The sequence below is a fragment of the Cryptomeria japonica genome, chromosome 10 (genome assembly GCF_030272615.1).
Source record: "Cryptomeria japonica chromosome 10, Sugi_1.0, whole genome shotgun sequence".
NCBI classification, from domain to species: Eukaryota; Viridiplantae; Streptophyta; class Pinopsida; order Cupressales; family Cupressaceae; genus Cryptomeria; species Cryptomeria japonica.
Genome location: NC_081414.1, coordinates 35476882 through 35548970, shown reverse-complemented (window position 1 = coordinate 35548970; position 72089 = coordinate 35476882). Strand labels below are relative to the sequence as shown.

General features: G+C 35.4%; 1 protein-coding gene across 1 annotated transcript; it reads right to left on the bottom strand.

Annotated features, from left to right (window-relative positions):
* Positions 1-32474: 32474 nt before the first annotated feature.
* Positions 32475-42120, bottom strand: LOC131038221 (annexin Gh1). The gene is made up of 6 exons (XM_057970578.2): positions 41709-42120; positions 39419-39564; positions 38976-39194; positions 38572-38784; positions 33148-33237; positions 32475-32912 (listed from the first exon to the last, which is right to left on the bottom strand). Exons 1-6 carry the CDS (start codon positions 41782-41784, stop codon positions 32712-32714), a joined length of 945 nt encoding a protein of 314 aa, XP_057826561.1. The 5' UTR covers positions 41785-42120; the 3' UTR covers positions 32475-32711.
* Between the last annotated feature and the right edge of the window lie 29969 nt (positions 42121-72089).

Below are 72089 nucleotides of genomic sequence, written 5' to 3'. Positions count from 1 at the left end.
CTAATCTCTCTCTCGCCCTCTAGGTATCTTTGTAAGGGGCAACAGATATGTTAGAATAGATAAAATAGAGAGAGTATGAGAGAGTAGGGGAGGAAGATATATATGAGGGTAAGGAATGGGGAGATAGATATGGAGGGAGACACATAGGGAGGGGGGAGAGAGGTGATAGAGAAGAGAGAGAGAGAGAGAGAGAGAGAGAGAGAGAGAGAGAGAGAGAGAGAGAGAGAGAGAGAGAGAGAGAGAGAGAGAGAGAGAGGTGATAAAGAAAAAAGAGAGAGGAAGATGGAGAGACAGAGAGAAGTATCAATACCACCATGCTACCCTCAACCCTATCTACCCTAAACAATGTTCCATCAATCTTGTATACCTAGATGGGAGAGAGAGGGGAGACATACATATAGGGGCATAGATAGAGGTACCTAATGAGACATAGATGGAGTGGTATAGAGATGGAGAGAGGAGGGAGAAACCTATAAATGCAAGAGAGGGAGAGAGAGGCTAGGAGGAAGAGGTGACGACCTAGACAATGGAGAGAGGGGGGAGAGAGAGAGAGAGTAGGGGAGGAAGATATATGTGAGGGTAAGGAAGGGGGAGATAGAGAGGGAGGGAGAGACTATGGTTCATGGAGAGAGAGAGAGAGGTGAGAGATGAGAGAGAGAGAGAGAGAGAGGAAGATGGAGAGATAGAGGGGGGAATCAATACGACCACTACCCTCAACCCTATGTTCCCTAAACTATGTACCATCAATCTTGTACCTTATATGTAAATCTTATATCCTACAACCTATTATCTAAATACTATATCGAGGAGGGAGAGGTGATGACCTAGAGAGGGGAGGGAGAGAGAAGAGGAAAGAAGGAAGAATAAAGAGAAAGAGAGATCTAAGAAGAGAGGGAGAGGTGGGTAGGGAGTGACTGAGAGACCTAGAGAGGGAAGAGGTAGATAGGTGAGGGGGAGAGAGAATAAAATAAGAGAGAAAAATAGGTATGGAGAGAGATGTTGGGAGGGATAGGTAGTGATCAAGAGAACAAAGAGAGAGTGGAGAGAAACAATAGGAGGAGAGAGATGGAGGGGGCAAGGAAGGATATATATGGAGATAAGGAGGGAAGGTGAGAGAGAGAGGGAGAGAGTGTAGGAGACACCTAGAGAGGGGAGAGAGAGAGAAGAAATAAAGAGAAGAAAGGGAGAGTAAATCATTAATCAAGTATCGATAACCACTAGATGAGTGCCAATTGCCAATAGAACATGGCGTTCCTTGTAGACACACCCCATATTTCCAAAAAGAATGATGAATCCCAAGTTATTTCTACTCAAATTTATTGTCAAATGTTATCTTATATTTAAATGTTCTAGTTTTTCTTGGTTCTTGATGAGTCAATTAGATTGTGAGATCTAAATCTTATAATTATTTTGATATAAGGCATTAGTTTTGTGGTAACAAAGTTTGACTTGGGTCCTCATTATCCTCCTCTTGTTTGTGTTTTCTTTCTTAGCTAATTCCTAAGTTAATATCATTAGAATTCTTGATTTGAGTGTATAACATGGCGTGTTATGCTCCTTCACTGATTCATGGACTGCGTGGTCGGCATTTTCTTTGGCCTCGCAAAATGTCGAAAGCGTCTAATATAGTGTGTTATGCGCCTTCACTGATTCACGGACCATGTGTCCTCCTTTTTATTTGGCCTCGCAAAATGGTGAATTAGACTAACATGGCATGCTATGTGCCTTCGCTGATTCGCGGATGACCTGGCTGACATTTTGTTTTGTCTCACGAAACGGTGAATTAGACTAACATGACCTATTATGCGCCTTTGTTGTTTCACGGACTGCGTGGCCAACATTTTCTTTGGCCTCGTGAAACGGCGAAAGCGACTAACATAGCGTGTTTTGTTGTTTCGCAGACTGCATGGTCGAGATTTTCTTTGGCCTCATGAAACAACGAAAGCATCTAACATAGCGTGTTATGCGCCTTCATTGATTCACGGACTGCATGTCTGTCTTTTTCTTTGGCCTCGCGAAACAACGAATTAGACTAACATGGCGTGTTATGCGCCTTCATTGATTCGCGGACAACCTGGCCGATATTTTGTTTCATCTTACGAAATGGTGAATTAGATTAACATGGCATATTATGCACCTTCGTTGTTTCGCGAACTACGTGGCCAACATTTTCTTTGGCCTTGTGAAATGGCGAAAGTGACTAACATAGCATGTTTTGCGCTTTCATTGTTTCACGGACTGTGTGGCTGACATTTCCTTTGGCCTCAAGAAACGGCCAAAGCGACTAACATGGCATTTTATGCGGCTTCGTTGATTCGTAGGCTGCATGGCCGCCTTTTTCTTTGGCCTCGCGAAATGGCGAAAGCGACTAACATGCCATGTTATACAACTTTGTTGATTCGTAGGCTGCGTGGCCGCCTTTTTCTTTGGCCTCGTGAAACGACGAAAGAGACTAACATGGCGTGTTAGTCAAATTCGTCGTTTCACGGACTGCATGGCCATCATTTCCTTTAGCCCCACGAAATGACTAAAGTGACTAACACGCAGTTTCATGGTGCGAGAGAATGAACTGAGCAGTCAAGTGGCTTAAAATCTCATCTATAAATGCCTTCAATTAAACAACCCAAAGCCTGCATAATTAAAATTAATGAATTTTTTAATGAATCAAAATTTTAACTTTTACAATATTGTAGTCAATTTTAAGTACTAATATATTTAAATATTATATTAATAAAAAATGTAAAATACTAATATATCAAGTTTAAGTTTACAATAGTGAAAAGTTAATAAATCGAATTTGTCTCCATATATCTTACTTAAGAAAATGAAAATAAATTTATATCTTTAAAAATTTAAACTTTTTTTTTCTTTTTTTTTAAAAATAATGCCTGGTAAACTTTTTAACGTGACCGATGACACTGGCAGGACACACCCTCCGGCTCCACGTGAAACACTTTTGACTCAGAGCTATGAACCGGTGAGGCCACAATCGGGGGACCTCATCCCCACACTTCACTTGTTCAAACCTGTGAGCACAACAACCCAGCGAAGACACAAGGCATGTGAGCACAATGGCCCACCAGGGGTTTGAACCTTGGTGGCCGCTTCACCAACGAAGTGTTTTAACCACGACACTACATGTCTGAAGACTTAAAAAATTTAAACTTGATTATACTTCTTATAAGTTAATTATAAAATTTACAAGCATCTATTTTGGCTCCAAAATGACAGTACGGATTAACTAACACGGGTGTTAGTCATGCCTTTTACACCATCAATTTTGCAATAAACGGCTACGATTGACTAACATGTCACTATCATGTTGTACAAAAGGTCTGTTTTGGAGCCAGAATAGCTTCGGCCCATTTACACAACATTAAAAAAATTAAAAATTCAAAGATATATGAATAGTAAGCTATTTTTTTTTCCTATAAACGCTGCCATCCACATAAATGATACAACTTATGATAAATACATTTCGCATTGACCTTAAAAATTATATGAAAAAATAACATGTTCAACAGATGCCACAGTCTCAAAAGTTCTGCAATATGTTTCCATGACTACCAAAGCCTTCTGTAAAGCAGAAAAATCGAACCCTAGTTGTTTTCCCCTCCCCAACTCCAAGGAGAGAGAAGGGGGAGTCACTAGGGTTGATGGTTTTCACTTAGGGGAGACTTTACATTCAAAAGAGGGGTTGAAACCCACAAGATCCAATCCCACGCAATGCAAGATTGGATTCTAAATGAGTTTCAAGGGTTAAGACATCAAGGATAGCCTCTTTTGTAAAGAATGTAGATAGAAAGATTGAACTAGGAATGCATGTAGAAGCAAGAAAGATTCACTTATAAATAGAGATAGGGATATGGGATGAAGCTGCGGACCTGGAATTAGCAATAAAATGTCGAGACGGTGCTGTTCTGCAAATTTGAGTGAAAGTTGATGGGACAATGGCGCCCGGCGTGCACACGGTCCTCCGAAAAATCCGCGAAACGAAGGGGGATCTGTTCGTCTCTACACAAGGATTCCAGATCTTCAATTATAGTCGCGTACCTGCAACCTACACACAGAAAAGAGAGGACGATTGGGGGGTTAGGGATGAGGGGTTTGCCTTTAGGTCAAACCCCGGTTTTGGAATTAACCAAGAAATGAGAATGTTGTAAAAGTAAATGTTTGTAATGTAAACAAGTACTGATACCTTGTTGTAAGAATGTTTGTATTCTTACATGCGAAGGTGTAATGTATGTAGTATGTTGTATGTTGTATGTGATCTCCTCTTCAATGGTTGAATCCTTGTCTTGAATGCAACACTTAGCCTTGAATGGAGACTTAGAATGCTCAATTGCTTGAAGGAATGCTTGAATGCTTGAATGTTTGAATGTTTGAATATCGCTTTCGCCTTTTGCACACATATGTTTTTCTCTATCTTTCCCTCCCTCAAATGTGAGGGGAAATGTAGTTTATATACTTGTCAATTAGGGCTGATAGACTGATTTTTCCGACCTTAGGCCGACTAGGGAACATTATTTCCCGAATTGCAAACTTAAAGACCCGATGCCCAAAAGAGACCGGGCCCAAAATAGGACCAGGGACCAGGGCGCTGGGCGCCATGGTCCCACCTCCCAAGACAGCAGGGTGCAAGGAGGGATCAGGCCAGGGTGCAAAAAAATGCAGTTTTTGATGTCACAAGTAGGTTTTGGGGTCTCCATTCAGGTTCAACGTTGTGCTGCCATCGTGAAGACCCAAATGCAGTCGAAATTGCAAGTGTCACAATTTTAGGACGCTACATTTAGCCCCCACTTTAGTGGGAGTATAAGCATACGCTCATACTTCCGGTAAAGTACAAGGAAACAACATTGAAAAACTTTCACCATGTCAAGGAGGCAAGATACACCAAGCCCCCAGTGGACTAAGGATCTTACGACTTTGATTGACAAAGTAAAAGGGAAGATCACGAGGGAGAACCATGACTGTCAGTAGTAAGGTTCCCTCACTATGAGTCATGCAAGAAAGATATCAAAAAATTTCAAGGCAAAGCTAAATTTGTCAAGAAATTTTCAAGTATCTTGAAAAGATATGAACGGGATGTATGCCCCCCTACGTTAAAGCGATCGCACATGCCTCACCGGGGGTGATTGCTTTAAGGTAGTGATACATATAAGAAATGAGAAAGGAGCACGTTATCACAAGGATTTAGCCCCCAAGTGTGAGATAAGCCCAAGGATAATAGACACAAAGCACAAAGCACGAGGTGACTTTGCTTTCCTCAGGGTCAGTATGTTGTATGATAATTCATGTATATCATATGTATGTATGCATAATTGTTCTTCATTCCCCAATCAAGGAAGGTCACCTAGAAGAAGGGAACACATGTGTCTTTTGAGTCAACATGAGAGAGACCAAAAGAGATCTCAATGTTTTGCATCGTCCTCAAGTAGACAACACTAAGGACAACAAATAGAAGAATGAGAATAACATATAGAAGAAGTAACAAAAGAGATCAAGAGAGGAGGAGAGAGTCTGCTATGCTAATGAACTAGTCTAGCACGTCATCTACCCCCCGATCTTGCTGATCAATATTTCGGGAAGGTAGGAAACACGATAGAGGAGGAACATCCAACACAACAGATGGAGCTATCACAAGATCCAAACAAGGGCTATGTTCATACCCCAAGCCACGTTGTTCTTGTCTAGGAGCTAGGATAAGTGCTTTAGAAAATTCATTAGATAAATGGTTATCAACATCAACATATTCATACTCACTATCAGAATGAACAGGAGTAACATTTTCATCATGAATAATATTTTCATCTATATCATCATCAAGATTTATAAAAATAGGATCTTTAACTCGCACAGGATCAAGACCATCATGCATCTTATGTTTAGGAGATTTCGGCTCAATCGTCGGCTGAGGAGAAAATGGAATAATATTGGCTGAAGGTGTTTTTGGGGATCGCAAAGTTTGAGAAGTAGCTGCCTGAGCTCTAAGACGACGCTTTCGTCGGCGTTCACGTGCAGAACGATTTCGTCTAGTCTTAGTAGGAAGTTGCGAAGATTGAGGAGGAGGAATGTTCTCATCCTTATCACTTGGGTGTTTAGGTTGTGGTCTCTTAGGTTGAACAATAGGAGAAGAGGAAGGTCTCTTCTCTCCATAAGAGGAAGGAGGAGGAACTGCTCCATATAAGGGAGGAATATTTGGTTTAGGAAGGAGACCAAGCCCCTCATGACGAGGAGGTATAGGTCTACTTTTAGGAATTTTATTAGATATAGGCATAGTCACATTCATAGGGATGGGTTGGGAATCTTCTTGAGGAAAGACATTAGTTTTATCTTTCAAGGGAAGAACTTCCTTCTCAAGAACGATAGGAATGTCAAATTTGGGTGTTCTAGGTTCACTTAGAGATAAGATCATATCTTTTTTCCACTTTTGATAAGATTTGAAAAGATGATCACTTCGTGGAGGAAGAGATTGGAATTGTTTAGGCCCAAAGTAATCAATAGGAACGCTAGAAGTTCTTTCAGCTGGTTTAAAGAGACTATGATTGACAGTAACAACTTCACCATTATGGGGAAATTTCAAACACTTGTGAATAGGAGAAGCAATAGCTTTCATGGAAGATAGCCAAGGATAGCCTAGCTTCACACGAAATTGTTCGGATGATGGAATAATAGCAAAGTCCACATCAAGGGATTTGTTATGGACCTCAATAGGTAATGTAATAGAACCAATTGTAGGAGAAGACAATGCATCAAATAGTTTCACAACCACATTTGTTTCGTCATAGATCACTTGATTCAATTGCAAAGTAAAAAGAAATTCTTCAGTAATGATATTAACCATACAAGAAGGATCAATAAGCACTCCACGACAAGGTGTATTCTTGACTTTTGCAACTATATATAAAGGACCATCAGGTGCCCTGATAGTTTCACTGGAATCAAAGGTGATGGAAGGTTCTTTAGGGATTTTCTGCTGCTCTACAAAGTTAATCACATTCGGAGACATAGACACAAGATCATCAGGTGAGACAGAGGAATCATTAGTATCAATCGCATTAGAGGTATGAGAAGGTAATGGATCAGTAAAAATCTGAAGATTTTGGTTAGGAGGAGCTACAGATGTATTGCCTTTATCATTCACTCCAGAAACAGAAATAGTATTATTATCAATCAAATCTTGAATTTTACCCTTTAAAGCAAAACACTTTTCAGTATCATGCCCAGGTTGACGATGAAATTGACAAAAAGATTTGTTATCAAAGTAGGGTGAATTAATCTTTGCAGGATCTATTTGCCTTATAGGAGGAAGAGTAAGCACATTTTGTTCCAATAACTTATTCATAATACTATGCAATGATTCATTCAAAGGAGTAAACTTTCTTTCTTTCTTGAAAAACTTAGAAATAGGAGGCACACCCGATGCCGCATTCACATTGTTGTTGATGATGTTTTCATTGAATTTAATGGACTCTCTGTTCGGTTTAAACTTCCCAAATGGTTGTTGACTACTATCACCCTTATCACTCGAAGCCATAGGATTTGCTTGTTCCATCTGACTCACAGTCAGTTGATAATTGTGAAGAGTTGCACACAATTGTTGGAAAGAAGTAAACTCAGAAAACAGAAGTTTTTCCCTAATATCTTTTTGTAAATTAGAAATAAAGATTCTTTGAATATCATTGTCAGGCACTGGAAAAGAAATTTGACCATACAAATGCTTATATCTACCAATGAAATCAATCACTTTTTCTTTAACACCTTGTTTACAATGCATTAAATCAATCAAAGTAACTTTAGGACTTATATTGTTTTGAAATTGTTGAATAAAAGCATTTGCAAGTTGTTCGAAAGAAGTAATAGAATAAGAAGGCAATGAGCAATACCATTGTAGGGCTTTATCTCTTAATGTTCTAGTAAACAGTTTTGCAAGCAACCTTTGGTCATAAGCAAAATCAGTACATATTGTTTGAAAGGTCTTAACATGTGTTAGAGGATCACCCTTACCATTATAAAGCTCCAAATGCGGAATTTCAACATGTTTAGGGGGAATAGCTCGAACAATGTCAAGAGAAAGTGGGCTCGCAACATCAAATGTGGGCACACTAAACTTAGATTGATTCATAGAGGCAATTTGTTGCTGTAAAGAAGAGACAGTTTGTGCAAGATTGTTAATGGTCGCTTCAGTCGAAGAGTTCATATTAGACGTGTTAGATTGTGATGGAGGTGTTATGTTATTGAAAGAAGGTAGAGAGTAAGGTGGTGGGACACTATGATAGTTAGTCATAGGAGATGATTGGAAAGGAGGAACACTACAAGGAGGAATGGAAGGGTTAAATGAATTGCCCCCTTGCGTCATGTTTATTTGTGGAGATATAATAGGAACACTCATTGAAGGAATGAATGAAGAAGTCGGATTGAATGAAGGAAGCGGGTTGATTGAAGAAGAGGGATTGCCCCCATGACTAGTGATCATAGGAGGAATGTCTTGTATTGAAGTAGTCATTATGTTTGATGTAAAAGTAGGTATACTAGCAATAGGAGTTGTCAAAGGAATAGAATGATTAACTTGAGTAGGAGGTTGTGTATAACCTAAAGTTTCGGCACAACTTTTCATAGGCATCACATTCGAATCCACAATGTGTGCAATACCACGCAAAATATCAATTCCATTCTTATCACTTTGAACCATACATTTTAGACCCTCAATTAATGAAAGAGCTTCACTATCAGGGTATTCTTGAGACATCCATTGTCGAAAATCATCAAATTGGTTATCCAATTTCGAAAGTTGTTCTACAGAAACCTCATGGAGAGCTTCTTCATCATTAAGAGGATTAGAGGAATTACCCATGTCCTCGTTAAAAAGGCCATTCAAATTAGGTTCCATCTCCTCGGTAATTACACCTTGGAAAGACTTAATTCTAAGGCTTCGTCTAACGGGAATAGTGTAAGTAGGGCTTATTGTTGTAAAACTCATGCACTAAAGAAAGAGAGAAGATTTTGAAATTCAGAGGTAGCAAATTTCAATAAAACCAGCCAATCTCCTAGATTTAAGCTGTTAAATGCAATCAGGACAATCTCTCAAAATTTCGAAAAAAATGTCCGGGACCGTGGCGAACGGAGTGCACACGGTCCTCGCAACTTTTTTCGAAATTTTTCAGGGTGAAAGTTATGATGATTTTAAAGCTAATCTGAAAAAATTGAGTGATTTTACGATCTGTAGATAGGCCAAATTAAAGTTGCAATCTCAAAATTGAACCCTACCAAGATTGTTGAAAAATGCAAATTTTGAATTTTGGAAAAGAGAGGGAAACTAAAATTTTGAATTTTATGATTTTAGAGGGAATGCTGAAAGCAATGCAGGCTTTGAAATTTAAAAATTGACTCAATTTCATGCAAAATTCAAATTTGAAAGTGGAAATCAAAGTTGTTGCAATTAAACACTTGATTTCAAAAGTCAAAAATTGTAAAGATTTGAATAAAGTACTGAAATTTCGAATGAATGCCAACACACTTTTGAGATTTAGTATAGTAAGGAACACAATTTTGATATGAATTTCAATTTCAACAAATTTTTTTTTTTGAATGATTAGAAGCCTCAATCCAAGCAATCGCTAGACCAACTTTGACTTTAATTTTGAAAGTGTTAAAATTGATAAAATCAGCCAAAATTCTGGATTTTAGCAGAAAAATACAGTAAGATCTAGCTCCCGAAATTTCGAAAAAAATGTCGGGGACGAGGGTGCTTGGGGTGCACACGGTCCTCGCAACTTTTTTCCAAATTTTCAGGGATGAAAGATATTGTGATTTTATTGCGGAATCCAAAGTTATAGCCGATTTGGAGGTGTTTTGATCAGTGAAATTATCAGTCAAAGGTTGAATCAAGAAGGTTTTAAAAATTAGGGTTTTGACATTTAACCACTTAATTTTCAGAATTAAAGCACAAATATGAATTGATAATTTACAATAGAAGGGTAGATCTGAAACAAGCATTAACAATTAAACATTTCACAAGTTTAATTACTTAAAAAGAAAATTTTAGGGTTTTTATGCAATCAACCTCTAAAATTTGCAAAAGATCAAACATGGAAATATAATTAGGAAAGCAAAATTTTCAGATCTAACCATGAATAATCAGAATGAGGATGTTCACGTCAGGTTCACCAAAATGTAAAGCGGAAAAATCGAACCCTAGTTGTTTTCCCCTCCCCAACTCCAAGGAGAGAGAAGGGGGAGTCACTAGGGTTGATGGTTTTCACTTAGGGGAGACTTTACATTCAAAAGAGGGGTTGAAACCCACAAGATCCAATCCCACGCAATGCAAAATTGGATTCTAAATGAGTTTCAAGGGTTAAGACATCAAGGATACCCTCTTTTGTAAAGAATGTAGATAGAAATATTGAACTAGGAATGCATGTAGAAGCAAGAAAGATTCACTTATAAACAGAGATAGGGATATGGGATGAAGCTGCGGACCTGGAATTAGCAATAAAATGTCGAGACGGTGCTGTTCTGCAAATTTGAGCGAAAGTTGACGGGACAATGGCGCCCGGCGTGCACACGGTCCTCCGAAAAATCCGCGAAACGAAGGGGGATCTGTTCGTCTCTGCACAAGGATTCCAGATCTTCAATTACAGCCGCGTACTTGCAACCTACACATAGAAAAGAGGGGACGATTGGGGGGTTAGGGATGAGGGGTTTGCCTTTAGGTCAAACCCCGGTTTTCGAATTAACCAAGAAATGAGAATGCTGTAAATGTAAATGTTTGTAATGTAAACAAGTACTGATACCTTGTTGTAAGAATGTTTGTATTCTTACATGCAAAGGTGTAATGTATGTAGTATGTTGTATGTTGTAGTGATCTCCTCTTCAATGGTTGAATCCTTATCTTGAATGCAACACTTAGCCTTGAATGGAGACTTAGAATGCTCAATTGCTTGAAGGAATGCTTGAATGCTTGAATGTTTGAATGTTTGAATATCGCTTTCGCCTTTTGCACACATATGTTTTTCTCTTTCTTTCCCTCCCTCAAATGGGAGGGGAAATGTAGTTTATATACTTGTTAATTAGGGCTGATAGACTGATTTTTCCGACCTTAGGCCGACTAGGGAACATTATTTCCCGAATTGCAAACTTAAAGACCCGATGCCCAAAAGAGACCAGGCCCAAAATAGGACCATGGACCAGGGCGCTGGGCGCCATGGTCCTGGGGGACCAGGGCGCTAGGCGCCCTAGTCCAGAAGGACCAAGGCGCTAGGTGCCATGATCCCACCTCCCGGGACAGCAGGGGGCAAGGAGGGATCAGGCCAGGGTGCAGAAAAATGCAGTTTTTGATGTCACAAGTAGGTTTCGAGGTCTCCATTCAGGTTCAACGTTGCGCCGCCATCGTGAAGACCCAAATGCAGTCGAAATTGCAAGTGTCGCAATTTTAGGACGCTACACCTTCAAGACAAAAATCATAATAATGAAAGAAAAATTTATAGACAACAATTGATCTAGAGGTTCGAGAGATGCAAAATTAGTTCAAAATTGAAATTAAAATTTTTCGTATTAAAATATTAGAATATTTTCTCACAGTCAGCTTATCATTTAAAATTCTGATGGCTGTGGTGACTCTTGATATTTTTGTACTTGTTTATATTCTAGATTTTGGAAATGAGAAGTTACTTTTTGGATTGCATGCAACTCCCTTTTCGAGTTTGCATCCTTCTTGTACTGAGAATAATATCGCAGGTTTCCTACACTAGATATTATTGATTTTGATATCGTTTGAACCCCTACCTCAATTCAGATCAACAATGGCAGTGGCTCTCTTGCTTTATTGTATGCTCATTTACAATGTTGTGACTAAAATCATACAATACCAATGCCATTCACTGAGAATCTCATTTTCTCAATGTTATGTAGAGAGAGTTTGTTGCTACAAGCACCAACTCTGGTTACTACACGCAACTTCCCTATCCACTATTATATCTTCAAATATTACACATCCACATTTCCATCACTGCCCTTTCACAAGATAATCAAATTAGTCTCTAAACAAACATAGGGCATTTTGTATTTCCTAAATGCACATTTTACAAAATAACCTTGTCAACATGTATGTCAAGTGCGGGATTTTGGTGGATGCTCATAAAAATTTTGACGACATTAAAGAATAGATGGATTCTCATGGAATGCCATCATTACAGCTTACTGAAGGCATGGATTTCCTCATGAGGCATCGCCACTATTTCACCAACTGCAAAAAATAGATGCCCAACTTGATCACCTTGCCTTTGTCACCATACTTCTAGCCTAATGCAAAGGAAAATGTTAAATACAAATCATAGATCAAAACAAAAATCCAAGAAAACTACAGATTAGAGAAACCCAAAAGAAAATTACTGATTATACAAAAGCCTAGAACCAGACAACAGATTAAGCAAAGCTAAACTATAATTTAAGATTTCTTGGGATCAATAGTCATGCCTTTTTGTAGTGAGAATAGCCATAGCGGATGGTAGTAGCTCTTTTCTCCTGGGCCCATCGTCTCTCGAGTTGTCCTCCACTCGTTGTCTTTGAAATGTTGAGCCACATCCTGCAAATTTGTTTTTGAAAAGCACAATAAAATGAAAATACTATGTTGGAGTAGCAAAAGAGGAATTTAAAACAAATATTTTTGAATTGTACACCTCCATTTTTTTTTGAAACCCACAAAAAATGCATGCCAAAAAAAAGTGAATTTTACCATTCACTGACCAACATGGGCATGGGCAACCATGATCAATGGAGCATGGCCTTTGTTCATGACGAAGAAATTATCCTTTTTGCTAAAACAATATCCCTGTAACGTAGAAGGAATTCAACCTAGCAAAAATCATGTCTCATCGAATGTCAACAACATACCTGCTTTCATGGCTAGACTCTAGCAATCCAGACCTGGCACCTGCTTTCATGGCTCCGACTGTAGCGATCCAGAAGGAAAAATGAATACAAGATTCATTTTTAGGAATTTTAAATATTTTTGAAATGGTTGGGTGGGAAAGAAATTTCAAATATTTTTGAAATGCCTGCGGGAAGGAAATTTCAAAACAATTTTTTTGGCGCATTGAAAACAATGACTGTCATGCATTGCAAACAGTGACTGTCGTCCGGCAAAAGTAACCGTCCCTATGACTGTGAGAGCAGCCAGAAAATGTTAGCCACATGCAAATGCTTTCCGTCAACCGCAAAATGACAATATACCTTCACGTCATCAGAAGCCCGATGATGAGTCCCAAACGTGGGTCTCATGACATGGCATGCCATTTTGGAGCCAGAATAGCTACAGCCCCAACTATCTGCCCACGCATTTCCAATTCAATGTGACGTTTGCTCATGTCCACAACATTAAGAAATTTCAAATAGATAGTTTGATGCACATTTATCCACGCTGTAGCCTTCCTTTCTACGCTAGAGAGCAGAGATCCATCACAGATTGGAATGGCGGATAAATATTTTAGATGGTTTTGTTTAGTGCAGGTCGGTGTATCCAACAGATGACAAGAGTTGGAGAAGGGAGATGTGTTTGTGATTCGAAGGGCTTTGCTGCATTGTCGGCAAATTATCTGCTCTTTAACAGCCAGCTCTCTGTGTTCAAATGGTTCCATCTGCCATCTTGGGAGCCAATCCTCCCATTCCTCAAAATGTATTGGCCAAGGCGTTTACTTCCAATGACCAACAGCCCCAACAGACCAAGGATCTGATTTATGTACAACGCTCTCCAACTACACCAGCACCCATAGGGTTTTAATCCGACATTGTTGCTTCAAATCATGTGATTTGCAGTGAGGAATACGAGCAACAGTTAAAGTCTTTGCCCAAAGTCAATCTTTCTGTTTAATCTGAAGATATGCATGATTAATCTCCACTTATAGTCACGTGGTTTGGTGCAAGAGAACAGTTCAAATATTAATCAATCACAACCAATTAGATTTTGGGAGATTTTTGGTAGACTATTTTATAAAACCTTCGAAATCAATAGAACACAATACCTTTTCATTGTTTTACATACTGTCAAGGATATAGATTCGACACCTGGTTATAAGTGGGTATTCCCCAGTTTATATTGGCAATCTTCAAACTCTCGAACTTGTTAGTAGCTCCAATCTGGGAGAGAAGATTTAATCGCAATTTTCTCCATTGTGTTATAGAATTAAATGTAGCATATGATGTGCATTTACAACATTGGAAAGCTCTCTGTGGTTTATTAAAAGATCAATTGAAAATGGGACTTTTAAGAAAGTATGAAATTAGTTTGTTAAGAAAGTTAAATTGGGGATTTTCTTTTAATCAATTTGAAAATTTAATATTTGTGAGTTTAATTGGGATGAATAAGAGCATCTAGTAATTGTATGGGTATAAGATCTTTTTAATTTGTGCTTTTGAAACATGTTAAACATTCTTATTGTTATTTTATATTTTATATTTTTATATTTTTCCTCTTTAAATTGTGTTTTTTTTTTTTTAATGGGGAAACCTTAACACCTGGAGGCTGGATCTATGTAATTAGATTTCTAGGACTTTGTTTCAAGAAAATTGTGCAACATAAGGCTAGTTGTGATACTTAGCACACCCCTTAAAGATATTTGAACCACCTAGCATGTTACTCGTCTAGCATGCCTAAGAAAGAGAATTTGATCAAATTGGAATTTACAACCAAATTTAGTGCATTTGTATGAGTATATTGATGTGTATTTACAATAATGGAAAGCATGTCAATTGGTGATTTATTAAAATATGAATGACTTTTTAGAAATGATGAAATTAAAGAAAATTAAATTGAGGATATTCTTTAATCAAATTTGTGATTTTCTTTCATTAAAGAATAAAATTGAATCTTAATGAGTATAAATGGGATTAATACTTGACATTTAGTAAATTTTTAGGTATAAGATCTTCTTGGGACTTGTACTTTGAAACATTTGAAGCCTACTTCTTACTATTTTACACTTTTATATTGGGCAAAATGAAAACCTTAACACATATCTATGTAATTAATTTTCTAAATTTTTTTTTCAAGAAATTTGTGCATCCTAAGGTTACGTGTAATACCTAGCAACCTCTTAACGATATTTGCACTACCTAGCATGTCACTCATCTATCATTCCTAGGAAAGAAAATATGATTGTGTGCGGAAAATGAGGGCGACAAAAACGTAAAAGTCTGATTCAAAAGGCCCACACACCAATGAGACTCTTGGTGCAAGTTATAGGAACTATATTGAAATAGCTCAACTTCCCAAGAGGTGTCCCATTGTTCTCTATCTCACAGGATCCCTAAAGTCAATGTCTTTACTCTCATATCACCGAGCAAAGTGACTTAGGAATGACAACTCCAAGAACGAGTGATGTTTGATTATTATGCATGAATGCATTCCTAGATATGTATGATATTGAAACTATGATGATTAATCTAGCATAAAGATGATGATAAGAATAGCTAATTATCCTAGCAATGATATACTAGTCTAACATGGATATTCTATGATATTAAAATGCTTCTAAATGTTTATTAAGATGGTTTATCAAAGAGAGGCTAAAATATTTAGTAAAATGACTATAAGTTTGATGCATAAAAACTTCTTTTTTAAAAAAAAATGAGAGAATGAGAGCTCTATTTATAGGAAAAATAGGGCAATGGATGGTCAAGATTGGATAATCTTAACAAGGGCCAGGATTGAAAGTTAATCAATCCATGTTCACAATTCTCACCAATGAAATGGTGACAATTGTCAACAAGAGGTTGCTTGAGAGGAGATGAAAGAAGCATTAAATGTTTGAGAAGACATGGAGGTTACCTAGGGGGTAAGGGTTAAGGTTAGGCTAGGGTCATCCAATAGATAAAGCTTTTACCCAAGGGGTAAACACTTGTGCAAGGGTTAAAGGGATAACCAAGGTTAAAGCCATGAATACTTGATGAGACCCTTGGGTTAGATGAGGGTTGAGTTAGAGAGAAAGTCTCTAATCATGCAAGAAGGTTAAGTTAACCATTAATGGTTATGTAAGAACCTTAAATGGTTTGGAAGACTTTGAGGGTTAACTTGTTGAGGACATAAAGCCTTTAATGGTTATTGAAGACTTTGGAGGCTTTAAGAAGTGACTTCTCTTTGCTTAGGAATGTGACAATATTTAGGAGATGGATTAGGCTAATTGGAATGGATTAGAAGAATCTAGAAGGGTTTTAGGAGGCAAGTGGGAGATGTAGGATTTTGCAAGTGGAGGAAAGAGGAATTTAATTAAAATAAAATTACTTTATTTCAACTAAATAGATGCAGCTTGCATAAATAAAAGTGGGAAACTTAAATAAATAAATTACATTTATTTATTTACAAGGATCAGTTTAATCAAACATAAATTTAATTAAAAAGGGGGAAAGGGGAATTAATTAAATAGAGTGATTTATTTAATCAAAGGCTAGAAAAGGTTTAGGTGAATGTAATTAAACAAATTGAGTAATTCATTTAATCAAATAGATTAATGTGAAGAAATTAATTAAATACACTTTAATTAATAGGAGGAATGGGGTTAAAATAAATATTAAATATTTATTTAGGAAAGTGGTCAGATTTATACGTCTACAATGATCGAACTAAAATTTAGAACCAAATCTAGTATATTTTAAGGACTATATATGATATGGATTTACGCTATTGGAAAGCATTTTTGTGATCTATTGAAAGATCATTTTTTAATGGAATATTTTAGATAATTTAGAATTAGATTGTTAAGAAAATCAAATTAGGAATTTTCTTTCATCAAATTATAAAATTGAATGTTTGCACATCTAATTGGGATGAATAGGAATGGCAAGTAAATATTTAGGTATAATATCCTCTTGGGAATTGTGTTTTTGAAACATGTGAAACATTGTTCTTGTTATTATACACTTTTATCTTTTAACTTTGTAGGTGATTAAACTATCTTTTAAATAATTTCACATGTAATAAATGTGACTAGTATAACATATTGCATTTACAAAAAAAATATATAACAATTTCCAACAAAATTTATCTAACAAGAAAAAATTTCTAATTATATAATACAAAAAAATTAGAAATAAAAACATATTATAAAATTTTCATTTAAATTTGACATTAATTTTTTTTGTTAGAATTAGTTTTAAATTAAATTAAATTACTAATTTAATTTTTCATTTAACTTAAATTATAGAGTTATTTTTTAAAACTATTTGATTCATTAATATTCCTAATTATATTAACTAAAAAGATGTAATATATTTAACTAATTGAAATAATGATAATAAATTAATAAAAAACAATAGCCAAAAAATTATCTCATTATTTAAAATTAAGTTATGTATTCCACTACTTCAAAAAGGCTAACCTTAAGCTCAAGGTTTAATTAAAAACAATTTTCTTTTAAAAGACATGCATACATACATAAGGGTGTGTGCACCAAGATGGTGTGCAAAAAAGTGGACACACACCAAAAAAAAGTTGAAAAAAAAGCAATCGCGTTTGCGGTTTTAAAATTTAAAAAACCCCATACGCGGGTAGGTTCGTTGTGCCTGAGCCTAAAGGGACAAAACCACGTACGCGGTCCTTTAGGAAATAAGACCGCATACGCGGTCCTTTAGGAACTAGGACCTCATACGTAGTTTTACTTCCTAAAGGACCGCATACACGGTCCCTGTCAATTTTATTTTTTTTTCACAATCAACTGAATCATTTTATCCCACGATCGAGAGAAATTTTAAGGGTTTTTTCCTTCCAAACCGCACACGGGCTACGTATTTTCACACCTAGATGCCATGGAAAGAGGTCAGTTACGCATTTTTTTGTTTTTTTTTCACATTTAATAAATTTTATTTATGTTTTCAATTTAAATTCATTGATTTTGATTAATTTTTTTAATTTTTTGTTACCAATATCAGATTCTGAAAATCTAGAACCACAACAAGACGCACCTCAAAACCCACAACAAAACCCATAGCAAAACCCTCGGGATACATCTCCAGCTCCTCTTTTAGACTGTACAACAACTACACAGGAGGATTTTCTTAATTAGTTAGGGCAAAGCACTGCTAAAATAACTAGATTGATTTCTAGATTGAAAACATCTGAGCTTGAGCATCATTTATCCCTTTCCACTAGCCTAGAAACATTGGCCAGTGGTGCCACTGCAATTTCGAGTCAGATTACAAAATGGGGAAACTATAGGGATAGGTGTCACACTTATTATGCTAATGGGTTATCATATGATGCAGTGAAAAGAAAAAACATAAGTAAAGCGTAAATGTGTGCTCATTTTGTTGATCCTAGAACTGGTGAGTCCTTACCTCTTAATATAAAGAGGTTTCCCATACATTGGTGTACCAATGTGCAGATGAAGAATCTTTTTTGGAATAGGTGGTGGATGGTCTTTCAAGAACCACCTTGTAATAATTTTGAGGTTCCATTATATTTTTTGAGGAAAGTATATTGTGAATTTGTCCTTAATGAGCGGCCTAATTATTTTGATATGAGAGAGTTCCATGGTAGAGGTGGCGGCTCTACCCAAGATAGATCTCGAGCCCCTAGGGTATTCGATCTGCAAAGTCATCGCCTCCTAGCACCCAAATCTAAGGTGCATGCGATGGTCCCGGTAGCCCTGAAAGAGTTGATGGAGCTAGAGACTCTACAGGTGGCCACAATATTGACTGATGCGATCATCCAGCAAGGGACATAGTTAGCACACCCTCTTGGCCCGGATGATGATCCATTAGCTGAGGCAGCTGGCGTTGGTCAGCCCATTGAGCATGTGTGTCCCACTTGCTCAGGCATATGCACAGAGATTTATGTTGAGGCCATTGCAGATAGTTCCATGTCCCATCTGTGCATGATTTGCAAGAACAAATGTTGAACCCACACGACTGAGGATGTGGCGCTGACAAATGAATTTATGGACATGTTGTTTGTTAGTCAACCTTAAACACAAGTGTGTTGATTTGAATTCATAACATTTAATTTATCATTCACTTAAAATTTGTAATTGTAAATGAATTTTTATTTATAGATCGATTTAAATTGATACAAACAATATGCATTTCAGTTTGCAACAGCAGGTGTTAATACACCATCTGATATTCCTCTCGCAGTTATTGCAGCTGCAACTTCGATGCTTGAGGTATAAATTTTGTAACATGTTAAAATAGAATAATACTTTGAATTCAAAAAATTTATAAGATATACTAACTCTCTTTAATGCTTGACAATTTTTTATTTTGTAAGTGTTGATAGGGCGCCAAATGTCTCACATTGATGATGTCACCTTCTCAGTGATCGATTTTGGCCTACAAAGCTATGCAGTATCATATTTTGTACACCTTACTTTATGTATCCTTTTGATGGAATATGCAAGTCACTTAATTTTAGATTTGTTAAATTATGTTTAATATTATCTACTAATATCTCGTGTGTTAATTTTGTTTGTTTTAGGGTACCCCAATCCATGTCTAAGCCTCGTCCTCAACGAAAGAAATCCTCGACGACGCCTAAACATGGGAAGAAGGTCATTGAACATATTTTTAATTGTACAATTGTTTGAAAAGGTTGAAATTGTCTTAGTTGGAATTTGTAGATTAATTAGTGTTTTTTGTCTGTTTTATATACAATGGCCATTGGCCTTCGTAGAATTGTTGAATGCACCTGATACACCCGAGGATTGAGAGAGGGCAGAGGTATGTATCTCTACTTAATTTTCTTGATTTGATGATTATATGCACGTGTACATATGAACTTGTGATAAATTATAATCTTATCATTTTTCATACAGGCAATATCCATAACCACTTCATCAATGGCGAGCCCTCCTCTGTGTCCTGGAGAACCATCTCAGGCTCCGGTACACTTTTGTTTTATATATTGCATTAATTGTATTTAACCTATAATACTTATCATTATATTAATTGTATTTAATCTTTAATCATTTTTCGTATATGTAATAGCCACAGCGTCTCCATCAATGGCGAGCACTCCTCAGACTACTGGAGAAGCATCTAAGGCTTCGGTACACTTTTGTTCTCTATATTGTAGATTTTTAGTGTTTTTGAGCTATATATGTTAGTACATTGTATTAATTGTATTTAATCTACAATAGGCCCCTTTGCGGTTCAGCCATAACTTGGATCCTTTGAAGTTTGTGTTCAAGAAAACTCCTAAGACTGACAAGGAGAAGACAAAGAAGATAGTAGATCCTAGATCAGCAGATAAGGTAATCTACATTTAAATTGCAAATAAATTATGGTTAAATGCATAGTTATTTTGATAATTGTAAACTATTTTCTACAAAAGGATTCAAACTTGGCTTTTAAATTGTGGTTGTGTACTACATCAAAGAGGCTTGATTTCGATGATCCACCAAAAGTATAGGATCATATAGTGTTAGTTGTGGTCATTGACTGACCAATACATGTAGATATATTCTACATTTTTATTGTATATCGATTTGGACATGGCATATGCCACATTTTTGTAAAACTTGTATTGACTTGGCATAGAAGCCTTTATATATATATGTTGATATTCGATCCAATAAATGTGTATTGTGTTATTTATTATGCATTTCATTGATATTGATAGGCATATTTGATACATATGGAATTTGTTCATTGTATTGATTATTGTGCATTTTGATATATATAAATGATTATTTATAATTGATACAGTTAATTTTTGCTCAAACTATTCGATGTATTTGGTGGGTACCCTTTTATAAAGTTAAATGAATGTTTGCCTATGTAACCAACAATATGAATATAAACAACAAAATTCTATGATATAAAGTTTTCTAAAATATTGAATTAACCCTACAAAACTTCTGGTCTCAATCAAAATGAAATTCAATGGTAATGGTCAGATTTGATCTGTGGTAATGATCACTCGATGCTTTTGATTCCTTTCGTCAAATTTAGGTTTTTGTCTTGTTTTCCATTTGTTTTATCTAAATAAGGTGGTTTGGGACCATTAATAATCATTTGAAGTCATTTGTGAAAGTTTGGGGTCATTTCGATAAAAGATGTAAAAGTTGCTCAGTTGTTGTCAAAGTTGTCAATGTTGTCAAAGTTTCGTCGTGGGCACAAACCAACATCACAAACACATCTGGGTGGGAAGGTTTATGCTAGGAATTCTCTTGTTGTTCCTCCCAACACGTCAGAACCTCGATAGCCATACCCTATCGGTGTGTTCTTTCAAGTGCCTTCAGTCCAAAAAATTGTCAAACTTTGACGAACAATTTCTCGCAATCCAGGACACATATGATCGATCTGTTTGAACCTATAGGATCATGTGAAGCTCTTCTACAATTAAATTTCATTTTCTGACAACTTGGATCCATTTTCAAATGGTAGCATTATTTTTCAACTGCTGTAAAAATCATTAGTGGCATGCAATGCAAAGTTGCAAGATAGGCTAGACTTGATTTCGTTCGTCGTGGGAACAAACCAACATCACGAGTGTGCCTGGGTGGGAAGGTTTACACTAGGCATGCTCATTTTGTGTCTCCCAATGCGTCAGAACATCGAGAGCCATACCCTACCAGTGTGATCTCTCAAGTGTCCTGAGTCCAAAAAATTATCAAACTTTAACGGACAGTTTCTCGCAATCTAGGATGCATATGATCGATCCATTTGAACCAATAGGGTCATGTGAGGCTCATATACAATGACCTATCTTTATTTTTGATGACTTAGAGCCATTTTTAAATGGTAGCATTTTTGTACCTGTTGCAAAAACTGTTAGTGGCATGTAATGCAAAGTTGCAAGATAGGCTAGATTTGATTTTGTTCGTCGTGGGCACAAACCAACATCATGAGCGCATCCGGGTGGGAATTTTTATACGATAAATTCTCCCATTGTGCCTCCTAATGCGTCAGAACGTCGAGAGCCATACCCTATCGACACGATCTCTCAAGTGCCCTGAGTCCAAAAAATTGTCAAACTTTGACGGATAGTTTCTCGTAATCCAGAATACATATGATTAATCCAATTGAACCTATAGGTTCACATGAGGCTCATCTATAATGACCTATCTCAGTTTTTGATGACTTGGAGCCATTTTCAAATGGTAGCGTTTTTCAACTGCTGCAAAAACCGTCAATGACATGCAATGCAAAGTTGCAAGATAGGCTAGATTTGATTCCATTTGTCGTGGGCACAAACCAACACCACGAGCACGTTCGGGTGGGTAGGTTTATACTAGGCATTCTCCTTTCATGCCTCCCAATGCATCGGAACGTCGAGAGCCATACCCTATTGACGCGATCTCTCAAGTGCCCTAAGTCCAAAAAATTGTCAAACTTTGACGGACAGTTTTTCGCAATCCAAGATGCATATGATCAATCCATTTGAACCTATAGGGTCACATGAGGCTCGTCTATAATGACCTATCTCAGTTTCTAATGACTCAGAGCCATTTTCGAATGGTAGCATTTTTTCACCTACTGCAAAAACCATCAGTTGCATGCAATGCAAAGTTGCAAGATAGGCTAGATTTGATTTCATTCGTCATGGTCACAAACCAACATCACGAGCGCATTTAGGTGGGAATTTTTATGCTATGCATGCTCCTATTGTGCCTCCAAATGCGTCGGAACGTCGAGAGCCATACCCTATCGGCACGATCTCTCAAGTGCCTAAGTCTAAAAAATTGTCAAACTTTGACGGGCTATTTCTCACAATCCATGATGCATATAATTGATCTATTTGAACCTATAGGGTCATGTGAGGCTCGTCTACAATGACCTATCTCGATTATCTTCCTGGTCATCCCAAAATGCTTGTCAGTCATTTATAATCCTATTTCTATCATGGCGCCCTCTACAAGCCCATTCCTAACAAACTATTCTAATATGAGGGAGAAATGGAATAGAGAGAAAGAGGGAGAAGGAAGGCAAGTAACAAATTGCTAGCTCTCCTTCATTCTCACTTTGTCTCTCCAAAGGGTGTTTTCTCTCTTCTAAGCCAAAAAGAGGCCTTTTTCTCTTCTGGGTTGCTTCAAACAATCCAAATGCCTAATTTTTTCTCTCCTCCCTAAATACCCAATAGGATAAATTCGTGCAAATCCAAGATCTATAACTGCAAATCCACCACAAGAAAAGCCAAAAATCCCACTTCCAAACGTGGCTTATCTCAATGCCAAAACCAACCCGACTTATCACATCACATAAACTCAAAACCCTTAAGATATTCAAAACATAGTCACATACATTCACATATATTCAAAAAATAGTCACAAAACATAGTCACATATATTCAAAAAATATTTTACAAATCATCTCATGGGCTTTTATACAAAATTTGGCATTTAAACATGTGTGAATCAACTCATTGCCATTTAAATATACAAAATTTGGCATCTAAATATGTACAAATCAGCTCATGGCCATTTAAATATACAAAATTATGCCCCTAAATTTGTACAAATCAACTCATGGACATTTATATATACAAAAAATAAATATAGAACAATTCGTCGATGATATATACAAAATTCTCAAAATCATTCTACCCTGAACCGTAGAATCAATCAAGTGAGCCTTCTGGATCGGCTCTAACCCGTATTGTGTCAAGTATTGCCTCATGGTCAGATTCATGATCTTTCCATAATATCATGTTATGAGGTCTACCACGATACTTAATCAAATGAATATTTGTTGCAACAACAAGGTTGGAGAAATGAAGAAAATGTTTGTGTGTTTCAAAGTCCTCGAAGAACCAAACATCAAAATTCTTGATAGGGTATCTCCTAAGCCATGTGCATGTCCAACAACAGACCCTATTGGATACTCAATACCCTCTCCATCAATGATTGTGGTTGTCAATTTTCTCTTAGGCTCAATACAACAACACAAAAAGTAATATGTTCCTTCTTCATTGTTCTCTTATGCAACAACTACGTACACATGACCTGCATATTATAGAATGATAATTAATACCAAAATTAATGTTTGATGTAACAAAATGAGCCAAAAAAATTCCTACAATAAAATTTGCCCAAAAAATCACCTGGTTCCACTAGGTCGGATACATGATCGAAATCAACCGATGCTTCCATCTGGTTCAACTGCAGTGCTCTGGGAATTTGATAGGTATCAATGGGAAGCAACGGTCTATAAGACCAATTGTCAACCCACTCTTGTGATTCACATTCTTCCCACAAAAATTACATACATGAAGAGCAAAAACATAAAATCTGTCTAGTATAAATTACCGGTGAACTTGCATTTGAACTTTGAAATGAGTGCATGTCACTGGATCCCGCAATTGTACAACAATATTGATAGTTTTCAATGTCAGATTCAGTGATCAACCAAAAATATCTATGAACCATTGACGTACCTGCATTACCTAGTCCCATTGTAGAGTTACACCATCGCACAATTGTTGTTGCATCTGTCAACTCAGCACCACCTTCGTACTTGAATTCTTCTCTAGCTAGGGCTCTTTTTACACATGCTCCTACACCATCGTGTTCTCCCTTTCGATGCCCAGCCTCAGTGAAATTCCAAAAATGTTGTACACCTCTTGTCACATGCATCCTACTCAACCAATAGAACATCCTTGCATTTTTTAATTGTGAGGTGCAATTATCTGACCATATTATGTATTGCTTGTATCATATGTTCCTTTCCCTTAAACTATCATAGAAAACTTTAAAGCATCCTTTCACAAACTCTGACGAGTGTGTACGATCATCACTTATGTAGAAGTGATACTCTCTTACAACCTTTCTATCCTCCTTTGTGCTGTCATATGCATGCATGAATGCTGTGTGTACAAAAATAGAAACTTGTGTAGAATGGTAATACATAGATTGCACTTCATTTTGAGGTTGTAGTGTATAATTTTCAGCAAAATCAACTATAGAGACAATGGTACCAAGAGGAAATGTGTCCTTGCATAACTTAAATTGTTCATCTAACCACCGATCTCTATGTGTATGCATTATGTACTCATAAACTAGTTTTTCTTTAAACGTTCTCATAAAATCAGCTACGCATATAGCATTTTTCACTAACTCACATCTCTTTAATTCTTTTCCATCTTTAACCCCATATGTCACTATCTTGTACTTTCCAAAAGATACTAGGTTCTTACCAATTTCATGTGTGTTATCCAGATGTAGACATCTTGGCAAATGTTGCAAACCACCACATGTAGCACAATAACCTTTCAAACACATCATCTTATAATAAATATAGTTGTCATCTCTTTTACATAACACACTTGAAATAAATTCTCTTGGTGACTTAGGAGGTGGTTGTATATTGCATTGCTATAAAACATCATTAGTGTGCAAAGTACAACATATATGACGATAAATATCATAGTGCATTGAAAATTCAATATGCATCCTACAACAACACATGGTGTGTACATGATTAATCTTAACATAAAAAGGTTTTTGTCATTTCAAAAAATCTTTGACTAATTCTTATTTGAGGAAACTTTTGAAGGAATCTTTCATTAAAAAAAAATTGAGTCATATCCAAATAGTGTTTGGCATGTGGCTCACGATTTCTAGATCCAATTCGCCTTCTAACAATGTCTCTTTAGTTAGGTGAAACCCTTGTGTTGTTCTGCCAAAAAGTTTCAATTAATGTTCTTTGTGCATCAACAACAACCTTGTCTTTGCGTGGTAGTCTACCCAAGAACGCCCAAAGAGTTTTATTGTTAGGATCCTCTATTTTCTCCTGCCTATCTAATGCTTTATGTAATGTTGTTCTACTTATGTTTAATGACTTAATTGTTTTGCTTATCAAATGATCTTTTTTTATTTTCTTGCTCATTATGGTTGATGTAATAACACGTCAAGTAACATTAGAATCTTTAGTACGTGATTTTGAACCAATAGCTTGATATGAATCAAATAGATCTCTCACAATAGTTCTTTCGCTATTACTTTCGGATGATCTTAGGCCTAGAATTTTCATTGTCTCTCTAAAATTCAATTTTTAATCATTTAAACAATTAATTAGCATCTCACAGTTTGATTTAAGTTTTCAAAATAGTTTTTTCATATTCTTTTAACCATTCTCCTACAAGTTCGTTCATCATTTTATCAAGCATTGGCTTCAAAATATTCTCATCAATGTCAATTAGATACTTTGGTTTCCTACAAATGATTCTAGGAGGTGTTAACATCGGTGCATTGTGTGCATTAGGTACATTCATCGCATCAAATAGAGCAAGTGTATGTTCATCATTGTGTGTATTAGGTACATTCATTGCATTAGATTCATACGGTAAATCAAATGTTGTTGGTGATCTTCATCATTTGTTTGATTATTCATTGTGATCTCTTCTTCAATTGCATTATGTTCGTTTGGTAAATCGAATTGAGATGTTGAGGATGGCGTACCTTCTTGTCCCATTGTTCTAATGTCACGTAATTTCTTCATACGTTGACTTTGTCTTTCCTTTTCAGCCTCACATTGTTCCATCATTCCTCCCTTGTTCTTTCCCATCGTTAATACTGGTTGTCCTAAATAGAATCATATTACATATATATATAAAAAAATTTAAATAAAAAAAACAATCACAATAACAATGACCAAACTAATAAGAACAACAATTCAATCATTTGAAATCATGCAAAACAAAAATTTCACTTACTTCTACATATAAAACTGTCACAGAAGCGTAGTAACAGTTGCAATGGGGCCTTCAACAACCTCAAAAAATTCTTTTGAGGTCATTGAGGTTGTTGGGCAGCTAAAAGTATGTCCAAGAACCACATACGCGGTATGTTCAGTAACCCCGTGCGTTCTTTTAGTCCCTAAAAATGCTCAGCAAACCAACATCCATATTCCCAGTACCTCGTACGCGCTTTTAACTTATCAAAACCACGTACACATTACTTGTAGAGAGAGACAGAGAGAGAGAGAGAGAGAGATCAGATTAAGGACATTCCATTGTCTTTTGTTTTATAATATATTGGCAGGTGAACAGGTCAGATGTTTTTCAGGTCATGCTTGAAAGGGATCCGATGGTTCAAAAGAAGAGTGATTGTGATAAAGGAGGTGGGAGATAAGATTATTATGTTCCAAGTGGTATATAATGAGACATGTAAACAGAATATAGTGATGAAAGAGGTGGGAGGAGAAAGTATTGTGTTTCAAGTTGCAAGTTTCATGGAGAATGGAAGAGTAGAAGTGATAGTGCAGGAGGTAGGAGGAGAAAGCTTGAAAGTGTTTCTGAATTTTCTCTACACAAGAAAAGTGGGTGATAATGAAATTTTTGCCAATTATAAACAACTTGTGAGGCTTGCAGCCAATTTTCAGATAAAGAAGTTGTTTACCAAGTTGAATTTGTGTATGGATGGGGTATGGAGAAAAGGCAAGAGGGGGAGCATGCTAGTTTGTTATTTTTGTAAACAGTATTGGTACTGTTTTTATATTGTAATAATGGTTCATCTTGCCACCTTAGGACACCATATGACTCCTTAGGACATCATATGCTCCTAAAGGGTCATGTGGTGTTCTAAGGGGTCACATGATGGCATTAGGTGTTATGTGGGGTCCTAAGGGAGAGACAGGGGATGGGAAATTAAGGGAGATAAAGGGGATAGGGAGAGAGAAAGAGTGGGGAGGGAGAAAAGAAGAGAGAGAGAGAGAGAGAGAGAGAGAGAGAGAGAGGAATGGGGTATGGAGGAAGGGAGAGTGGGGAAGCATGTTATTTTATTATTCTTGTAAGCATTATTGGTACTGCTTTTTATATTGTAATAATGGTTCATCTTGCCACCTTACAACATCGTAAGGCCATCTTGCCATCTTGACCCCTTAGGACATCATATGCTCCTAAAGGGTCATGTGGTGTTATGTGGTGTTATGTGCGGTCCTAAGGGAGGCAGGGAGAGAAAGAGAGAGAGACCCCTTAGGACACCACATGACCCCTTAGAGCACCACATTATGGTTATATGATGTCGTTAGGGGTCATATTGTGTCCTAAGGGGTCATATTGTGTCCTATGACACCTTAGGACACCATATGGTGTTGTTATGGGTCGTATGGTGTCTTTAGGGGTCATATGATATCTTGTGACCCCTTAGGACACCATATGACCCCTTAGGTGTCGCTAGGGGTCATATTGTATCCTATGACCCCTTACAACACCATAAGGTGCCATTATGGGACGTATGTTGTCCTTAGGGGTCATATGGTATCTTGTGACCCCTTAGGTGTTGTTATGGGTCATATTGTGTTCTAAGGGGTCATATTGTGTCGTATGAACCCTTAGGACACCATATGAACCCTTAGGTGTCATTGGAGGTCATATTGTGTCCTAAGGGGTCATACAATGTCCTATGACCCCTTAGGACACCATATGACCCTTTAGGTGTCATTATGGTCATAATGTGTCCTTGGGGGTCATAGTGTGTCATGTGACCCCTTAAGACACCATATGACCCCTTACGACACCATATGGTATTATTATGAGTCGTATGGTGTTCTAAGGGGTCATATGGTGTCCTATGACCCCTTAGGTGTTGAATTTTGTAAGCAGTATTGGCACTATTTTTTATATTATAATAATGGTTCATCTTGCCACCTTAGGACACCATATGACCCCTTAGGAAATCATATGCTCCTAAAGAGTCATGTGGTGTTATGTGAGGTCCTAAGGTGGAGAGAGAGAGAGAGAGAGAGGGGGGGGGGAATAAAAAAGCGAGGGAGGGAGGGAGGGAGGGAGGGAGATGGGGGGGAGGGAGAGATGTCACATGATGTCATTAGGGGTCATGTGGGGTCCTAATTGAGCCACACATGTTTTACAACACCATATGACCCCTTAAGATATCATACATGGTTTGAAAGGGTCATATGGCATCATTGGGGATCATGTAGGGTCATAATGGGGCCGCACATGTGTTAGAATATCACATGACCCCTTAGGACATCATATGGTCTTAAGGGGTCATATGTGTGCTAAGGGACCTTACATAATGTCATTAGGTGTTATGTGGGGTCCTGAGAGAGAGAGAGAGTGAGAGGAATACAATGTACAATAAGATATCAAAAGACAATATATATCAATATACATGTACATGTGCATACACATATAAATATAATAAACATAAAATATCAAAAGATAATACACATACATACATATTATATGTGTGTGTGTATTATAAACATACATATATGTATACATACGTCATACACATATTATGTGTGTGTGTGTGTGTGTGTGTGCATACACATATTATATATACATACAATATCTACATATATGCATATTATACATATACATATGTATACACACACATTTTAAACATACACATTAATTTCTTTATGTTAGAGTATCACAGGCAGAACCACGTACGCGGTATTTTCTCCTTAGAACCACATACGCGGTTCTTATTCAAAAGAAACCCCGTACGTGCTCGTCTGTTTAGGCTTGTGAATAGGCTTGGATGGCAAAGCTGCGGTTTGGAAGTTTGATTTCCCTCCTTTTTGATGTGTTTTGTTTTATGAACTTGGTTTCTCGATTTTGTCATCATCAGGTTAACACTTAATCAAATGGGTATATCTAAAATTGCCACCATATTTTCACCCATCTTCTGAGCTTTCTAACCATATATTTTTTAAAAAATTTGAACAACATTAACATATTATTATTGAATTTCTTTTACCAGTGTCTCCATAGTTCTCAGAGACATATGTGTACCATTTTTTTAATAACTTTTGATTTACTTATCCAAATTTTAAAAACTTTATATATTATTGTAGTGCACTTTTTACAATTTAAAAAAAAATTGCATTTTCGATTGTTTTGGTGCAAGTTATGATTCGCGCACGAATGGTACCTAATTTTCAGGATGTGCTCGATTGGAAAAATCATTAAAAAGAATACTCAACAAAAAATTTAAAAAAAATACACAACTTCTAGTACTCACTCTTAACTATTTTTCTGCCAAAGGATTTTTCAAAATACTAAATCTAACTATGAATTTTTCATGCGCGAAGGATTTGACCCCCTTAATCTTATCCAATTTTGAAAAAAATAGTATTTTGGAAACTAGATTCAGAGTACTATAATCTTTGTTCTTTGAGTATATTCATATCTTGAGTGGATGACTCTCAACTTTCTCCTCCAAGTTCAGGTTTACCTGATTTTGAAAAAAAGGTGTCCACTTATACCCCCTTTTTGCACACCATCTTGGTGCACTTACCCATAAATACAAAAATACATGCATACATACATGTATGTGAGGAAATATATACCTCATTTTTTTGAACAATAGATATTCAAAATGAGATTTGAATGAACTAGTCTCTAATACAAAGATATATACATTTCAATAATATTAAAATTAATGTGGATAAAAATAAACCCTTTTTTTAAAGATGTGTATTAAAAATTAGTCACAAATACACACACATGCCTACATATATATGCACACACCCATATTTGTGTATATATGTATATATGTGTATCCATGCATACATATGTATATATGTGTATCCATGCATACATACATACATATACATTTCTATAATGTAAAAAGAATGTAATAGTAATATGTGTGTTTTTGTACATTTTATTTTCTTTTTCTTTTCACAAGATCAAGTAAACTACAACTATACATTTTACACTCTAATAGACTTATTTTTAGAATGGATTCAACAAGATTAAGCTTTTTTTATTAAAAAAAATTGAGAAAATATTCATACACAATCATTAATAATTATTAATTTATTACAACATACATTTTTTCCACTCCTAAGAGAAACACATACAGCTTTCCAATTTAACATAGGTAAAATATATGAAGATTTCACATACACTCTCTTCATGGATCCAAGAGTCGTTATAAATTTAATACTCTAGAATAAGAACTTAATCAACTATTTTAATGGTGAATACTCCTCATGTGTCTTCAAAATCTACAATTGCTATTTTAATGGTGAATACCCTTAATAAAAATAGGTAGCATACATAAGGAAGGATACTTATACATTCCTAAAACATATGAACAAGAAAAAATACAATAGCCAACACCACCCAAGGTTTTACACACACAAGTAAAGAATCTCTAACAAGATTCAAAATAGCAAGAGAAGAGGGGAATCTCTCCTATAATGAGAAAATAAAATAATGAACACAAGAATTTCAACAAACAATCTCAATATATCCTCTATAAATTTTTGTCAATTCTTCCATCATATACTCATATCAATGAACATCACATCTTCCTTCCACAAGATAATACAAATAATCACAGGAGAACTCATACCTAATATTCTCCTTCTCGAATGACTAAGCCTTTCCCCATGGAGGTTGTACACTTCCCTAAAAACCCTTACTCGTGTTACTCTCACCAAGTGGAGAGCCTAACACATTACAACTCTTTCCCAACACAAAATAAAAACACAACAAAAAAAATTATAACAGAAGAAGAAAAATACATAATGACATTTTTAGAATCCCACTAAGAGAGACTAATATTTTCTAACTAAGATGGTATTCACCCTACAATCCGATTCAAAAAACCTTAGGAAAAATAAAATATAACACTTAAACTGATATTTTTTGGGGATGAGGCACAACCACTTCTATGCATTTTTTCCCTGATTGGTCTACCCTTACCCTTGAAAGTGTTTTGCCCTTCTTTTCAACTTTTGGCTTTGTTGGAACAAGTTGACCAAAGTGGAAGTCATCTAGAGAGATGGCTTGTTTCTTTCTTTTGGGTGCCACTGATTGCAACCAAGGAGGAAGAGCGGAAGATTCCTCTTTAGCACTTGTAACCATAGGTTGTGTTCCCTCCCTCATGCCAGAAACTTCTCTTTATTGGCTTAATATTGATTCCCTCTCTCATCTTCTCTGATCAAGAAAAAATAAAAAATCTACAACAACTCATGTACAACCCAAAAGGCACAATACGTTACATGCCAATCAAGGGTAACCAATCTGAGGTGTAAATTAACATTTTAATATTTGGTTTCTTATGAATATAAACGAATTTCGAGTGAGATCTTAAAATGGTGATATATATTAAAGGAGATTGTTTATTCTGAATCCTACCACTTTGCACCAATATTCATAGTTTTGCTACTAAAACTTTTCACTTTTAGCATATCGTCTCTACTCCATAAAAAGAATTAAATTCATTAAATTGGTATAACACAATAAATTCATAGATAGACAAAGTGATGATATCAGGATCTACAGGTTGAAATTTTTGTAGAAATGTTTTTTATGGTATTCAGATATTTACAATTTCCTTTGCAATAGTGCATGTTCAGAAGTAAAAGTTAATAGATAACTCAAGATAGGTGTGATTTCATCTACAGTGTGACAGATCTCATTCGCAAGCATCTAAAACTCCTTTATCTTTAGGAAAAAAGTACTTTCTACATTGTGTCAGTTCCTTTTGCTTGCTGAAGAATGACTGTAAAAAATAACGTGAGGAGCTTAGCTAAACTCTATGGATTTGCTGGAAGAAGAGAGATGAAAATAAATTTAATCAACTTATATTTATAAAGATATTAAAGAAATATGTTCATGTAAACACTCATATATATATATAAAATATTAGCAACATAATCACCAGTAGCAATTTGGTAACACTCAAAAGAAAAATCAAACTTACAATAGCACAGACATGGCAGTTTCTATCATCAGATCTTAAAACAAATAAGCTGAACTGAAACATAGTAACAGAGATAAGAGCTCAAATTGGACTTCTTTAATCTTTTCCTATCAATGTAAGCATAAAGTCTTGGTAGTCTCCAGAAGTGTCGGCTGCTATTGCATGCTCTAGTGACCTGCTAGTTCGATTGAAGTACTGCTCTTTGATACACTTCATGTCAACTTCAGCACGAGTCACCACCACTCTCAGAAGTCCATCTTCATCTGTCCCAAGTTTATCTATAGATAGCCTCAAAACCTGAAGCAAGCATTTTATTCATCAATATAACCCTAGAAAATTTACTTGGTTTTTTGGCAAGAACAATGTCAACTACAAAACAAAATCCTCTTCTTCCAAGCATGCATTCAGCATATAAAGTGACAAGGGTGAATTTTTACTAGTTTGTGCATGGGTGATTGCTAATACAAATCAAATTAATTCACCAAAATGTCAATTCTGTCTTTTTTGGCTGAACATAAACAGTGCAGATTACCTTGGCAAAGTATTTTTCAGGGAAGCAGATGCATTTGATAACAACTCGCAATGCATCTAGAAACTCCTCTGGTTTCTCATTCTTCAAGGCCTATAAAGAGTTTACCACAAGTTAGAAAACATCTCCAGAAAAATATTTTAATTATTTCAGAATCAAAAAGGTCGCACAAATAAAAATCTTTTCCATTACAATCTCAGCCTTCCCAAACTCCAAGGATGATGCAGACCCTGAAAAAACATTCCCATTAATTCATTATGTGCTGAAGCAAGGGGAACTTATTATAACAATCCATTCAGGTCCCAGGAAATCAATTTACGCATATTGCTACTATGGTAGGTCTTTTAGTTTGCACTCCACAAAATAAATTGTTGACATTTCTAATCTTTTATAAATGGTAGACTTGAGAATCAATATTAATATAATATATTTACCCATTCTTTCGGAGGACCTAAATGTTCCAAGTTGGCGATTCTTTAGTAAGACAGCAGATAAAATATTCATGGGCAACATCATTTAACAGTACTATGTGCACGAAACAAAGAACATAAGGCACTACGTAAAAGGATTCATGTTCGTATCCTCCCACTATGGCACTAGCATTTCTCCAAGACAACTTTGAAATCTTTCCAGCAAGTCTGTTATTATTGTGTTTCCTTTTACTGGATGGTCTGCGTATGGTTGTGAATAACATTGTCATGTGAATTATTTATAAAGGAGTTACAGTCGATTATCCCTGCTTGACAAATGTGCTAAGGGTTCTAGTAGAGTGACAATGCCTAGATGTTTAGAATCCTCAGACCTATGGTCAAAAGTCTTGGAGAATGTCTTCATTTTATTAGTTTACTACTCCACTTTGTTCACTTTTAACTGCAAGATTCTTGACTCCAGTGACAAACAAACTATCAAATAGACCCTAAATTTGATGCCCGCTATAATATCCCAAATACCGAACAGGTTAAGGACCAAGTTACAGCTTTCAGTAGGTTGATTTTGCTAAGTTGAAACCTATTAAAATTATATCTGCTACATACAGTATCTAAGCCAGACAAATCCTTAAAACATCAATACAAGAGGAAAACCCCAATTCTCATTAACATAAAATGTAAATAGATATATAAATTATATAATGTATTACAACCAATACACATTAACATAAAATTTAAATAAATATATAATGTATTACACCGAATGACTAAAATGGCATCTAGTCGTCTAATGAAAGAGTAAAATTTGGCAAATTAATTGCAGAAGATATGCTCCATGGCCTCAAAAGTTACTAGATTTCACAATGCGCTACTGCATGAACTATGGAAGCATACAACCTAAAAGACTGCAAAAAATTGCTTTCTTTTCCATATATTAGATTGTTAAGAGAGCGTGGTTTCCATGGGTAAAGTAAAAACATCATAATCATATGTTCTCTTGATTTAAGTGCATAGATCATAATATCATATCATGCACAAAGTCCTACAAGATCTCTATGGATTGTGTGAAGTCTTCTAGAAATAATGTAATATTTGGAACTCACATTCTAACATACTGCATGTGTACGGTTGGTTTTTAGAAAAGTCCCTTTCATTTTTTCAGTATTATATGCAATCTGTAACTAAAGAATTTATATATTTTGTATTAATATTTTAAGAATATTGATCGGTTACAAACCTTTAAATACAAGGTCTAGCATAAATACCAAGCCTGTCTTTGCAGTCAATTTCATATAACTTAATATGTATCAGTATAACAGTGAAAGACTTCAAGACAAAATTGGCTTGTACTGGGTTAATCCCACAATGGTTAAAATTGTGAGACAAGGGTACCTTATAAGACATTATATGCTCCAGATGCTTTGGCAATGCCAAAAAAAAGGCTACGGGGGGGGATTATATTTATCATTCCTTCCCTCTACAAAAATATATTGTGCGCTATGTGAGCCACTTTGCCTTTTACTAATATACATGAAAAATTTCGTTAGTGTGAACAATATTCATAGAAGTCATCTTGAGACAACTTAAAACGCAAGAACACCTATATCACTCGGGTACTTTAATGGCACTCTCATTCTCCCCAACTTAAATTGCATTGATCCTTAAGCAATTGGAGAGCTGGATATTGAAGTGCCTCATCGAAGCTCTGTTATTGGGTTCACTCCTAATCTGTCTTATTAAAACAATGTACAGATCCTAGTCCAGGTTTGGCCCGGTTATGTGGATGAACACATAAGCCTGGGTGAACCTAAGCATAATCTAAGCAAAAGTAGGGAAAATCATTGCCCCAATACTTGAAGGAGGAATTTTTGTATGAAAAATAAACAAAATTAATAAAAAAGGGACCCTAACTAATCCTAAAACAAAACAAAAGCAAACACGTCTCTCTATCTCTCATTCCTCACTCACCCTAAATTTCATTTCTACTCATTGTAGGCATAGAATCTGGAGGCATTTTCATATCTCCAAGGTGCAATGCAATTTATAGAAAAACTGAAGGTTTATAATGATTTTCCACATGTAGTTGCACTCATATGAATCATTTTGGTTTATCTTTAACATTTGATATTGAATTATCAATTAACAGCTATATTCTGTATTTTGCATATATTGCAGAAATTATGGCTACTTTTTAATATTTTATATATAGCTTGTGCAGCCATACCCAGCTGCAACAAACCCACATGAAAACATAGTGAACCCATATACTTGAACCCCAAACCCAAACCCAAACCAGCAACTTAACTCTGAAGGAAGATCTTTTGGCAGAGATAATCTGTTGGGGGTTCTTCACTCTTCAACTTATTCGCTCTAGTTGCCAAATTGCTCTCTAGATTCAAAAGAACATGTTCATCCACCACTTTTTAATCCTCAAGATCCGACAAGAAAAACAAGGATGTTAACAATATTCCACCCTAGATGAAACCTTACAGGGTCAACGAAATCAAGGCCCAACATTCTCCACCTAGTTTCCCTTGAGAGGATCTTGATTATTTAAGTTGCTAACAGATAACAGCGATTGTTAAGGTGTGTTTTTTCTCTACTTAGTTTACCTCAACAGAATCTTGCTTGAGAAAAGTGCTAACAGATAACAGTAATTGTTAAGATGAGTTTTCTTTCTTTTTAATCACAGTACTTAAATTCAAAGCCAAGGATCGGTATAGAATCTAGATGTATTTTTCGTAGTCTTTGAAAGTGGAGGCCATTAGAGGAAAGGGCACTGCTAGATCACAAATCCAGCATCATTATTGACACTAGCAACATCAAGCACCTCATTAGGCTAATTTAGCAAGCTCCAACTGCAACTAAAGGAAGTGTCCTAAGATTTAATAGGTTTTCTTCATTGACCTTTGCAATCTTACTCCTTGTTCAATTTCCAAGGTTATTTCATGCCAATTCATTTTATTTCATAAGTTGTTTTGATTGTCACATCATCGTCAAGGGCTCACGTTTAAAATTTCTTTCTCCTCTGCACAAAATCAAGTTTCAAAAATAGAAATTTCACTCTGACATAAAATATGAAAATTAAGGAAATAGATGAATGCCTTAATTATTTTATTTTTCTTTGATTGTTTTTGTTTTCAACTTATACTAGTGGAATGAATTAATGCTCAACAATACTACTCTGCTCAACCAAAAATGTGATACATTTCCTACCACTCAATATGTACCAGCAGTATGAAATCATGTATGGAGTGTACCTTGCAAATACTCAGTCGCTACTCAATCACATTGAGTATGATGAAGAGTGTAAACATATTTCAGGCTTCCTAAATTGCAACAACCAACTTTTGATTCCACATTTGGGGCCTAATAAATTACATCACATAGACAATTAAAGCTTGCCCATAATGGTAGATCAACTCTATTTAACAAGAGAGCAAGCAGTTGAGAATATTTCTCTGATGCAGCCAAGAGTGATACTTATATTTAATATAAGGTTACAACCGGTTTCTTTATCTTTTGAGTATTCTCAAAATGCAACTTTAAGTCATCGTATCGTAGTCAAAATCACTACCCATTAGATTATTTGTACAAATGGTATTCAAGAAAATCTGACAGGGGAGCACTTAAAATCTTGATTTGTTATATTTGAAACTAATTCCTAAGATCCCATAACATTGGATCAGATAAAATTATAATCAAGTGCGTTGGCTAAAAAGATAATCACTAGGTCTACAAAGCAACCAAATGCTGAATTATCTTATGACCATATTCAGTATTAAGAAAAGCTGCTAAACTTTCTCCCACAACCTGAAAATTCTATGCCAGTTCAGAGAAGCCCCAGTCATCCTGAAAGCAAGAAGTCCTAAAAGAAAAATGTTGTGTCAGATCCTTTGAGGCAAATGCAACATGAGATTTAAGCTTCAAGTTTTCCGCAAGTTACATTTTGGAAAATCTGTGTTACCAAATTTCGTTGGTTTTCGGGGTTTTATCTGTACCAAACTGAACCAGGTACAGGTCTGGGGTATGTTCCGCCTGGGTATGCCATTGCTCATACCTGAGACAAACCCACAGTCCCAACTAGCAACCCTGTGCATACCTAGGTCAAATGAAGGCAAACCTCAAGAAAGAAAAAGAATCCTTTAACAAAATAGCTTTTAGGACAAACTAATTGCATTAAGCTCTGTTAAATTTCTTCTCATAAATGTTTTCCTTAATTGCTGTTAAGCTCTGTAATTTTTCTTCTCAGAAATCATATATGTCCATGATAGTGTTTTGAACAGGCATAAACTTAATTTGAATAGACAAATTCTGGACAATATCTACGACACATTTTTACACCATACACTCTGAATTTATATCCTCTATATGCTGATTGAATTGATCTTTCACAGTTTGCATATTAGGCTTCAGATTTTAATATTTATTTGATGGCAACGCTACTCGATTTTCACAGTCGGACATCAGGATTTCACAATATACTCAAATGGCAGGTATACTTAAGCCTCTATGTGGTATATACAGCAGCAAACAGAACAGCTACTACTCTAGATATGTTTCTTCTTTGGTTCTTCAGGTTTTCCTCGATATTATTTGTTATTCACAAATTACATATATGATATCCCTTCATACATAGCAGTAATTGTTCATCAAAAGTTCATATTTAGCCACTGATGGCTTATTGTAAATTCTGAAAGCTACAATTTTGTAACAGTTTTTCAATTCAATATATATATATGTGTGTGTGTGTGTGTGTGTGTGTGGGGCTGAACACAGCTGTACTGGACTGCTGAACCTAAACCAGCAGCATAGTGGAAAATACATAAAGAACACACCCACACACCTAATTGAAAACTTATCATAACCAAAAGGAAATGAGACTGACTGTAAATAAGAATAATAGTATACTACAACTAGTTGTTTAATAAGACAGTCTGAGCGTGGAAAAGGAAAGATACAGTAAAATACTAAAAACTTATAGGCACATAGGTTATACCTTGTTGATATGATGACCATATTCGTCTTTGTAATGATTGAAAGTGGCATTCAACTGAGCTTTGCTTCTTGTACTCAATATCCGAATGAGTTCCTCGTGATTAAAAGCCTTTTCTTTGATGGCCTCATGCAGTTGTTTGGCTTCAGACTTGGCCAAGCGTATATCCACTTCTGGGCCTTCATATCGATATGAACTTACAAGGGCAACCAAGAGCTGAACAGAATTGAGAACATGTGAATCACATCACATTTACAAGATCTATATTATAATACAGTGGTTGATTTAGATGCAAACCTCCCTAAATACGTTAAACAAATAAAACCCTGTTGTTCTAAATATGCAAGTGCAACCCTTTCTGTGGTTCGAATAAATCATAGCACAATACTTAGCAAAGAACCAAGTACCTTACGGAAGTCTCCCTGTGTATGTGAAGCAACATCTTCTTCAAGAGACTTTTTGTACCGTGCATGATATGCTTGTCTCACCGTCCACAGTTCAGCTGAAGACCGAGCACAGGAGATTTCCAAAAGTGACCTATTCTTTGGAGTCCACTTTCTGATTGCTTCATGTGCGAGAAGAGCATCGCGTTCTCCGGGTTCCAGTACCCAGAGTAGCAAAGCCCTCTTTCACAACAGTAAAAATCCAAAATTATATGGCTTTTTAGATAGAATGTGTCAAAAGTTTCTAAAAATACTGCAATGGTGAAGAACCAAAGCAATTTAAGAATACACGTACAATCTAAAGCTCAAAGATCAACAGACCATGTTTCAAACATATCCATTAAAAAAGTTGAACATTGAATCATGATACTAAATTCACTATGTACGGAAAAAAGATAATTGTGCACCTCAAAATCGTGTGTGAGTTCTGATTCCAATCTCTTCAGGAAATCCTCCTCATACAACTGAGTATATGTTTGCCTGATCACTTTGCGCTGTGCTGCAGTCCTGTGTCCCAATATCTCTATAATTAATTTCTCATTTGTGCCCCAACCTGGAAGGAAAAAAACAATATTATAGTTTCTTTTTTTCAAAAATAATAACTGAAATGCATTTTACAAAACAGTTATAAAATCCTTTATCATATAAAAATCCTTTTTCCTCAAATAATACTAGTAAATTTATCCTATTAAATGTTAAATTTGCAGTAGGCGGGATGTATCTGCAAGTTGGATTTTTAAGGCCTCTGCTTGGCCATCAAGCTGTAAGTTTCACGTGTACAATGCATCATATGAATGATCAACAAAAGATTACATCTAAATTAACAAATAAAGGTTCAAGACAAAAAAAGTAAAATATTTTAAGGCCGTGAAATTGTTTCTTAATTACAGGATGCCTTTCAAATACGATAATAAGGCTTTCAAAAACACAGAAACCCCATAAACAAGAATGTAAATTTGCAATTCCAATTATTAGCAGTAGTATAACTGATTATAAATAAGTGTGTACATCAAATAACTAATATCCTGGGACACATATTTAGTATTACATGGGATACAGTAAATAAAATGAATTATAGATTCCGTAAATAAACGCGTCCATTGCTGTATCTTTAGCATCTATATGTGCAATTGATAGTCATAACCACAACATTGATTGAATCGGCTAAAATGATATGTAATCAGTAACAGGTGAAGCACATTCAAAAAAGGTACCGAAGATTTTAGTTTATTATCTAATGCTGTAAAATGAGTCTTAACTAAATTAAGGATGGACCTGTCATTAAGAGGGCCGATAGTTCAATGGTAGAACATCCAACAGTGTTTGATTTCTATCTGGTTCATGAAAAATTCAAAACAATATCGAGACCTAACTAAGATCCAAGCACCTCCACTGTGACTTAAGAGGGGTATTAAAAAATGAGCCGCCTCTGACCCAAAGATAGACTGGTCACTAAAAGGGCCAGCAGATCAATGACAGGTCTTGGATTCAAATCCTAGTTGGTCCATGAAAAATTTAGCATCGCATCAAAGCCAAGCTGGGATCCTAAGAATCTATGATATAATTCAAGAGGGCTATTGAAAAATGAGCAGACCCAAACCAAAGATGAACCAGTCACTAATAAGACCAGTAACTCAGAATATCCCATTATGTCCATGAAAAGTTTAACAATAATGATTTTCTATAGAGGCGAATGTAAGATAAACTGTAGATTTCAGTTTCCCTATTCAATTATATTTTGATCATAGATATGTACAACATTTCATTCTCAAAATAATGGAGAATTACCTTCTATGTGCATAGTTCTTGGATGTGTTCATATCTTTGTTTGCTCTTTCCATACCATCCTCTAGGGTTTAGAAAAATATGGCTGAAAGCATCCACAGAATTTGGCATTTACATATCAAATTTTGGGCTTAAATATGTTATTTTCTGTGGATCAGCTATGACACGAACATAACACCTTCCATGTGCATGCTGGAACACTGAACTAGGACCTCCTTTGTGACTGAGGCTTTTTGGTAGTCTCTTTATTACGGTTCTGATGTGGCCCATTTCTCCAATAAAATAAGTGAATTATTAAATGGCTGGAGCCATCCTCTCAATGGTGGTCTCTCCTCCTGCGATTGCAGGCTTGATTGTGGGTATAAATCTGCTCGTAAGAGATTGATCATAGAAAGAACGAAAAATAAGCAATGGGTCATTGGAGGGTTCACTCGGAGTATTAATACCGCACACTGTGAATCCCAAAACATGATATCTAAAAATGTCACGCTGTTGAAGATCCAATTGCATAAAAAGACCTTGGCATAAAGCATTCTAGAAAAAGCAGTTACAGACTCTGCTGATCGATCTACCCTATTTAATTGGACTCTGACACTTATCTATCACACGGACCACCAACGACATTAATAATCCATGATCTAAATCGTAGTGACAAGAACATTATCAATTTGTTGAAGACCCAAAATCCAAAACAGAGAATTTCCATCATCTATGAACAGAAACAAACAAAAGTGAAGATCACAATCTCAGAAATCGACATTGATCAGAATTTTGAATACCACAACCATTCAGAACCCAATACCCGAGATGAAGTTGATAATTTATTATATTAATTTTATAGAAACATGCATCAAAACAGCTTCATCAGATAAAATGATTTTATCCTTCATGAAAATTTGAAACAGTAATAACCTTCAAAAGCCTTCCTGAGCTGTTCAGAGTCCTCGGTGGGAGAGGGAGTGGGAGATGGCACTGTGATCGTTGACATACTTATCTTCTACTTTTTGAGAGCTCAGCTTACTAGTATATGTAAAGTTGGAAATTTCCAAATTTCATTTGGAATTTATAGGGTGGAATACGAGGCAAATCTCGGCGGTGGAAGTGCAATGAGACGTGGCGACCATCAAAGGAAAGATATAAAATTTGCAGTTTAGCTTCTGCCAAATTTGAATACGAGCCAACTCGTATTCCAATGATTATAACTCAGGTGTATAATGACATGGGAACCGTACAAAAAATAATGGTCAAATTTAGTGCGGACCGTTATAAAGAAATTCACGTGAGAGGCTCAAATAAAACTGCTTCACGCCCTCCAAGCTCTTGGAATTGTTTGACACCGCATATGACATAAAATGTTTTAGGCTAAGGTCTTATGGAGCTTCCAAATCTATTTTCATGGAACAATTAAAAAAATTATGAAAAATTATGTTATAGGAATTCTAGAAAAATAGAAAAATAGCAGTTAGTTCTTATTTTAGCAGTGCAATTGGGATGGGATGGGGCTAGAAACTGTCCAGCTAGCTTAGGAATCTGTCACTGTCAATTAGCTAATATTTAGATTCTTGAAGAAAAGAAATAGAAGGAAAATAGTATTTATTAATTATATTTTTATTTGGAGCATTCATTATGAAATCACGAGCATAAATTTTGGACCTTACCACTAAATCATGGAACCGCCAGCTGTAAAATATTAATCTCTGCAGCACCCACTAAGGAAGCCCCCTTCTATGGAACCTTATCCTTACATACATTGTTTAAGTTAATTAAATGCAATCAATTAGTAAATATTATAGTTGGTATAGATAATGAAATTAGCATGTAAATTTTAAAAAATCTCATAAAATACACCTATAGATATCAAATTTTAAAATTAAAATAAAAGCAAAGAAAGTAATCTTGGAGTCATTTCCTCTTTTTCTTAAAAAAATCAAGATAAAAAATCGCATGGGCAAATCCTATGAAAATAATATAAAAAATTTGTCTTCCAAACAATTAGCAAAATATAAAAATTAAAAAAAAAAACATTTTAAAAAACAATGTTTTTTCATTATTTTTTGCCTTAAAAGCTTTAAAATCTTTGAAAAAGTGGAATTCATTTACTTCTTGTTGTTTGTTTTTCTTACAAAAAAAAGAAAGTGTGTTTCCATTGTAGAGTTACACATTGGCTAATTAAAATAATTGTAATAATTAAATGAATCACATAGGTATATTTCATATTAAAATCAATGATGATTAATTTTTGTTAATGGTGTTTTGAATTAATTTGTTATTGTTGGAAAATAAAATGCTTACAAATTGATTATGAGCTTCATTAGTTCATTTGTGACTATTATGAACATAATCTAACACCAAATTGATCGAAGTCGCACAAAAATGTACTAACAAATTTGTGTTAGGAGATTTACTCATGTTTGCTTCAAGAAATCTAAATAGTTCAAGGTAATGTCTAAGGACATCATTAACATGTTGAGGAGCTTAATGGACTTGATTCCTCAACTCTATAATTCCTAAGACTCACCTCCATCAAACACCTATCACAAAAGGAGAGAAAAACCAATAGGAATTGTTATGGAGGCCAAAGAGACTATTGATTAAAAAAGAAACATGAATCATTATGAACGGGCATCACAATGCATTAATAAAAAAATATAACAATAAATTTTGATAATAATAATAATAATGCAAAAGCGAAAAGCAATCCTAGATGAAACTTTGAGTGAGATAAAAATAGATCATGACATATGTCCCAATCTTATGATTTGAGATAAAAGGGCATGTACCTAAATAAGTTCAAGTAGTTAGTGTGAAAAGAGACATGAGTAATTAAATAATTAATTATTAAAAAAAATACATTTTTACTGTAGGCTTCTTAAGTTCAACTTAGGGACAAGCTAAAACCTCTAATCATGAATACATAAAAAGAAAAATATGGGTCTCGCAATTAAGCCTAATTAGATACCCATGTACGAATGAAAAATATCTCCTATAATTGAAGAAAAAGTAGAAAATCTCATGGGAAAAACTAGTAGCCAAAAGAGAGAAAGACATATGAAGCCTTCAAAAAATTGTCTTAAAAAGAATAGCAACATAAAGAACACCAGTGAAGCATGAAGAAGTTGAAAACAACTATTGAAATATTACTACTATAATGTTGTGACTAAAAAACCTCCATTCAAATTGGGATGATGATTAAGACCAAGAAGATAAAAATTTATATTAGCGACCCTAATGACACTACTCGATCGATAATTCGATGGTAAACCAAGGCAACAATCTGACAATCAAATATACAAATGACACAATAATTTGCACAAGTGGCCCCAACAATATTACTCAGTGAATGCAAAGAACATTGCACTTCGAAAATATAGGTGTCAATAGTCTTAAGAAATTAATCAATTGAGGACAAAAGTCACCTCCACAAAATAATAATGCAAGAATGTTTATATGGTATTTGTTTCATCTCACCAAAATGCACATGTGGAATCAAATTATATATCAATGATCCCCATTCAATTTCAAATATAATTTTCAATTGGTCTTCTTCCTATATTTGCTCAAGTTCAAATGATCTCCTTAGAATCCATTTATGAGCGCATAGATGTCCCTTCTTGTTATTGATTCTTACATTTCTTTTATAAAATGAGTAAGACAAGGGTCATGGATGCAAGCATTATTAAGTTCTCTAAAGTCAGTGGATACTCTCGTTGCGCTAGTTTTCTTATGTTTGAACCACCATGGGGCTTATCGATTTTACATCTTCCATGATTTTGATAATACTTCCTACTAGCATTTTATCTATTTCATTTTTTACTCTAGTTTTATTTCTATCAATATGGTCTCTTCCTTTGTGGTTTCACTCCTTACTTTAGCTATATTTTTCTTTTTCCTACCCATTCTTTCATTACTTTTAGATCATTGAAAGTTTAAGGAAATAGGCCTTCATATTATTTAATAATTTTCATACTTGAATAACTTGTCTTTCATTCCAATAATATCCACTTGTTTACAACATGGAGCTTCTATTCGAATTTATGTTTTCTAATTTAGATCTTAAATACTGATTGAATCTTGTGTTTTGTAGCACATTCCTACAGGGCAGAACACAAGGAAACAAAATCCTTAGCATTAGACCACAAGGTCAAATATATAGATGTAGTGTCCTAAAATTGCACCCCTTGCAATTTTTTATTGTATTTGGGTCTTCGCCTTAGTGTTTGCGTCCCTTGGCCTAATCAAAGACCTAATTATGCTCATACAAGTCAAAAACATCATCTAACTCAAATTGCACTTCACATGCCACCTTGATCCTGCCCCAAAATAGGGCAAGACCAAGGCATGGCACCCTGGTCCTCACCAAGACTAGGTCATGGCACCCTAGTCATCCTTAATGGGGACCCATTTTGAACCCCCTAACCCATCTCAAATTTGAGTGGGAAAACCCCTCCATGTCTACTCATGTCGGAAAATTAGTCAATTAATTCGTCAGACGGTTATATAAAGAAGATTTTCCCTCTCATTTGAAGGGACACAATAATTAGATGACATTCATGAGCAAGCATTGAGCATTCAAGAGAAATTGAGCATTTCCAGTCTTCCTTCAAGCTTTGGAGTAGCAATAGAGTCAAGATTTCAAGCATTGAAGAGGAGATCATCATTCTAATTCATGAAGTCCTAATTCCATGTGGAGGCAAGCAAAACTTCACAAGGAGGTATAAGCATTTCATTTTCAGTCAATTCAACATCCCCTCAAAGAGGAGGATATCTACTTTCAGTCATTTCAATTACATTTTTTTCAATCACTTGGTTAATTCCAAAATCGGGGCTTGACCTAAAGGCAAGCCCCTATTCCCAACTCATTTCTCTTTCCTTTTGTGTGCAGAAAAATAGGTGTGCAGTTGTAACTCTCCGGAAAAGCTTCAGACACAGAGGCAAAAAAAAACCTTTTCGACGCGCAAAAATATCAAAGGACCAAGAGGGCGCCCTGGTCCCTGCACACAATCCCTGCTACTTTTGGCAGTTTTCGTAGGGCAACTCTAAATCATCTCATACTTCTCAGATCCAGGTGCACAATGAAATCCCAACTTTACAACTCACTGTTTTCTCAGTTTTGGCTTCATTCTTGCATTTAATCTTAATTCAACTAGTCAACTTACAAAAGAGGGTCAAACACATTCCATTTCAGTCAATCTACTTAGTATTCAATCCTAATCTAATTAGTGACTGAACCTAGTGGATTTTCCCCCTCTTTTGAATGTAAATTCCTCTAAGTGAAAATTGACTTAGTGATTTCTCCCTTCCATGTGGTGAATTTGCTAAGCCCAAAATTTTATATTTTAGAATAAAGTACAAATCATGAAGACAACCCTAATAACAACTCCCAACTTCTATCTCCCTCTAACACACCATAGGTGAGAATATTGTTAGTGTTTTTCCACCCAATAACGAAGCTTTACACTTCTCCAAAATTCTTTCAAACATGAAGACTACTTGACCTTGACGAGGATGCCTAGCAATTTGAAACTGGTAGAGTAATTTGGAGTATGTGAAGCATGATATATCTACATTCTAATGCCAATGTAATGATATCATGATATGACAGAGAGTATAAGACAACGATAAATATTAACAACATAGACTAATATTAAATTTGATCAAACATACTTTGGCCAAAGCATATTTCAAATCCATTTGCTAGCAAATAGATAAAGTGTGATAACCTATCCTTCTTTGATTCTCCATATTCAAAACCATCCATAAATACATAAAATATGTGAAAACACAAGAATACAATCATGCATCTATTATTGAAGTCAAGACTATTTCAATCACACAATGCACCATTTCAATTGCATATCCAATGATTGTTTAAATCAAAGATAATGGATCCAATTATTATAAGCAATTTTATGCACAATCTTTGTATAATTATCAAATAACTATCCAAAGTTTTGAATGCTAAATCAATCACAAATATGCATAAAAGATATATACAACAATAAGTTGTTAAGTAATAGAAGTTGACAAGATAAATATTATTCCAAGAGTTTCAAGAAGATGTCTCTAGCATCATTTTTATATAGAAAGTTGCCTTGGATCTAAAATGTTGCCAATATAACAATGCAAAAGAGGAACTTTTAAATGTGATAACTTATTCAATATAACTTCAACATTATTGAAATAATAATCTATAGTTTCGTACATTTTTCAATCAACTAGGAGAATAAGAATCACTATAAGAATCTAAACCTTTAATACTAACAACTCTTACATAAATGTAGTGTCTTTCATACTGGATACAAAGAACATCAAACTATGTGATAATAAGTAGTATATGCCTACCAAATGATGATATTCATGGTAAATCACGTTTAAAACCTAACAATCAATTCATACTATAAGGCATATAAAACTTAATAACTCGAAAAGGTAGCTAGAGTGATTAGATAAAAATTAATGAGTATGGCAGTCTAATCTATAATGATGACTTATTGATATGTTGATATCCATTACATATAAATTTTTATAACTTTTGAGCTATGAAGAATTACTATTTTATTAGAATAGATATACTTATAGTTTACTTCCCTAGTTTTCATTATCCAAACTACATAGAGGACTTCACAAGAAGATATACCTTGGATTTTCCATCTTATTAAGTTGTTTCTTGCCTATTATCTAAGATCTTTAAGACAATAACCTAGATGGTACTCTTTCTCTATGTTAATTTTGAGAAAGTAGAGAGATATTTATCTTATCCTTCCTTAGGCAAGCTTGAGACCTTGACTTGGATATTGTATGTTAGTGAAAAGTGAGATTTTCTCTCTATATTAGAAATTATTTTTATTATGTAATATTATTATTCAATTAAACAATAGGTATACACAACTGTGACATAATTACATCAAGAGTCTAAATTTCCATTATGATATACATTTGATAACACGGATAATAGTTTTTAATCTTTTATTTGATTAATAGTATGAGAGAGAAGTGAAACGATACTTATAGACATCAAATAAAGGCAATAGATATTAAGAAATGAAAGGTATTCATCCAATCTATATCTTAAATGTGACTACTAAACTAATCAGCCCTCAACCATTAAAGTAGCATTAATGAACTTCTAATCAAAGTGATATCCTAGTTTCTTTTAGGCATATAAACAAATTATTCTTTCAAAAGGTACTTTGAAATAATCTATTAGTTTTACTTTACTAAAAATAAATAATAAAGGATTTTTTACTATTTCAAGAGTCTATAATGTATGAAAATATATTATTTCTATCAACATAGAATATTTTGAAAGTCTAAAGCAAACATTACCCCAAAAGAAAACCTCAAGCATATAAGTATTTGATGTTATAATAGACAAGTTTGGAGGATGTTCTAATAAAGGTTCCTATGTAATTTGTAAACTATTGAGTACACCGACTACTACAAGCATCCTTTTGCCTACGTAAGAAGTTTTGGAGCAAAGAACTCATATATTTCAATGAACAAGGTGGGATTAACTTTTGTAAGACACATGAAAGGCCATTCCATTGAAAATATGTATACAAATGCATCTATATAGGTAAACAAGAGACTTGGACCATAAGGCCAAATGATTGTTTGACACCAACATTTTTGACTACTACAAGACTATAAATGAATAGATTTGATCTTGTTGTTAAGTTTGTTGTAGATATTACGTAAAACCAATAGAATGCATTATTTACCAAAATCCACCAATACTATAAGAAATTCAAATTGTTGTATGTATGACTTTCATGAGGTACCTACTAAAATGTGATATTTCTCTAACATGATCCTTATTTATTAAAGTTTGATGAGTTCACTAGAATAGATCTTTAGGGTTTAACTTAAACAAAATATCCACATGTATCTACTCTACCAGTCATACTAGTATTGTGAATCATGACTCATTTTATTAGAGGCATTTTCGTATATTAGAGGCTTGGTATCCTATAACTGAATCTCTAACCTCTTTTTCATGAAGTCGACTAAATATTCATAATATAATAACCAAATTTAGGCATGCAAAATTTGAAACAGTAGTTTGCAATTCTTCTACTAAATCTAAGCCTAAAGGTCTTCTTACTAAGTTAATTGGTTATCATTTCTTAAACAAACACCAAACATATATTAAGGAAACTCTAAAATTATATATACTTAAACAACTACAAAAAAAATTGATGCCGATGAACATTTCAATATGTTTCTATAGGAAATAGTCTTTGTGGTGCACTAATCTGTCTTAATATAATAAATTGATACTTTTAATAAAAACCATTTAGCGATCAAGAGGATAAACTCTCATATTATTCTATACGATAAAGTATTATCCCCAAGTTATTGAATTAAAGAGTATAAGTAGTGCTTAAATTACCTTTCATTTTCATGGTAACATTCTTCTTTTGTTTTGATTAAGTAAAAGCAGGTATTTGAAAGGTACCCGAACCTTTTACAAGCCAGGAAAACAAAACTGCCAAAAAAGTGCCTGATCACTTCAAAAAGACAAAATGAACCCACCGAAACGGATCAACTTAACACAACATTACATTAAAAACTCAGAACAGACAGCAAAAGAAAAGCACAAAGACAACAAAGAGACAGAACCAAGGACAACAACTGAAACTAAATACTATTCATAATTTCCTCAGCGTGAACAACCATTTGTTTCATGTTATTTGTTGAGGTCTTCAGATCCTCCAGCTCACGACCTTTGATGTCGCCCATATTCTTTTTGTTAGCTCTGGTCCTCCTTTCATGACCCTTCTTGTTCAACTTCTCTTTATCACCATCCTTCTTTGCATTATTCTCGGACTTGTTGATAAGGATGTTCATGTTGTCCACGGAAGATTTAAGGATTTGGAAATTTTGATCAGCAATCTTCTCGACGTTGAGCTCCAACCTGTCAATTATGCTGCCAAAATCTTTCATTTTGTTTTCCATTTCCTTTCTATCTCCCATCTCATTGACCTTTTTTTCTGTTGCTATTATTTTTCCAACCATACATTCAATAGCTTCCACATTATGCAAAACGACCACTAACTCTTTAACATGATCCGCCAAGGGCTTGTCACCAACTATAATTCTTGCAATGGCTTGTGTATCGGTTTTCAAACTGTTAATATCCTTCACCATAGTAGCGATGGTCTCACAGAAGGCCTTCACAGTATCTTTGTCACCACTGTCACTTTTATCCCCTTTTTCCTCCTTATGCAGACTTGTGGTATTCACGGCCTCCAAATTGTCCTTAACCAGGTTACCCTCCCCTTCTTTGTCCTGACTATCGACCCTCTTGTTTTCTTCAGCCTCCAACTCAGATTCAACCAGAACATAATTGAAATCAGAATTGCTACCCTTTTTAGTATTCTTTTTATGAGCCTTCTTTCCAGTGGCTTTCCCTTTCCTCTTTTTAATAGATTTTTCCTCAAGGGATCCAGTTTCAGATTCTGACATTTCAGATTCCACAATAATCCTCCTTTTCTTGGCCCTATTCCTCCCTTTTTTGCTAGTTTCTTCCAACTCTCCCTCGGTCTCCAAATCAAAGTTAAAACCACTATCCTTACTTTTCGTAGTCTCATCTCTTGCATTTTTGCCTTTAATAAGCTTTTCAATGCACTTCCCCTTTAGCATTTTATAAACCAGGACCATAAGCCCCTGGTGGAGGGCATGATCACCTTTAGGATCTTTCTGGATCTCCTTAATAGTATGATCCATAGAACAGGCGAGGTAATAGGGAAGGCTAACCCTTTCACCATGATGGAAATGGTTGAGTAGGACGAAGTGATGCCCGTAGGCTCTGGTAAACGTACCATCTAAGGTAATGTATTCAATAGAAGCGAATAGAACAAACCTCCATGGCCTACAAATTCTCTTTGGGGAGTGGTAGGAGTTGTCAATTTTGATCATCTTTCTCCTCTCTCCATCCGTAACAGGAAACTTGTCTGCTGCTTTATCTGATATTCCTCTGTCCCTGTAAAATTTCATACCCTCGGTAGTCATCCTGTGGCCTCAGCGATAACCTCTTCGTCGACATTCATCATCTGTGATCCAATCATAATTTTTCCATTTTTCCAGTTCTTGATGAAATAGCTAGTGATTGTGGGGTCTTTCCCACTTAGTCGTTCCATGAAAACATCCAGACCCCCCTGCTGAAGGATATCCCAGACTTCTTCATTCTTTCTCCAGTCAGAGCAAGAAGCAGGTTCAAATATTTTCTTTTTACCCCCCATTTTTCCAACACCTTCCTTGCAATGCCTTCTCTCATTTTGATAACTTCTCCTCTGGTTTCTGTGGTTATTCTGTAAGAGCGCCCAGAATCCGTGCCAAATAATAATGATAAGACACCTATTTAAAAGCTCATTATCTTCAAGCAATCCCTGCATTGAAAAAGGCAGAAAGGTCATTAGAAATAATGATTAAAAGTACCGTGTTGCCTTGTATAGCTTCGGTCTTGATTGAGCAAGGATTTCATTTCACTTGCAATCTCCTTTTCACCATAACTATTAATGATGTCTCCCGATTGGCAAGCCAGGTTGGCTGCCCAATCAACGCAAGAGTTGGCCTCCCTGTAAACATGTGTAAAAACACACATATCAAACTCTTCGCTGATTTTCCTAGTAGCTTTAATAGCATTACTAATTGACCAAGACGGTGGTAATTTCATATTTAAACAATGATAATGTTTAAGGAGTCTCCTTCACACCAAACTTTAGTGCAATTGGCTTCCTTGGCAAGGATCATCCCATGATAAGCCGCCATAGCTTCGGCAACATGATTGGTCTAATTTCCTATGGGAATACATTTTATGATTTTACATATTCCCCATTCATCCCTTAGGACCACTCCACATCCTGCAACCCTCGGGTTTCCCTTAGAGGCCCCGTCAAAATTAATTTTCATCCATCCCCTAGGCGGGATGATCCATATCACTCCCTCTCTAGGATTGCTCTGGATGCTCTCTTGAGCCTTTAATCTCCACTTTTTATAGATAAATTGATCCTCCTTAGTGTTGGGATTATCAATACCACCTATAATATTCATATTTTCCACTATACTTCTTATTTTTTGAAACACAATTTTAGCCTTAGTAGTCTTTTCTCTGAAAACTCTATCATTTCTCTCTTTCCATAAACCCCAACACATGTGAGGTAAGTGGTTTTGTTTTTTGAAGGATGGTGCCATGACTTGAAAATCTCCTGAATCGAGTTGGGGAAGCTCCAACTGATATTGAATTGATACAAACAACTTCCCCAAACATCAGCAAAGAAGGGGCAATGAAAGAGCATAGGATTTATAGTCTCCTCATTCTGCTTACAAAGAATACAGAAACTAGGCATGTTGATACCTCTTTTTCTGATATTCTCAGTAGTAAGAATTTTGTCTTGAAGGGCTATCCAAAAGAAAATGTTGATCTTGGGGGTGAGGCCTTTCACCCAAGCTTTAGCCCAGCAAGGACTTTCCATGTTGTTGAACTGTTGATGATATAGAGAGGCCACTGTAAAAGTACCAATAGCTGTGAGTTTCCAAATTAAATGGTATTCTTCTTCAATCCTCACCATAGAGTTCATGACTTTATTCAGACTACCCAAAGACTGATCTACTTGAGATAAGTCTTTCCACTGTCCATCTTTCCAGTAATCCTCCACCTTGGTTCCAAATCTTTCCTTGCATTGGTTCTGATATCTATTCCACTCAGGGTTTTCATTCAAAGGGGACTCCAGAAGCCAAGGGTCCTCCCAGAACTGAATAAGATTCCCTTTCCCCAACTTCCATTTTGTACCTTTGATAATTAAGTCTCTAGTCCTAGAGACATTTTTCCAAATATTGGATCCAATTGGGATAATCTCTGCTTTGAGGAAACTTTGAAGATTCGGACATTGGCTTTTATATTTGTTGTCCCATATTTTTTTCCACTCTCCTTGATTTCTATATCCTCTCCAAATCTGCTTGGACATGAGGTAATCATTTATGTCTCTTATTCTTCTAAGGCCCAGACCTCCTTTATTCATAGGCTTATAGACCTTCTCCCAAGCAATTAAGTTCATTCTCTTCTTCTCCTCAACCCCTGTCCATAAAAAAGATCCCTGAATTTTTTCAATGGCCTCAGCATACTTAGTAGGAATCCTAAGCAGACTAATGGCATAGAGAGGGATACTTTGAAGAGTGGTTTTTAGCAATTGAACCTTACCTTCTTGACTAAGAAGAGCTCCCTTCCATCCAAACAACTTTTTGTAGAATTTATCCACCAAGTCTCCCCAAAAGGTATCCGAAGGATCTTGGCCTAAGGGGAGCCCCAAATAAGAAGCAGGCAGACTACCAATTTGACCACCCAGAATGTTACTAATTTTAATCCTCCTTCTCTCCGGGGTATTGATAAAATAAACAAAGCTTTTAGACCAATTTATAAGCTGACCAGTAGCCTCTCCATAGTTATCCAAAGCCTTTTTTAGTCTTCTAGAATCCTTCACAGTGGCTTTTCCCATTATTATAGAATCATCAACAAACTACTGATGAGAACATATTTGATCTGCCGAAGAAGGATTCAAACCACAAAACTCCCTTTTCTCAACCAGCATTCCAATACATCTCCCCAAACATTTCGCCATGATGATAAAGATTACTAGAGATAGAGGGTCCCCCTGCCTGAGACCTCTTGAGGCTTTAAAGAAAGGAGAGGGGGAACCATTCATTAAAACAGAGAAAGAAGTCGAAGAGACAAGTTGCCTGATAAGGCTAACACTTATGGGACTTGTAGTCACATAAATCTGTCCACTTAATTAAATGAATACTTAGTATTTATTTGATTATTTAACCATCAATTAATAATTAATTAAATTAATATTTAATTAATTCATCTTAACCCTCTTCTCCTATTAATTAAATAAATTATTCAATTTATTTGATTTAATTCACTTAACCAAATTCAGACCATTAATTAAATAAATAAATCATATTTATTTAATTAAATCTTCTCTCACATTTAAATAAATTAATATTTATTTAAATTCCCCCAAAAATCCACCTCTCACATTTAAATAAATTAACATTTATTTAAATCACCTTTATCCTCCACCCACTTGTATTTTCCTACAAATGCAAGTTGCACAATAATTTTAAATAAATCATTTATTTAAATCACCTTTATCCTCCACCCACTTGCATTTTCCTACAAAAGCAAGTTGCACAACTATTTTAAATAAATTATTTATTTAAAATCCTATTTATCCTCACCCACTTGAAACCTTTAATGGTTTCCCTTAAAGTCTTCAAACTTGATGGCTTTAAAGTCTTCAAACTTGATGGCTTCAAAGTCTTCTATAGTCTTCTTAAGCCTTTAATGGTTTCCCTTAAAGTCTTCAAACTTGATGGCTTTAAAGTCTTCAAACTTAATGGCTTCCCTTAAAGTCTTCTTAAGACTTTAGTGGTTTTCCTTAAAGTCTTCAAGCCTTTAATGGTTCCCTCAAAGTCTTCAAGCATTTTAATGCTTTATCTTCCTTTTTCTCATTTAAATAAATTAATATTTATTTGAATATTTATCCAAATGCAAATTACACCATTTAGTTGAAATAAATGATTTTATTTTTAATTGAAAATACCAAAATTTCTTCCACTTCCATTTTCCTACAAAATCCACTTGCATGCATAAACCCCTTCTAGATTCTTCTAAACCCTTCCTAATTAACCTAATCCATCCCCTAAATATTGTCACATTCCTAAGAAAATTGGAGTCACTTCTCAAAGACTCCAAAGTTTTTGAAAAGCAATTAATGATTTGTGTGTTCAACAAATTAACCTCTAAAGTCTTCCAAACCACTTATGGCTCTTACATGACCATTAATGGTTAATTCCACTTGCACCCATGGTTAAGGACTTTGACCCCTAACTTAACCCTCATGTAACCCATGTGTCTCTTCAAAGCATTTATTTCTTTGACTAGGGTAACCATCATGTCCCCTCAAGCATTTAATGCTTCTTATCTCTCCTCTCAAGCCTCCTCATGGTGACACTTGTCAACATGGGATTGGGTTGAAAGTCTCACATCGATTGAATATCTTTCAATCCTAACCCTTGTTAAGATTACTCAATCTTAACCCTTCATTTCCCCATTTCTTCTATAAATAGAACCCTTCTCCTCAAGCAAAAAAAGAAAGCATTAGAGTATTGTTGTTATACTGGCATTAGCATAGAGCTTTTTCATAGCATCACTATCTACACTTGCATAGCATTTGCTTATCATATTCAACCATCTTGAATCTCCATATGGCATCCATGGCTAGTGCTAAAAGCTGAGAGCTACACTCATTTGGGACTTGGAGAGGAGAGGAACAAGGGAGGAGCAACTATGAGCATCTTGATTAGCTATTTTATTCTATGTTTATATGCTTTCTATTTCATGCTTAATATCTCTCTTGATATGCCTGTTTAGGATAATCTTTTGTTGCTAACACTAACGTTTGTTTCTTGTGCTCTTGTGTGTGTTGCCATCAAACAGATTTTCTAGTCCTTTTTGCAGAGCGTCAGGACTAAAACCAAAAGCAAAGAGAACATCCATCATAAAATCCCAATCCACTCTATCGTAGGCTTTAGAGAGATCAAGCTTCAGAAAAAAACCTTCTTTTTTAGAAAAAGCCAAAGAGTGGATATTTTCATGAACAAAGATGATAAAATCCAAAATTTGTCTTCTCGGGACAAAACCGCTTTGCTGAGGCAAAATGATGGAGGGAAGCAACTTTAGAATTCTAGAGGTAAGGACCTTAGAGATTATCTTATAGAGAGAGTTGCATAAACTTATAGGTCTAAAAAGATCCATTGAATCTGCCCCCATCTTTTTGGGTATAAGAGCAATAAAAGTACCATTAACTTCTTTCAAAAGTTTTCTAGCACCAAAAAACTCTTTCATAGCTCTGGTAACATCATCTCCAATAATATGCTAGTACATTTGGAAGAAGAACATGGGAAAGCCGTCTGAACCTGGGGCCTTGTTGCCCTCAAAGGAATTAACAGCTATCGGAATTTCATCATGGGAAGGGATGGCCATCAAATGATCATTTTGATCATCCCCCAAAATGGTAGGTATACTGTCTAGTAGTTCGCTTTGGGCCTATATGTTCAAATTTTGATCCTTAGCAAGTAAATTAGAGAAAAAATCCATAGCAGCCTTGCTCATGGAATCATCATCTACAACACATCTGCCATTCACTTTAATCTGAACAATTCTATTTATGGCCTTATGTCTTAAGGTGGACATATGGAAGTATTTAGTGTTTCTATCCCCCTCTTTAACTAGACATTTCTCAATCTTTGTTTCCAGTAGGTTTCCTCTTTGGCTATTATATCATGATATCTCATAAGAATAGCATCTTCGGTATCTCTAGACATATTAGTGTAACCATTCTTTTGTATCTCATCCTGAATTTCCTTGAGCTCTAAGAAGGTTGTAGCTTTTGAGGTAAAGATGTTCCCAAAGCAATCCTTATTCCACTTCTTAACATTATCTTTAACATTCTTTAGCTTTTTGACCACTTTATACATGGCATTACCTTCAATATTGACATGCCACCAATCCTTAATCTTACTTTCCAAATCTGGGTGTCTAGTCCACATTTTTCAAATCTATAAGGGAAATGTCTCCTTCTATTCTTTACTTCAGCTGTGAAGGTTATAGGGTAATGATTTGATCCTGCCCTTATGTGAGAAGATAAAGAACATTCATGAAGATTAAACCAATCTAGGGAAAGAAGAGCTCTATCAAGTCTAACCTAAATCAAATTCTCATCACTTCTTCTATTAGTCCAAGTGTATTTGACTCCTTGCAGCTCCAGATCATGAATGGCATTATTGTATATGAATTCCATTAGGTCCAGTCTGCTATCCAGATTAGCTTGACTCTCTCCCTTTTTCTCATTTTCCTTCAAGGGAGTGTTGAAATCTCCCATAATTATCCAACTATCCTCAGCAAACCTACTTCTCAACCCAGTAAGATATCTCCACATCTCACTTCTACCAGTCTTAGTGTTGGGAGCATAAGCATTAGTTAGGACCCAAGTAGTGCAATTCTTAATGTGCTTAAATCTTATACAAGCCAAATTGTTGTCCTAAATCAACACCTCTCCTTCTACATTATTTTTGTTCCAGAAGGTAACAATTCCTCCCGATGCACCTTCTGAACTACCACCGCTGACTCCTCTGTTTTTGAACAATTCAAACTTTCAACTTTATCTTTTGCCATCTTAGTTTCTTGAATCAAAAAAATATCAAAGTTTTTATCTCTAATCATATTTTTAACTAAATTATGCTTGTGAGGACTATTAAGTCCCCTTATATTCCAAGAGATGATTTTCATGGATTTTTAGAAATACCTGCCTCAAAGATGGTTCTTTGGGTACCATCTGCTAAATTCCTGCTTGTTTCCAATGATCCTTTTTTGGCATTTGAATGTCTTCCTAGAGAAGTGTGTTGCGCTCCCACATCACCAAGCCTGCTTCTGGTGTTTCTAGTCAGCGTACTATTGACTAGGTTATTGTTATTCTTTTTTTTTTGCGTGTTCCTTCTTTTATCCTCTACTACTTCTTCATCCTCCTGCTTTGTTTCATTCTTCCCCAGTGCCTTTTTTATGTCCTCTTCATCTCCCCATTTTGGATCTTGTTCCTCTTAAAAGGCCAACTTTCCCTTTGTTGGGGTGGTTAGTGAAATTTCCGATAGCCCTTGGCCTAGAATAGTATCAAGTTGGGCCTCCTGGAACCAGTCTAATTCTTTATCTTGATCTTGAGATTTTGAAACAAGATTAAATTTATCTCCTTCCTCTTTGTTGTCTGTGGGCCTTTTTATCTGCTTTCTCTAACTTTGTCTTGTCCTCTTTCTGATCCTCTTGCTGAGTGTTGTCTTTTTCTTTGTGCTCTGAGTCCTTAACACTCTGCTCCAACATCTAAATCTTTAGTTCATTACCCACTTCACTGGTGATTTCTTCCTCCACCCGTCCTATCTGAGACTGCTTCTCCTGATTAGGATCATTGGATTCCAGGGCTTTTAGTGGCTTGTCCACTTTTTTCCAAACCTTAGTTTGGAGATGGGGTTTATCCTCTATAGTTGGACATTTTTTAGCCCAGTGTCCGACTTTTTTACAATGAAAACAGGCGAAGGGGATTGTTTCATAAACAGTATTCTGCTTCCACTTCCCCAGTTTTGATTCTATCTCTATTTCCTCTAGCATGTTCGTATCAGGTCCAACTCCAACACAAATCCTAGCATAGATCAGCCTTCTTCTGGATGTCATGACCTGGTCAATAGCGATAAGCTCCCCAAAGGTATTGGCAATTCCTGAAAAACATCTTCCTTCCAGAATTCCATTGGGATCCCAGGGAGCTTGACCCACACCGGGACTTGGGCCAAAAAACTCTTTCCTTTCGCTACATTAGGGTACCACTTCTGGATGTACATGATGTATTTTCCTATTGCCCAAGACTCACTACATAGAATGTTTCTTCTATCCTCATCACAAGAAAAAGAGAAGGATAGACAGCCTTTGTTCATTGCTACCACATCAACTTGACCTTTCAGGTTCCACTTTCTTTTGACAAATCCACGAACTATTTCTATATTAGGTCTAGACCCAAAAAAATTACCAATCAAAGTATTTTCCATTCTAGCAATGTTTTGATCAATGATTTGGTCTAGAACAACGATAGCAAAATTTCCCTGAGACACATTCGAGAAGTTTTTAACAAGAAGCGATGAGGACTTACCTTTAGGCTTAATCCCAAACAACGAGGACCACTTACGTGTCTGTCCATTGGGTCCCCCCTTAGGGTCCGTTGATGATAGAACCTTTTCTAGATGATCTTTACCTTCCACTGTGTTCTCTGAGACACAAGTCGCTTGCTATCCTTGGGCTCCTTCCTAGTTGTTGTCTTCTGTTTTTAAAGTTTGAACCTACCCTTTCCCGCTCTCATCTGCTAACCGCTCTTCATGTGGTGTTGGTCCTCCCCCTAGGTCCCCCAAATTCATGGGATCATTGGGGTCCTTACCATATGAACCCCCTCCATCTATAGGAATCTCTTAATCATCTGCCGCATGTTGTCCTGATGTCGATCTAGAACTCCCACTCAAATTTGAATTCTGGAACCAACCGCCCTCCATCATTTTTCAACATTCTTCTGTTGTTACCTCCTCTTCCTTTCTAGATTCTCCTCCACTTGAGCATCACCTCTTTTAAAGTTCATGGATGCATCCTTCCTCAAACAAAGTAATTAATCTGTAATAATCATGAATAGCGATGGTCAAGGTTGTTGCATGTCACAAGTCCTGCATCATTTACTTCAAATATCGATTTGAGGTGTGTCCAAGGCTATATATGGTAAGAAGATTATTTGGGAAGTTTTCTACAATTGGTTTTCTTTTTTTTTAATGTTTTTGGCTTGAAGCTACTTGAAGAAATCCTCAATACTAATGTTCAAATTATGCTTCAAATTACCTATTGATTCTAATTACTACTCCAACTAAACTTACTTCCATGAAACTAACCCATATACTGATTACCCTTTACTCAAATCAAAATTCATACTTGAAATAGTGCAGTTTTATTAATTTGTAGAAAAATGAAATCTATTATATCTATGGAAAATAAACCTACTCTACAATTACCAAAATTGGAACTATTTATGCTTGTAGAAACAAAAAATTCTGACAACAATTGTTGAAAATAAATTCTAAACTACTATTGTAGAAAATAAATCACACCAATGAAAATAAAACTAAACTCCATTTTTTCTAGCATCTATTCAAATTTTAGTGACATTAACCATAGTTTGAGATTTCTAATCATTTAAAAAATGAAACAAGTATCATTCCTATTGAATGAGAATGTAATTTACAAAAAAGAGATGATTAAACTAAGAACATTTCAAAACAATCTAAATAGTGAATATTTATAAAAATGAATTAATCACATTCAATAACATAAAGGAAAACTAAGCTATTGCGCACAATAGTTGTTGAATTTTGCAACACGAGCCTACAAGATCAAATGACAAACAATAACACCTTCCACAAATGAGAGTTGCACAAAAGAATGATATAGTACTCAAAAGCAAAGAATACATAATGAATTACAAAAAGAAAGCATAGAGCTAAATTTGGGAGAAGTAAAGTGCAAGCATGAGGAGTTAAATAAAGCTCGACTATAAATAAATCTAGATGCACAAAAGCTAAATTAGAAGCAAGCATTCCTAAGTGAACTTTAAGCAAAAAAGCATAACTAGTTGTAAAAAAACAACTAATTGCTAAATATCCTCTAACAATAATTTAACAAAACAAATCACCTCCCTTTGGTTGAGCAGGATTTTCTCTTCCTCCTAGAGAGATCTTCTTAAGCCTCTAGTGGATCAAAGCTTCAAATTTGCATTCAAATTGGCCCAAAAGAGGGCAAATTGCAAAATTTCTTAACGAGGGAAATTGCAAAAGGAAATTCAAATTACACAATTGAGTGGCTAGCCTATGAACTATCTGGTCACAAAATATATTGACTTCACTTTGAAAATAGAAGCCATAAATAAGACTGCTACACGACTCATAAGAACTAAGTCTGACTAAGACTACAAACTACTTGTGTCACATGCACTTGGAGACATTTAGAGATATTGCAAGGAAATTTTGAAATTGATTGTTGAAATAGGGGATTCTCTTAGACGTGGCAGGTAATAGCCTTGCACGCGTCCTCGACAACTTGGAGTGATGGTTGATTCCTTGGCAACACTCTCATCATTGTTCATAAATGACCAATTTAAACTAAGATTCCTCATAAAGTAAAATAGAAATTGTTACCATTCAAAGTCAACAAACATTGAATATAGAAATCATTTGAAAATAAAGCATTCATTATCAAGATAATCATTCAAAAAGTAAACATTTATGTCATAATATTATTTCTAAATCATTCCACAATTACAATAAATAAGTATAAGAAGTTTTAAAAAATTATCGGTTATATGTGCCAAATATCATCGAAATATCAAATATAACGTCTTTTTATTAAATCATGAGATTAAAATGAAATTATTAATGCCTCATCAAATACCCCCCTTTTAGCACAAATAAGACCACCATCCTCCCTATTTTTGGATGGATCTCAAATATTTTTGCTCTCTAAATATTTGGATCTCTTTGTCTTATTTGATACCACCTAAAAATATTCCTAAAATTAAATCCGCATGCCCCTCTTCAACATTCAGAGAACCATTAATTCAAACACCTCCCTTGACTTCCACTTCTAAGGCTATATTTAGCCTTATAAAGAATCTATTATTTACTCTAACCACTTTTCAATAACTCCTTCTTCCCATGCACAATTGTAATTGGAACTTTAATAAATGATTTTTAAATGCATATAAATAATTCATAATTGCATTATATTGATTTATAAAATTAGACATAAAATTAATTTAATTATTAAAATATTAAAGTTAGAAAAGAGGTTGTGACATCATTCCCCCTAGAAACATGCATCATTTTGATGCATTAATCAAAATTAAACTCAACACTCCAACTGAAGACCAACAATTCTAAGACAAGCAAATGCAGTCATCAAAATAATTATTTAAATAATTCCTACCAAATTTCACACCTAGCATGATTAGAATTCCCATTTAACTAAAATGCAATCTAATTTTTATTTTTGCATGCACTTTAGGATAATGCAGACATATTCATTCATTAGAATAATCATGTTTAATGACAAATCATAAGTGAGTGAGTGTGTATTTCATTACTACCATTCAATTTCACATAGCTAGGCTACCTCTCTCCAACAATGTTCTATTTCCTGCAATGTGTCATCCTATCTATCGCACTCATAGAAACAACACTAAAACATGAATCCATATTAGTGCCCATAATCGAAATCAAAATCAAAGATTCTTCAAAAAAATCCTCATTGTCTGGTTAAGATTTACTTATCTCAATTCTTAAACATTATATGTTCATATAAAGATTATAATTGTTCTACTAGAGAAAAGTGTTAATCTAGATCACAACTTGATGAATATGATGAATAACAAATAATTTATTTGTACATACCATTTCACATGTGGTACTTAGGTGTTTTCATAGATCATCCATGATAAATCACTTGAAAAGTTAGTGGATCCACCTATCTATTAATGTGATCTAGGCATAATTCCTATCTCATAACAATATAATATGTCACATAAGCATGATGATCATGTCATCACATCACACAATTGACCCTCTATTTATGCAGAGAATCATATTTTTACCAAAACACCCATTTAATGAAGTCTAGATATAAAAACACTTCATTTAATATGAACCACACATATTTTGCATCATCTCATGACTATCCATACAATGCATCTCACAACATCAAACATTCACAACAACATTCTCGCTACTCTTCATCAATCATTTCATGAGATTTAAGACATAGTTCAATCATGATATTAATACAAATATAGGATTGGTACGTTCTCCACTATCTACTCCCTTGAACATTCTACCAACGTTCATTATGAACATGATAAAGAACAAATAACACATCACAAAACTAGCAACATAAACTACACAGTTTAGTTACCACAAGAATTAAAAGAAAATTCAATGGAAAATCATAAATTTTCAACTAGAAGTCGCAAATATGCACAAAGTCAAAAAAAAAAATTGTGTATAAGAATCTCAAAATGTTGATTGAAAAAGCTTTGATGACTAGATTAACAGAAGGAAAAATATCGAAAAATATCAAATCCAAAAGCTAGACCTTACAACTTTTTAAAATTTTATTAATAATTGAAACAAATTTCTAAATTTGAATAATACAATTTGACACAAACTAAGTGACTAATATTAGTCACATCGAGGAATTATATAGCTACATGACTCCTTACGTGTACCACATCCAATGTATTTTAGAGAACATGCTCAAGCATATCATAAACACAAGTCATGAAGACTTCAACTTATGCAAGACAAGCATCAATAATCCTTAATCAAGATTAAAAACCCAATTTTTAGGCACTTATTGCCTTAGCGTATTATGATAATATTACTATGCAAGAATTAGCCATCAACCTTTACTTCAAATGCATCACTCTCACGATATAGTTCATATTTTTCAATCAAAATATATAGAAATGCAATTTTAAGAAAAAAAATGGACAATCAAACCAATCAATAGAAGGGTGTGCTTGAAGTTGAGGACACTTTTAGACAAAAAAGTGAAGTCGTTTCCATGTTTTTCAAAATTCATCCCAATTGAATTAAAAATTTGAAGCACTTAAAGAATGAATCTTAAAAAAAATCAATAATATGAAATGTAGTGCTCAAAGTCTAGTTTTCAAATATGTAATTTAATTTAATACCCAAATGATACAAATTAAATTTCAATAGACATTTCTAAAAACCATTGTTTAAAAGCAATCATTACCTAAAAGAAATCCCCAGACATATATATATTTAATGTTCTAATAGACAAGTTTGAAGGATGTTCTAATAAAGGTTCGTATGAAATTTTTTTAAATTTGGGGTGGATTGACTGCTACAAGCGACCTTCTGCCTCTGTAAGAAGTTTTGGACCAAATCACTCATCCATTTCAACAAACCAGGCAAGACACGTGAAAGGCAATGCCATTGAAAACATGTTTGTGAACGCGTACATATAAGAAAACAAGAGACTTGGACCATGGTGCAAGAGCACCCTTCCAAACTCTTTCGCTTTCTTTGTTTTGTTGGTGTTATGCTTCTTTAGAAGCCATTGTACATGAATAAGAGCCATGAGCTCATGTGTGCTAAACTAGGTCCTAGTTTTAGGTCCTTAGTGTTTTTGTTGTGATTTCTTGTGCAGGAGAGGTTGAGTGTGCTTGGAATGTGTGTTAGGCCTTATTGGCATGTTGATGTCCTTATGATAGCCCAAAATAGGCTTAGGAGTCATGAAAAGAAACAATGGCAAAGTTGCTCAAAAGATGCAAAAGTTGCATGACAACTTTTAAAAGTTGTCAAGCAACTTTTCCACCCAAAATGGTCAAAGACCCTTGCTGTGCATGGAGAGCCCTAATTTTGGCACATCGATCGAGGTATGGGTGGTATAAGATGTTGTAAACCCTAATTGGATGGGTTGGATGTCAAACATTGTACGACCCTAGCAAAAAGACCAGACTGAGACTGTAAAACTGTTACTTGTCAGTTTGAATGAAGCAACCAAGCAAGTTAATGGATTGAGATACATCCAAAACTATGTGGAATGTCTTTCATGGTGTAAATACTTTCATTTCAAGCAATTAGTTTAGGTGTTTATTTGCAGATTGAATGTGTTTGTAAATAGTTTGTAAATTGTCTTCTTACGGTCCAGTTTTGGACAGGATTGTGTAAATGGCTGCATAAATCCATTCCCCGTTGTGGAACCACCATGAAGCCATGGGGAATGAGAGTGCAGACCTTGTACCATACTGAAAAACAAGCAGGGACCTTGAAAATGCAGGGAGGCCATCAAGAGACCCAATCCTAGGCGAGACTGAACAATGCCCGGCTAGGAGAGGTTAAGTTGCAAAGGTCTTGGAAAGCAAGGTTGGATAGAGGAAAGTACACCCTTTGGAGGAGGTGTAGAGGAGTGTTTGAAGCATCATTTGTGTGAAGGAGGAGCCTCCACCAATCCAGACAAAGTGGGTAAAACACAAAACACTCACTGTGACCCAGGCAGAACACAAAACCCTCACAAAACCCTTAAAAACCCCAAAATTCGCCCAAGGCACTGTACGGCCACTTGGAGACCCAAAACCTAGAAAATCCTTGAGACCTTGCCAATTGAATGGTAGTCTATTTTGGGAGTTTGGGTTGTGTATGCATCATTTGTGAGAGAAAGCCCTAAAGGACCGGGTAGGAGGCCTAATTGGTCCTAATCCTTGTAGCCCTATTTGAAGGCAAAAACACAAAATGGTGAAATCGGTAAGAGGTTGAAGGCTTGAAACCACTTGGGGGCACATGTATGGGTGGAAATACCATGAAATAGACTTGTTATAACCTTGCTAAGACCTTGGAAGGTGTGGAACAAGCCCTAGCCCTTATTAGCCACAGTAAGGGATTTTGAGTCTCATGAGTAGATGAGACCTTAGGAGCAGCATAGCAACTCATTGGTGGGTGGATTGGGCAAGGTCAGGGGATTTCTCAGGAAAGGGAATTCCTAGAGACCCTAGGGTGTGGAGAGAACACCAGGAGATCCCAGGAAAGGATCCAAGAGCATAGACTAGGCTAGTCTATCCCAAGCACCAACCCATCAGACCATAAGGTCATAGGACTGTTTGACACAATATCTTTCACTACTACTAGACTATATATGAATACACTTTGATCTTTCCCTTAGGTTTTTTGCATATATTACTTAAAAACAACATAATGCTCTATTTACCAGAATCCACCAATACAATAAGGAGGTCAATTTTTTGTCTACATGGATTTCATGAGTTACGTACTAAAATGCAATGTTTCTCTAACATGATCCTTATTTATTATTTTTTTATGAGTTCACTCGAATAGATCTTTAGGGTTTAACTTAAATAAAATCTTCACCCAAATCTACTCTACTAGTCATACCAATATTGTGAATCATGACTCATTTTATCAAAAGTATTTACTTATATTTAGGCTTGATATCCTATAATTGGATCTCTAACCTCTTTTCATGAAGTCAACTAGATATTCATAACACAAAAACCAAATTTGGGCATGCAAAGTTTGAGATAATAGTCAACTCTTCTACTAAATCTAAGCTAAAAGGTCTTCTTACTAATTTAATCGATTATCCTTTCTTAAACAAACACTACATATGTATTAAGGAAAACTCTAAGATTTTATATACTTAAACAATCGCAAAAATAATTAATGTTGATGAACATTTTGACATCGTTCTAGATGAAATGGTCTCTATGGTGCATTAATTTGTCTCAATATAAGAAATGGAAACTTACCATAAACCATTTAGTAATCAAGAGGAAGAAATCTCATAATATTCCATGCCAAAAAAATTTATGCCCAAATCATCGAATTAAAGAGTAGAAGTTGTACTTAAAGTACCTTTCATTTTCAAGGTAACATTCTTCTCTTGTTGCCTCCTCTTCCTTTCTATATTCTCCTCCACAAGCATTGCCTCTTGAAAGGTCATGGATGCCTCCTTCCTAAAAAAAATATTTGATTTCATAATAATCATGAAGACCCCCTTTTTAGCACAAATAAGAGCACCATCCTCCCTATTTTTGGATGAAGCTCAAATCTTTTTGCTTTCTAAATATCTATCTCTTTGTCCTATTCGATACCGCCTAAGAAAATTCTATGCAATTAAATCCACATGCCCCTCTTCAACATTCTGGGTATCATTAATTTGGCCACGTTCATTGACTTCCACTTACAAGGCTATATTTAGCCTTATAAAGAATTGATTGTTTACTCTAACCACTATTCAAAAATTTATCCTTCTCATGCACAATTGTGACTAAAGTTTTAATAAATGATTTTTGAATGCATGGACATAAAAAAAATCATAATTACATTATATATTAATTTATAAAAAATAGACATAAAATTAATTTAATTATTAAAATATTAAAGTTAGAAAAGAGGTTGTGACATCCTCCCCCTAGAAACATGCAGCGTCATGATGCACTAATCAAAACTAAACTCACCACTCAACTAACTCAAGACTGATAATTCTAAGGCAATCATGCACAGTTATCAAAATAATTATTTAAATAATTCCTACCAAATTTCATACCTAGCATGGTTATTATTCTCATTTAACTAAAATGCAATCTAATTTTTATTTTTGCATACACTTAGGATAACGCAAACATATCCATTCCTTGAAATAATTATTTTTTATGACAAATCCTAATTGGGCATGTGTGTTTCATTACTACTATTCAGTTTCACAAAGTTAGGTTGCCTCTCTCCAACAGTGTTTTGTCCTCATGATGTGTCGACCAATCTATCATAGTCATAGAAAAAAACTAAAACATTAGTCCATATCAATGACCATAATTGAAATCAAAATAAAAAAATTCTTTAAAAAATTCCTCCTTATCTAATCAAGATTTACTTATCTCACTACTTAAACGTTATACCATTCTATAAAGATTATAATCATTCTACTAAAAAAAGTGTTAATCTAGATTACAACTTAATCATATATAAAGAATAATAAATAAATTTTTCATACATACCCTTTCACATGTGGCAATCAAGTGTGATCATATACCTTCACGAACCTCTCGTAACGTGATCTAAACTTCCTCACTTTCTAAACATCTAAGGAGAGTACCATCGAGACCCCAACGGTAAAGTGTGTTGGCAATGATGATGTATCGAGAGGTTTGTTGAATGAAGGTATGATGTTGGTTGTTGGAAAGGTTAGGTGGGAGGGTGTTGTCATGGAGGTAATAGAATATGTTGTCATACCAAGGGGAATCGAGACCAATAATGCATATAAGCTCAGATGGAGGGATTTCATTTTCGAGGACCAAAATATTATCCACCAAGAACTCGCAACAGGTCATATTTTATGGCATGTCGATCAAGGATTCTATTGTAGCCATGGAATTTGTAGCACGATTACTCTCTCTAGGTATTTGCTTAAATACTATCTCTGTAAAGTATTTCTTAAAGTTGTCCACCATTTTCTTGTAAGGCATAAACTTCTCATCTTTGGTTTGATAATCATCACTTGTTTGTCGGATTACCAATTGGGAGTCACTAAAAACAAGAAATTCTTGGATCTTCCATTGTACTGCAACCCATAGACTTGTAGTGAGTGTCTCATATTCTACAATGTTATTGGTACAAGGAAAAGAAAATCGATATGACTTTGCGATACAATCTCCTTGAGGTGTGACGAAAAGTATGTCTATGCCTACTCCATGTTGCATGAAGGATCCATCAAAATAAAGTTGTCATAGTTTTGATTGTGTCATTGTTAGGATGGATTCTTCTGGAAATTTTGAAATGAGAGAAGCATTATCAATCATTTCACATCTACGAGCTGGTCTGTAATCACTTGTCCCTTTATGGCTTTTAGCCAATCTACCTATAAGAGTTTCTTTATTGAGTAGGTACTTTAGTGGGTCAATTCTTGCGACAAGTTTGGTCTTATGAGTTAGCATATAATGTCACAAATTCTATGAAGAAAATGTTAGCATTATGGATGAATTGATTATGTGTTGCATTGATGTTTTGTCATTGATGTCAACACTAACTATTATGGCTGGTTACCGTCAGACAAGTTTTGGTTACCGATAGAAGATCTAGTGTTACCGACAAAAGAGACTATCTATTGGACACTTCCGGCATGATTGGATCAGTAAAGATGCTCTATGAGAATGTTTTGGTCAGTTGGTATTAGCTTGCTAATCGGATGCTATCATACACTCTGGTGAACCCTTACCGGCACTGGTTTATGGCTTTACTGGCAGAGCTTTCATTGAGGAATTGTGACGGGATGCATAATTGGTGTTGGTGCAGCTTCTTCATGGATTTCAAGATGTTGAAGATGTTCTTTGATCGTGCTTCAACTGTTTGAAGATATTATTTTAGTGTGGTGGACCCAATATAGGTCCGGTACCTATCTATGTTATGGACTGGTATCATGCTAACGTGTACTTTACACGTTACTAGGATGATTTGAGATGATTTATGGATTTGTTATTATTGGTTTGATCTTAAGCCGATATGGCATATCATTCTAAATGGAATTATGTAATGATCTTATTGTAATATCTTTAGGTGGCTGACCTAATCGATTTAGGCCTTAGGGTTTGTATAAATAAGAGGAAGAAACTCTTTGTAAAGTATCATGGTTATTTAAAAGGTCATGATCAAGGAATGTAATGTGTGAATATTGTAATATCATTCAAGCAGAGGAGTTGGTCGATCATTGGTCATTGAATTGGATTCAGAAGAGGATTTAGTCCTCTGACATTGAGCTTAACTAGGACTGTAATCAGGCATGATAGATGTTATTTCAAGCAGTTCACTCTATTGGATTTTTATCCATTTATCTTGAGATGATTGTAGCCTCTCTTTAGTCAGTGAGACTCTTTTGTATTGAGCAGTACGCTCTAGGCAGTGTGCCTTCCTGCAAGTGCAGGCCCCTCTTGTAACACATACTTTCTACATAAGTATCATCTGACTGTGGGTAGGCCTCCCACCGTGGTTTTTCCCTTTTCAATTTTTCCATGTACAAATCATGGTGTTATGTGGTATGGTTGTTTTTCATTGATTATATGGTTAATTGTTAAGTTGTATATTGGTATATGTTCCTACCGACATCTGTATATGTTTTACCGGTACTTGATTTGTTTAAGGTTGTATTGTGGATTAAAAGTTATAATATGTTAACAATTGATTCACCCCCCCCCCCCCTCGCATTTGTTCACTGGTTATCCTAACAATTGGTATCAGAGCTTTGGTCCTCTTTTGCGGAAGCTTAACCGCTTGAGGTAGATCCTATTGCAACTAACACTTCTAATCCACCAGCAACTATTTTCAAAACAGAAATCCCTAAGCTTGATGGAACAAATTATGGGATATGGAAAATTTGAATGGAGACTCATCTTAGATGTCTTGGCAAGGATATTTGGGAGATCACTGAGAAAGGATACACACCTAATGATCCGGCATCTGGCAATCCTGCTCCTGCAGACCTGGATAAGAATATTGAAAATGATTGCACAGCTAGAGAAGCCCTCTTGTGTGCACTTACTGATCAGTAAATCATGGGATTGACTGACAAATCATCGGCTAAGGTTATGTGGGACAAATTTCAAACTTTGAATGAAGGTTATCCTACTGTCAAAATTGCTAAACTTGATGGTTACCGGGTAAGGTATGAAAACTTGAAAATAGAAGATAATGAAAGAATTGTTGTATTTATGGAAAGAGTAAATGAGATTATTATGGGAATTCAATGTTGTGGAGGATTTCTAAGTGAAGATGAAATAGTTTCCAAAGTCTTGAGAGCCCTTCTACCGGCTTACAAGATGAAGGCAACTGCAATTGATGAGTTAAGAACAATGGCAAACACCTCGTTTAATAGAGACATTTTGATTGGGAAATTATCTGCTTTTGAGATTGAAGAATTTGTATCTTCTGGAGTTGTAAAGTCTGAACCTACTTTTCATGCATCATCATCAACATCCACTAGCAAAAGTGACTGGAAATTCTTATATGCAAAAGAATTGGAAGACACAAGGAAAGAAGATGAAGAACTTGAGCAACTTGAAGCCCTATTTGCTAGAAGAGTACCTAAAGGATCGACTGGAAATAAGTATGAAGGAAAAGAACCTTCTAAATATTTTGCATGTAATAAGATTGGTCATTTTGCATCTATATGTTCTGAAAGGAACGCAAGATTTGAGGAAAGAGTTAAGAAATCTTTTAAGCCTAACCCAAACAAATATAGATTCAAGAAAAGTAAACAATGCTACATAGTAGACGAGGAAGGATTTGTTGGCATTTTTTATGATTGATGTTGTGATTGTCATTGATGGACACACACTTGATTTGAGATCACTTTTTGTATGTATAAGTTAAAGCTCAACCGGTATTTGTTCCAACCGGTATGATGTATTATAGTCTTTAGACTATCGGTGTTTTGCAGAAAGTGTTTACTGGTCTGAAGCGGTATGAAGACCCCAAGCGGTTCAAGGATCTCAAGCAATACGAAGGAACGAAGCGGCACAACTCATATTTCCCAGTCTTCATTTTGTCAAACTGGCAACCGGTATTTTTCTTAAACCGGTATTTTTTCTGAATCGGTAATACTTTGTGATGAGTTACCAACTGGCATTTTGCGATGAGTTACCATCCACTGATTGTGTTGCGGTGTCGACACTCTGGCGATGCTTTTTGTGTCGTGTTACCAAATATGTCTAGATTCACTGAAACTAGAAAATTGTATTGTAATCCTATTAGACCGACATGAAATCAAATTCTTTTATAAGGACATCATGTCTAGGGTTTTAGGTTGTTGCTAGGGTTTAAGGTGGTTTATGAGTCTTTGTAAGTGAGATTATAGAAGAGAAGTTCATGTCTGTGAGAAAAGGAAGAGTATGAATGTGTTGCAGACTGAAGTAATGCTGGAATGCATTAGGAACGAGCTATCAAGGATCTAACCAAGCAATCTGTGCTATTTGCTAGATCACTCACTTGTTGATTACTCACATCTTTGACAAGTCTGAAGCCCTTAACGGGGTAGGCCCAAAAAGCCTTTTGTAAATCCTCTAACAAGGTGGTTCACATCTATGGATCTAAAATCCTCTAGCAAGGTAGTCTTTAATTGGACTTATCTCCTAACATATATTGAGATTTCTAAAAGGATATGTTCTAGTAAAGAACATTGTCTGACCTTCACCGGTCTAGTTCCTATTTTGTAGATAGTTACTTGTGAGTTTCATATCACCGTGGTTTTTCCCATTTGGGTTTCCATGTCAAATCTCTTGTGTTATGGTGATTGTGCTTTTGTGGGTGAATGTATTATTTGCTATTTGGTTTGCATATGTGCTAACCGATTTGTTTGCTAAACTATTTTACCGGTTTACTACTAGACTAGTAAAGTGTTTACGTACAGCAATTTTTGGCATACTAATTCACCCCCCTTCTTAGTATTCATCAATTGGTATCAAACCCAGTCTTTCTATAAGTTTAACCACTTGGAAAGAGATATGGGGGAATACACTGTGAGGGAACTTACTCATCGGCTCACTCAATCTGAACAAGCCTATGATGAACTTATGGTCAAATATAAGGCCTCTCAGGCAAAAAGGAGAGAACATGCTGAAAAACTGATGGAGCTAACTGAAAACGGTTCCTCTGATGAAGCGGACATGGAAGCCCTAATTCAAGAAGTAGAAAAGCTGAATGAATCCAATTCCAACCTAAGAAAGGAGTTGGAAGGACTGACTATCCAAATGTGTCAAGAGCTTCAGAACCAGAGGAAATTTGAAGATCTTGTAAAAGATAGAGATCATGAGATCTTCAAGTTAAAACAAGAAATCAGTGCCCTAACCGCTCAACTCCATGCAAGCAAAGTGGAAAAGGAAGACATGCAAGGAGAACTGAACATAGCCATCTTCGAGAATGCAAACTTGATGGAAACAAATGCTGCTATTTCCAAAGAACTCTCTGAGCCAAAGGAAATACTTTCTAAGTTCAACAAGAGTACTGTTAAGCTAGAGCAAAAGCTTGAATCGGCCAAACCTGTCAAGAATACTGATCGACTTAGTTACTCCGGTC

Bases quoted from the DNA above. Each gene is read 5' to 3' on its own strand.
- LOC131038221 (XM_057970578.2), bottom strand. From the start codon at position 41,784: ATGTCAACGATCACAGTGCCATCTCCCACTCCCTCTCCCACCGAGGAC. The intron at 39,195-39,418 runs GTGCACAATTAT...CTGTTGTGAAAG, and splicing joins AACTCACACACGATTTTGAG to AGGGCTTTGCTACTCTGGGT. The intron at 33,238-38,571 runs GTATAACCTATG...AACTCTTTATAG, and splicing joins ATGGTCATCATATCAACAAG to GCCTTGAAGAATGAGAAACC.